General features: G+C 32.4%; 1 protein-coding gene across 1 annotated transcript; it reads right to left on the bottom strand.

Moving 5' to 3' along the window:
• Positions 1 to 4,225: 4,225 nt before the first annotated feature.
• LOC124372638 (PCNA-associated factor-like) lies at positions 4,226 to 48,875 on the bottom strand. Its single transcript, XM_046831041.1, has 4 exons — positions 48,816 to 48,875; positions 43,621 to 43,692; positions 35,505 to 35,728; positions 4,226 to 4,365 (listed from the first exon to the last, which is right to left on the bottom strand). The coding sequence occupies exons 1-3, from the start codon at positions 48,847 to 48,849 to the stop codon at positions 35,571 to 35,573; spliced, it is 264 nt and encodes an 87-aa protein (XP_046686997.1). The 5' UTR covers positions 48,850 to 48,875; the 3' UTR covers positions 4,226 to 4,365; positions 35,505 to 35,570.
• Positions 48,876 to 52,486: the final 3,611 nt, after the last annotated feature.

Raw genomic sequence — 52,486 nt, forward strand, 5'->3', positions numbered from 1 at the left:
CACAAGTTCACGAATTTTCTCAAAAATTTTCGTCCGTTCGAGAGGTTGATGGACGTCCAGAACGAGGTTGTCTTCAACCGACATGTCGCCATTTTTAAATCGAGCGAACCACTCATAGACCTGAGTTTTCCCCATAGCATCATCTTTGTAAGCTGTATTCAACATTAAAATAGTTTCTGCAGCATTTTTACCAAGTAAAAAACAAAATTTTCACAGCTGCACGTTGTTCACTTAAACTTGCCATGACAAAAAAAAAACGAAACAAGAACAAAACAGGGTTAGCGAAAACAGTCACTACGAACGAACAGAATGCACTAGGACAACGGAACTGGGGTCACTGAGCTCGAAATGGGTTGCGCGACACACGCCTAGTGGCAGGAATGTGTACTACACGCTGCCGGCTGCCAGCAATACAATTCCGGTTACTTTTGGGTACCCCCTCGTATATATTTAAAAGTTTTTTAATGGTTGGAGAGTAATTTATTCAATGAAGGTTGCATCAATTAGAAAATCATTTTTGAATAATATTCTTTCTCTATAAAGGTATTTTTTAATTTTATAGAGAACTTTTCTAGAGGCATAGTAATATACAGGGTGAGTCTGACCACCCGTGCAGTATTTACAGCTGTCTTAATAAGTGAATTCCACACTTTTTCTATCTCTTTTGTCCATAATTTGGCCTCTCCGAATCCGTTAAAATTTTCAATTTTGAAAAAATGCCCCTAAAGGGCCCAATTTGGGGGGGTAGGGGTGCTTTTTGGGGAATTTTCAAATGTAAACATGGGTCGTGTGATACCGTACATCAATTTAAAGGTCTAATTACACCGAAACATTTTGGCGCAAACAAAAGTGAATTATCTTTAACCGTATGTACAGGGTGTACCAAAATGTTTTGAAATAGGACTTTAAAATAAAGTACTGTGTTACCCTACCTACAATACGGAACAGCTCCAGATTTTTTTTCCTAACTTGCTATTGACCTATTTTTTCAACAAAATACCTAATACGGGCATTTTTCACTGGATTTTCTAAATTTCAAAAATATTCAAAATTTAAGAATACAAAAAATCCTAACACTCAAAATTCTTAAATAGCAACATATAATACATTTTATATCAAATTAAAGGTCTTTTTAAAACAAACATTTTTTTGTATTTAACTTTTTTCCTATCTCTTACTGTTTCAAAATGGCAGCCGAAAAAACTGAATATTCAAAATTTAAGAATGTTGAATTTTGGTCTGATTTCATAACAAATTCTGTTTATTTAATCAAAAAAACCTGTTTGTTAAAAAAAAAATGATTTCTTACGTTTTGTAAACAGACATACGTAATTCAGTTTTTCGGCTTCATTTTGAACATTTTGGTTCACTCTGTACATACGGTTGAAGATAATTCACTTTTGTTTGCGCCAAAATGTTCGGTGTAATTAGACCTTTAAATTGATATACGGTATCACACGACCCATGTTTACATTTGAAAATTCCCCAAAAAGCACCCCTACCCCCCAATTTGGGCCCTTTAGGGGCATTTTTCAAAATTTAAAAATAATGTTTAACGGATTCGGAGAGGCCAAATTATGGACAAAAGAGATAGAAAAAGTGTGGAATTCACTTATTAAGACAACTGTAAATACTACACGGGTGGTCAGACTCACCCTTGTATATATAAGGAAGTTCCAATTAGAGGGCTGCTTCCGGTTAATTTGGCCTAGGGCTACTAGTAACCTAAATCCGACACTGTATATTCGCATCATTCTTTCAAACATTTGCTATTACTAAAGAAACCAAGTACAAGTAGAGAAAACCCAACTACACCAAACAAAGGTCCATTGATGCAATAATGAATTATTAGCTAATAGATTTACCCATCACCATCCTTCCTACTCTAAAGAAAAAATAATATCACAAGGACTAATCTTTAAACTTTTGAAATTCCTGCAAAAATGGTTTATACTAAATTTCTTACTAATAATGCAATATTAAAGAATTCCTGTTTTATAATACCAAGAAGTGTAATGCTTACAATTATTTATAATACTTGTAATTCATTTTAATTATTGTTAACATCAGATGAAATACACAGCTGCATTGTGTGCTGCATGCATCACTAACAGGCCATACAACTTTTTATATAAAAAGTTTTCTGCTTTATAGAAATTTTACATTTAGCAATTATAATACTGCATCAAAGCAACACATACCATATATTAATAGTTTCATCACCATATTAGTCAGTACAAGGCATGACATCTCTGTAGTTATGATGAAGCCATGATTTTTTTTTATGTCATATCATGTTTCATGCAAATAAATATAATTTACGAAAATAAATGTTTGGAACCAGGTGTTTTAGAAGCCTATATCAGGCTGGGCTGCAATATGTTTAGTGAACTTATACAAAAATCATGTTTACTAAAACATTCAAGACTGAACCTTCTCAGTTATTTTTTAGTTTTATTTATTATTGTTGCATTGTTTATGTCAAAACTAGGGCTTTTAAGAAACTGAATTCCTTACTTGTTTATTTTTTCCTTGTGTTTACAACATTTTTAAAACAAAATAGTGATTCTTAGAACTATGCAATTTATCCTGTGTTTTAATTTGTAAAAATTAAAATTTTTAAATAGTACACTATGTTTTGGAAAAAATTATGGGTTAAAAGTTTGATACACAAATATAATAACTCAAATGTTTTATTTATTTATAATACTCATGTTACAACGAAATGAAATAAAAAAGAGGCGGAGTTAGGCCTATCAATCCCTCTCTGCCACTCCACATCTTATCATACACAGTAAATAGTTTGATAAAATTACGGTAAATTATTAACTTATACAATAAACTGAATTAAAATTCCAAAGGATTACATTACTATAAAATTAAAAAAGTATTAATAATAAAAAAGTAACATGATAAATAATTAAAATAAGTAATGCCTTAGAGTGTACCCATTAGTGCCAACATCCAATTTTTAACACTTGAACTACTACACTCAACTTGCCAACATCTTACTTTCACGTTGAAGAAACAACACTCCAAGTCGCAAGATAAAGATTATAATCATTTTCTCAACAAAATTTTGCTATCATTGCAAACTGATTTTTTTATAAGAAAAAGTATATTAAATGTGCCATACAATCATTAATTATTTTTTTGCATTTAATGAACAGTGAAATGTTTATAAAATTTCTATAACACTAAATAAATTTCAATTACACTATAATTGGCATGAATTTTTCTTAGTATATATATGTCAAACAAAATTTGTATGTAAAATTATAAAATATTTCCATTTAAAGAGAAGTTTTTTGGCCAAACCAATACAGATAGAGCATAAATTAACTAGATTCTTTTTCATATATCACACTATTTTATAATTAAAATGAAATTTTTATTTTAAGCTACAATAAATGGTTCAGCTGCAATCGAGCTCAGAAACAAAATTCTCATGTAAAAATTACAAAAATTAATGCATTTTAAACGCGTTTTTTGCAGCCAAATCATTGAGGGTAGACCTATTTTTGTAGTTCGCATTGTTTTCTTAATTCCAATTGAAAATTTGTTTTTGGACTACAACCAACGGTTTGGCCACTAAATTCTCATGTGAAAATTTAAACAATTTGGCACATAATCACATTTTGCAGCCAATCCAATTGAGATAGAAAAAAATCACTGACATTTTTTGTAGTTTGTTCAATTCATTCCCAACTTAAAGATTTTTCGTCAAATTCTGGCTAGCTCTAACAGGTTCGCCCCGCTATCAGGCTTCAAAGAGAGGCCTGCAATAGTAAAAAGTGTGAAAGCTCATGAATACTTTTAAAAATTTCCGGATTTCAGACTCTTCAAGGGGGTTTTAGAAAAAAAAAGCTACAAGCGTTCAAAATGTAGTTTCCAACACTTCTAGAAGACTACTGGCTAGAATTTTGTATACCCTATCAGTCAGTCAGTCAACAGGTTACATATGCGGCTGTATATATTTTATATAGATAAATCATTAATATAGTGTAAAAAATAACAAAACTAAGAGTGAAAAGAAAAAATTACTTATTTTTAACTACACATAGCACTAACAGTTGACACATGTGAAAAAAATATCTGGCACCAGTGAATATTATTAAAAATTACCTCTGGCACTGAAAGAGTTAAACTGCATTGTGGATCAACAATTTGTAACTTAAACTTAAAATTAAAAAAAAGTGTTATTTATAAACATAATTAAACTTAAAATTAAAAAAGTGTTATTTATAAATATAAAACAGGAATAATACAATTTGGACCAAAAAAAACTATAAAACAACTCAGGTGTCCATACAATTTTCTTTTTCATTGTCGTCTTCTTCATTGCCATCTGCTTCCTGAACTTCTCCTAAGCACAAATAAATCTTTAATTAGAATAAAACAAAATATCAACAATTTTGTATATATTGTACATTATTAAAAATAAAAATATTGTATTCTTATTTTTTTTAAGTATATTATTCCGTAACTGCAAATGTTTTTATTACATCAATCAACATCACGATTAAGTCTCTTAAACCAAATCAGCACTGCTCTGTGTGTAAATGTGGGGGCACAGAGACAGATCCAGAGAGATTTTGGGGAGTGGTATAGGAAACAGGTGGACAGTGGTGGTTTTAAGGTTGTTTGAGATACAAATCTTGATAATTCATTACATTCATGTAAACTTATTAACACATCAGAATTACAATTACAATTTACTTAGCTAGGTAATTAAATTAGAAAAGATAACAATGAGAGGATTTCTGAAAACTGAAGTGATGTTTTATATATATATATATATATATATATATATATTGATTGATGGGCGTTGATATATATATAACATCACTTCAGTTTTCAAGAAATCCTATATATATATATATATATATATATATATATATATAATATATACGTTTATATAAAGATTAACTATGTATATATTGTTATATATTCAATATCTCTAAATTGATGTTTGTTTTATTATTATGAATTTATATTTAAACAGCTTTGCAGAGAATCTTCGTCACAAAATTTACTCTCTTTGGTCACAGCAAAGAAAATCCATCACTTTTCTCCGAGGTTTCTAAGGTTTGCATCGGGTGTTGTCACCGGTGGTGTGTTGTGTGGAGGGGGGCGTGAAAAAAGTCAGTACGGGGGCATAGTGAAGTGATGTTTTTAGGTTCAGAAAACTCTCTAGTATTAGCCCTAAGCAACTGGAATCTTTTTTTACTAGCAGGATAAGCCAACCTAAGAATAACCTAATGTCAAGCTTAATTAAGACTGTGGACATAGAGAATAAGGGCTCAAGTTTTTTAGATCTAACGGGTTCCCACCATTAACATAAATAATAACTGCATCAATTCTAACAGACATAGAAAATTGGGCACTAATCATACATCTAAAAATAATAATAATACAGGGAATATGTTACCAAATCACTTAATTGTTTTCCATCAAAACATCCAACATTTGGAATCTAGAATTGGCAACATTAATTATTACATTACAGGAAATAAATCCTGATGTAGTAGTTCTAACAGAACACAAATTAAACGAAAATGTAATAGATAAAAATTAAAATACCTGGCTATTATTGCGTAAACTGGTATGTAAGAAATTCTTGTAAGGGGGGAGGGGTTTTAATACTAGTATCAGAGAAATTAAGTAGTGTGAAAAAATGTCTGTTAATGCTATAAACACTTTACATCAGGATAAAGTTTTTGAGTCATGTACTATAGAAATTAAGATAGAACCAGACAAAATTATATTGTGGCTGGACTCTATAGAACACCCTCTGAGAAAATAGACATTTTTCTTGAAAAATTAAACACATTTTTGGCAGAAATTTTGTAAAATCAACAAAAATGTTTTAATAGGTGGGGATATTAATGTGGATGTTTTGAGGGAGGGCAGAAAGAAAACAAGACTTTGTTAGTCTTATCAATATGCATGGGTTTAAATATACTATAAAAATACCTACTAGAATAACAGAAACATGTGAATCTGCTATTGATAATTTCATCACAAACCTAGACGAAAATTCCTTTGAAGTGGAATGTTTGATAACTGCTCTATCGGACCATGATGCACAACTTTTTAAAATAGTAAACATTAATAATAAAAGAGGTCATAATACAAAAAATACAGTAATGGGCAGGAGGTATGGAAAAGATAAAATTGACTTGTTTAAAGACGACTTGGAGAAACAAGACTGGACCGAACTTTACCAAAGTTCTGTTGAAGATGTTTCTTTATTTTTACAACTTGCTCAAATATTATTTTGATTTGCATTTTTCTCTGACTAAAATTACAAAAGGAAACCAAAAATAAAGAGTGGGTAGATGATGAAATTGTTAATGAGCATGATAAGCTTATTGACATGTATCAGCAGTATAGGAAAGATAAGAATAATATAAATCTACAAAAAAAACTATGAAAGCACATAAAAATATCCTCAAAAAAACAATTTTATGTAAAAAGAAAAAACATTTTGATTTAAAAATAAAAAAAAGTCTACTAATGTTAACAAAACAATTTGGAATATCATTAATAGTGAAATAAAAAAGAAAAAAGAAAAGCAGTCACCTAATATTGTACTTAAAAAGGTATGGTATTCTTATAGAGGACCCATACAAAGTTGCAAATATTTTTAATAACAATTTTGTTGAAATGGTTGATACTCATGTTATTCCTAATCTAAGTAAAAATGAATGTTCAAACAGAGGATTCGATACAGCAAGTAACGGAATTCAGATTTATTTGTAACACAATTGATGATAAGACTCTACATAAGATAATTGATTCAATAAAACCTAAGTGGTCAGCAGGGTATGATGACATACCCATGAAAATTGTTAAGGAAGCGAAATTACCACTAATTAAAACCTCTTTTACATGTAATTAATGCATCACTCATAACTGGAATAATATCCTTCTCAATTAAAAGTTTCAAAAGTAATACCAAGTATAATAAAAAAGGGGATTGTACTGATCCTCTTAACTACAAACCATTGGCTATTCAACCGTCCTTATCTAAAATACTTGAAAAGTATGTGTTGATTCAATTAGTTGACTACTTTGAAAACAATAAATTACTTGACATTGATCAACATGGATAACAGGAAAAAATAGATCCACATTAACAGCATTAAGAAATTATATTGAACACATTTTAGAGAACTTAGATGAGGGATACATTGTTGGCACCTTCCTAGATTTGACCAAAGCATTTGACAGTGCTGATCATAAAATATTACTAGAAAAATTAAAAAGCTATGGTATCATTGGTAAAGAGCTTAGCTGGATTGTCGTACTTGGAAGGCCATCAACAGTTTTGTTAATGTTTAAGGTATTTTAATAAAAATAATCAGCATGATGTTAGGTCTCATACAAGAAAATGTGACCTACTCTGTCCACAGGGGTCAATATTAGGCCCTTTCCTGTTCTTGTGCTACTTGGGGGGTTTACCTAATTATCTGTATGATATAATTGAGAATAGTAAAATTTGTTTGTATGCTGATGATATAAGCTTGTGCATTGCCGATATGGAAATTAGGTATAACTAAGAAGAAATGTAAAGAATCAGTTTCATTGTTAAATAGTTATTTAAATAACAGAAATCTTTTACTCAATGATAATAAAACTACTTTTATACAGTTTACTTGCAAAAATATTGAGTCAAACAAAATTAATATGAAAACCCTGGATAAAGAAAACTAAATTTTTTAGGGCTACATTTAGATAGTAACACTTAATTGGAACATTCCATGTACAAAAAATAAGTAACAAAATAAGTTCAGGAATTTTTGCACTAAGAAGGCTAGCACCTTTTTGTAATAAACAAACCTTAAAATCAGTGTACTATGCCATGGTTCATTCACATATCGCATATGGGATTGAAGTGTATGGGGGAACAAGTGCTGTAAACCTGAATAAAAATTTTACGTCTACAAAAGGAGGCAATTAGGGTGATTCTAAAACTCAAAAAAGATGAGTTATGTAAGTTATATTTTAAAAGACTAGAGTTTATGACTGTATACAGCCTCTATATATATATATTTACGGAAACGAGGCACTTGATGGTCCTGTGTTATACAGCGACCCATGCAGGTCCATCAAACCCCCTATTTAAACCATCATATAACTGTATTATGAATTTGTTCTCAGCATACATTTATGTTTTATAACTTGCTTGATAAATGTATGCTAATATTTTTTTATATATAAAAAACTTTTGTCCACATGCTGGTCCGCGTGTAATGAGCGGTCCATGTTGGTACCTTTTTATACACCGTACAATCAAGCGGTACATGTTGGTCCGCGGGTCGTGTGGTTGGTGGTGGGAGAAAGAGGGGAAGGGACCTGCATCTGCCTTTTGATTGTAAATTATTAAACAGGACCTGGACTTGCCTTTCGTTTGTAAAACTCCAAGTTATAAAGCATTAATTTCACATATTTTATTTAATTTTAAGGTAACCAATAATATTACCTTAGGTGAATGTAACAGAATTTCTTGGATAATCATTAATATTAAAACATAAATTGCTGTTGTATCTGAACTGTGGCCTCCTTATTACCCACAGACATTTATTGTATTTCATAATATTAAACATGTAATTCAATATAATGACATTTTCTAAATTTTCATTTTAAATTATTTTCCCATTTATAATTATTAATAGATATGGTAATGCGCATGTTTTAATGTAAGTAAAAATGTATCTATACTGTGGCATTTTTGTCATAATACTGTTTTTTAATTTGTTAATGGGTCGCGTTCCTGTAGTAAATTTAACAAAACAGTTTAATTGACAGTGCCCTGGTTTAAACACGGAGAATACTATGCTTCAAGCGTCTCAATTATTGCTGGGTAGTTGTGTGGTCAGCAAATCAGCGAATGGATTCGAAATAGATAAAATAACAGTTTTATTTTGCTAGAACATCACAAATTTTATAGCACTCTTCAAAGTATTTTTTTTATTTAAAATTTTTAACATCTACATCACTTATATCACCTTAACACACTAAAAGAATGTAAACATTTCTACATTAATAATATTTTAAAAATAATACACCAATCATCAATTGATGAACTTAAATCTAAGAATTGTTTCAAATTTAAACTAATGTTCGAATATGATCGGGGACCAGGAATGTATACACGTATAGGCCTAACTAATTCCATAATAACTGCTGAATTAAATCTACCAATTTATACTATAAGATAACCAAGCAACGTATTTATCTCCTAAAATTATAAATACGGAATGAGATGGAAAAATAAAAGTTGTACATTTCATAATTAAACCTGCCATACAAAATTAAATTTATAACTATGTGATATTGAAGGGAGTTGAATTCACTAAAAGCTAAAAAAATAAACATTATACCAAGTTTATACAAATAAGGTCTTAACATTTCAATTTATTGTGGACAAAATCTTGAGCTGATCTTTATAAAATATTATTAGTTCTCATGTACTGCACTTAATTGTAAAGTTTTTAAAATTTATTCCTTTTCCCAAAAATGTTTTATAGAAATAAATGCGCACAAATGTTATTATTTTATTAAATTCGCCTATTTTTTTTGGTCATTGGCACCTTTAACAATTTTAAGAATACAGAAGGCCAATGCGCAATACTGTTTCTTATATTACCCCTTTTTATTGGCCCTTTAATTTGTAAATATCGAATGTAAACATGTGGTGTTAGTCTTTCACTACTTTAGCTTATACTGATTATGGTTGTATTTTATTTAACAATCATTAAAACAATTTACTTCCTCAAGTTACATATTAAATGTTTGAATTGCAAGAAACCACTGAGCACTAATTTAAAGTTAACTGAATTTGGAAAGAAAATATTTGGTATTACGCAATGAGATATTTACACAAAGCACATTTCCATATAGCATAATATAAAACCATAAAATGTAGCTAAGGTCTGTTCACACTCTACATTCACAGATGGTATAACTCTTCGTTATACTCTGCATTAAAAGATGGTATATAAAAGGAACATAGATCTTTTCACATTCTAATTCTGTATTAAACATATCGGAGTTGGTTAATAATATACGAGGGTGGTCTGAAAAGTTTGCTTTCTGAACGTGACGATGGAAGCTTCGTTAACAAAAGATACTGAATTTCGTCTGTTGAAAGTTACTCAAAAAAGTTTTAGCTACGAGTATTTTCGACGCACCGTTTTTTATGTAACATTCGAGTGGAGTTGATGTGAGTGTTTTTGTGATATGGAAACGATTATCGTTCTGCCATTAATAATTTGTGTTTGAAAGGCAATACGCCTTATTAAATAAAAAATGAGTTGGATTCTGTGTATATAAACTCTGCACAATCATTTACCTCAGTGAAATTTTGGGCCGCTTCATTTAAAAAATGGATCTTGGGAGACGATTAACGTTCGGGACGTCCAAAAAACTGCAACTACCCATGAAATCATCGACAAAGTTAACCAAATGGTGTTTAGACGACCACCGAATTAAAGTGAAAAAATATATCACAGGTTATATTTCTAAAGAACGTGTCTATCACATTTTAAATCAACATTTAGGCATGAAAAAGCTGTCCGCGCGTTTTAATGTCGCGTTTGCTCACGTTAGACCAAAAAGATTTTAGGATCGAACATATCCAACGCTCTCTCGTGCAGTTTAGGCGAAATAATCCAAATGCGCTGATTAATTACTGTAGATAAAACTTGACTACACCATTATACACCCGAAAGAAAAATACTAAAGGGAACCGACTCAAAAAAAAGAACAAATGCTACTTTTTTGGTTGGGAAAGAGATGAACGACTGTTTATGCGATATTAAATAGAATTAATTTAATCGATTAGCTTCAAAAAAGAAAACCATTACAGGAGCATACTATCCATAATTACTTGACAAGGTAAAGGTAGAAATTTTTTAAATAAACGCCCACATTAGTTATAAAAAGAATATAATGTTTTCAACCAAGGCTACGAACCTTCTCGTCCCTTAGCGGTTATGATGGCGAAAATCCTGGAAATACGGGTATAACTGCATAAACCATCCGTCTTACTCACCACCTCCGATCCCAAGCAAATTCTTTTCGTTCCTTCATCTCAAAATTGCGCTCGGAGGACAAAGATGATCGTCTAATGAAGAGGCAATCACCTTCGTGAAACAATTATTTTTCAGAAAAATATTCCGAGTACAATTTTTACGGGTTTACAGAGATGGTATCGCTGATAGAAGTGTAGAGAGTGACAAGGATACTATGTTGATTTTTTTTATTTCACAAATGATGTCATGTTTGTTAGGTTTGGAAACTTTTCATTCCACTCTCGTAGATATAAAGCTTTATTAATGGCTTTTAAGACCTACATACATTGAATGTATAAAATATTTGTCAAGTTCGTAAATTAGGACCAAAAAAAACGATGGATATCAAAATTTTATTTTTGTACGTAATTTAGAACTACAGGAAAGGACAAAGTATTTCATAAATTAATTACTTATTTATAATTCCACATATCTTAAAAATGTCTATATTTAAATAAAATATAATTTAACAATTTTATTATGAATAAAATAAAAATATTCCCACAAGCTACTTTTCTAGCATGTACGGTAAAATGTATTATCCTTATTATCAATGATTTTTATGCCTAGATATAACATGAAAGTATTAATAATATTATAAATGGAAAAGTGCTTATGTTTTGTTTGTTTTGCTTTCACGCTTTAACTATTTAACCCCATTGTACTGCAATTTTACGTAGACATTCTTAGGGTTCCCTGGATGAATATATGCATATTCTTATTTAAAAAATCTCTTCGGGCTACGCCCTACTGGTCTATAAAATAGCTAAAAATTCCCATTTTCCGTCTCTACAGTTACAAAAATTAGTTAATTAAAAGAGCCTCTTAAATGTCAACTGTTGTAAAATATTATAGGTGCGAACTTTGCACATTGATTATTTTATGATCATCATTATAAATTTCTTTTGTGTTAGGGAACCGCCCCTAATAGAGAATGGTGTGAACGTACCGATAAAAAGGTTTAAAAAAATATATATTTTTTAATAAATTTCAACGTTTTTTACACACCTAATGCTTAAGCCGAATAAGGTTGCTTTACTCATATGTGCATTGCACTTGATTAGGGGGTCTAGCCAAATAAACTCTCCCTCCCCAATTCTTTCACATTCATACTCACGATAATAATACCTTGCTCAAGTCGTTGCAAAGAATGTTAATTAGCTTTTAGTAATTTTTAATGAAAACAAATTCAATATATTTCTATAGATTGAAACACTACACGACACAGTAATAACAGCTAAATATACTCTTATGGGATAAATATAGAAGAGGTTTCCAATGTTGCTTGATTTTGAAACTTCAACGCCGCGCCTTAGTTTTTTCGTATATAGTTGTGTTATGTAATTATGTATATAGCTCTGTTATGTAAATGCGATGGAATAAACACTCAGTAAATCGCGTTAAATCACTGCTTCCATCATAGAGTTTAGAATATTTGTTTGCACTAAGTCTGGTGCATAAATCTAAAAGCAAGGCGTTCTTAAAAGTGTGTCACGAAGTTCTGTGTCTGATAGTACTTATGATCCCTAACCAAATATGTCCTATAAGGAACTGAGACCTATTTGATTGGATTTAAACCCTATCAACATTTAAACGCTACGGGACGCCAATGCACAATACTGTTTCTTATTTACCATTAAATGTTAAACATATACTGTAACTTTTGATGTTAACCTTTCACTTAACCCATTTCGTTTATAATTAACTGCATTTTGTCCAACGATCATCTTGCATTCCTTTCTCCAAATAACATATAAATGTTACCGTCTTATTGCAAGAAAACCATTAAATACTAATTTAAAGTTACTAAACATGGGAGGAAGTAATTCCTCACTACATAATGAGTTACATCAAATCATAGATATCTACAAGTAGAATAATAAGAAGACTCAGCAAATCTGTCACACTCTACATTGTCCATTTGTAAAATCGAGGTCTCGTTATACTCTGCATTAACAGAAGGTTTAACAAAGGCAACACATATAATAGCTTTTCACATATTACCTCAATATAAGTCGTAAGAGAATAAGTTAATAATATAGGGATACAGAAATATTAAAGGATTTTTTACGATTAATTGAATATATGTTTAAATGAGAAAATGTTTGTGATGGTGTCTAAATTAAACGACCGATGCCGATGACAAAAAGTGAAAAGTGAATTAAATTTGTCAAGATTAAATATAGCTTTAAAATGTTTAACAAAATTATTTAAATAGTTAAAAATGTTTTATAAATAAATTCATGACATTTTATTCAGCCAGACTACTTGCACCTAATTTTAAAAATTCATATCTTTATCATCAACAGTTTTTAGTTCTTGTTATGAGATTAATCTGAAAATTTTTTGTAATACCCAAAATTGCAGTATTAGGAATAATCAAAAAGTCAACCTTAAAGATCGGCTGCCAACATAGAGTTACGTGGGAGCGAGCGTTAGTTTATTGAAGTGTTTTATGAAAACTCAGGAATGAAATCCCTGACCAAGTGCAGGAGGTGCTGACCACGGTCAAGGCACGCCGGACAGGAATACTATTGTCGCGTCGTAGTGCTAGTACGAGTACTATATTGGTCAGCGGGGCGGATGTTCATTCTTTGCCATTCGACTGCTCGCTCTCTCTCCCCCGAGAGATGGTCTTTGTCACTCTATAGAGTTTGGTTAGCCACTAGCCAGAGAGTGGTAATAACACTAATACCTTTGTTTCGTATTGCACACAAAACTTGTATACAAAATTGTATACTATAGATTAATAATACCTCATATTTTTCTATTAAGTAATTATTTGGGCAAGATATTCATAAAAATAATAATAACTAAAGAAGAAGTTATCAACATACAAAAAGTAAATATTTGTATCGTGAATGCTTAGCTGTTAGCTGTAATATTTTTAGGAAAGGGTAAATTTATTTAATTAACAATAAATTCAACATTTTCAAAAATAATATTTTGGCCTGACAAATTGCTCCCTTGTGCATACTAGTCTAAATTACTACAATGATGTTTTTTATGTATCAAAGGAATTTTATATTGTGGAAAATTAGCATTTCTTTGTTATACTCTTTATTTTGCTCGAAAAGGTTTTAACAATATTTATAACTCCACGCTATCGCTTTCCAGATAATAAACGCGCCACTCAGAACAGTCAACCATTGAAAACCGTTGGCCTAACATAACATAAACTTACATGATGTTTCCATTCCAATTGGCTAATTAAATAGCAATATAATGAAAAATGTGTCATAAAACAATCATTTTCCAAACTCCTGCCTATCATGAAAATTTACATTGGACTAAAATCCTAATTACAGTTAAATTATTGACATGCGTAGATATTAACTTCTTCATCATTCAGCTAACGCACTTTTCCCTATCTACAGTGTCATAAACATCGTTAAAAAATTCAATACCCATGCGATAATTTTAATACACGCTGTTCTAATGTATTGATAGACTTTACCAACCACGTCATTCATGAGAGGGCGCAATGAAAGCTGATTAAAAAGAGGAAGGAAATCACTTTGCTTGTTCTCAATTTATTTGTACAATCATATTTAGTATTATTGCTAGATTTAGGAACTACATTGGCTTCTTGTATCAATAAAAAAGGTCATAGATGTATTTAAATATAAAAACTATAGACTTTAATAGATGATTCTACGAGTTTTTCACTCCGGAAGCAAACCGATATGAAACCTTTGGAAATTCGTCTGAGTCGTCCCGAATCTGCTTTGCCGGCCGAATCTCGGTAAAACAATATAATAATATTTCATATTACTCTAATATTTAATTCTTATAAAACATTTATCAAAGGTTTTAAATTCAATCCCATCATTTCCCATCAAAAACAATACCATACTTTGCTGCTTTTGTATTAAGGACATTTTAATAAATCATTATTACCAGTTTTCCTTCAAAAATTGTCTCAATAAATATTATAGACTTGAAACTGTGCCATCACTCCTATCACACAATAACATTCTCAAATCTGCTACTTACAAATTAAAAAATAGTTTTTAAAATACCATTTGACATACACTCTTGAGTCTTTCGCCTAGCTGACCACTGTGACCCTGGCTTATCTCGTCACTTTACAGGAAAAGTAAAATTTTTTTCTTTGGCGCTTAGTGCAGGACACTGTCAATATTAGCACTACCAACTGTATTCTACATTTAATGAAACTTTACAGTATAAAACATGTAAACAACAAAAACTCAAAAACCACAAAATTCCTTGAAATGTAGCTAGATCGGGGTTTGACTTGGGATAATCGCATCGACCACGCATGTGCAGAAATTGAAATCAGAAATTTTTGCTCTTCGCAACTTGGCACAGTATTGTTCCATCAGAGTCTTGAAAACGCTATATTTTGCTCTGGGTAGCTGTGTAAAACACAAGTTGGAACAGGTATTCAGACTCCAAAAAAGAACTGTGAGAATGATTTTGGTTTGAGAGCCAGAGTCATGCAGAGATGCTTTTAGGTAGGTCGGGTTACCACTGACTATGTCCTGTTTCTATATTCTCAAGGTGATCCTTTACTCCAGATCAAAGTGCGCTTTGTTCGAAGGGGGGGGGGGGGTTTTCACCATCATGGGAGTAGAGGTAAACTCGATAACTTTCGAGTCCAACAACACAGAAGAAATGTTTTCAGAAAGTTACCTTCTCAAGTTGGTGTGGGACTAATGACTAATGGGTCTTCCTGAAGGTATTAAAAAACAAAATGAAAAAAAAATTAAAGATCAGTTCAAAAACGGTTTTGGTGACAGAGGCATTTTAGTCTGTTGACGAGTTTATGATGAATCGCTGGGACAATTAAGAGCACAAAAATTCACAAAATCGTTTTGTCAGACCTATAAACATTAATAAAATAATAATAATAATCTCTTTATTGCATTATTTAAAAACATTTTAAATCGTATCGCAATAGCCAATAGTCAAAGTAAATTTACACGATTTTATCTACACATTAACGCAACCTCATATTCACAATTCACGCAATCATTCAAGACACAATCGTATTGACCTCAGATCCAGCACTCTCAAATATCCCAGCGGCTTATCATGAATTTATCAACAGAGTAGAAAGCCTTGGGACACCAAAAGGAGATTGAAACGCGTTATAAATTGATTTTGATTATTGGAAATTTGGATTTCTTCAGGGAGCCTGTTGATTAATCTGACACCAAATTCTTGCGGTAGATGTTGCGCTAATGTCAATCTGCGTTGATGAGTTCGAAAGTTTTCCCCTGCCTCTAGTGTCATATTGATGAACGTTCCTGCCACGAATCAAGATGCACCTTGATCTGCAGTACATGATCACCTCAAAAATATAGAAACAGGGCAAAGTCAGCAATTTCAACTGTCTGAAAGATTCCCTACACGACTCTCTGTAATTACAATTTTCAATGATTCTGACAGCTTTATCTGGAGTCTAAAGACGCGCTCCATTTTGTTTTTTGCACAACTTCCCCAAAGTCTTATTCCATACGCAAAATGAGGATGGATTAGGCCATAGTAGGCCATTCTTAAAACTTATGGGGAACAAACTTTTGCTAGATTGCGCCGAGCATAAATAGTTGCCCCTAGGTTCGGGCCGGCAAAGAACGATTCAGAAGGCTGTTTTCTGGAAGAACTGCAATTGTTTAAATTTATCTTCTGTGTGAACAGAGCCCTTTTCATAATTCCGGGAGTTTAATATGGAAGTGAGGTCATTAGATACCGTCAATATCTTTATAGTTTATAACGAGAGAGTAGCTACTGAGTGGTTGGTAGGTGTTCACATTATGTTCGATTGATTACGGTTTATTGCAAAAACTTATCTGGCAATTTTTTCACCGTTCTTGATTTTAGAGGCATTAGTGATTTTAATTCATCCTGCACAGTTTGTACAAATTCCTAAACTGGGAATGACGTGTTACATTTAAAAACAGATTGCATTTACGAGTTAGGAAAATAATTTTGCTTTATAAAGATCCATTTTTAGCACTTATTTAATGTAATCAATATTTGTAGTAGTATTTGGATAATATATAACTAAAAATGTAGTTATCTCAAATAAATATTTTTCCGTGAAAACGATTGTTTTTAACACTAATCAAACTTTGAATAAATCACTATTTACAAATAGTTTAAAAATATTTTACTAATGAGTGAATTCCTATAGTAAAAAAAATTTTAGAATAAAAGTACCAACTATGCCTACCCTCGAATAGGAATGAATTTTTTTATAATTTGCGAGCGGATGTGACAAGTGTATCGTTAAAACATGTGACATTTGAGTCAAACAGCAAGAAGAAGTGAATCAATTCTTGATTTCCTCATCATTTTTAATTCTTCATGTTCAGTTCATGATACTTAAACCTTTTATCACCGGGTAACAAATATACATGATTATTAAACATACATTCAGTAGGCTATAAACTTCGTACCTGACTGAGCGAGTACAAAAAAACGAGGCGATCACAACATAAGTAATTACTGCAGCTGCCGTCTTATTATCGTCTGGTAGATGCAAAGGTCCCAGTCGGCAAGACAAATTTTAAATTGCACAGTTATCTATCTAGTAGTTGTATACATAAATGGTCGGAAGATTCGGCTTTGCTATCGTCTGTTCAGTAAAGAATGACCATCGGTGCCCTTTGCTATATCAGTTTGGACGGCCATAAACTTACCGTCATTAAAATTCTGACCACCGCCGCAAATTATATAAACACCATGGTTTTGATATCAAAAGGGGGTTTTTGGTTATAGTTAAAGGGGAAATTTATTTTTCATGAGGTTTCAATGTGATATCAATGCAGCAGAGTACGGTGGCCGGACCTAGTTGTAGTGTTAGCGTATTCGTTGCCGGACCTAATACTTTCAAGTAATAATAGCGCAAAATCAATTCTCCTCTGGGACCACTGCATCGTGTATTAGTACAATCGTTCTTCTCTATACCGAATTTCCTTCTTATTCTGTTTCATAAGATTAGTATTGATTAGTCACCTATGTAGACGGTATAAAATTGGTATGCAAGGCCCCATGGCAAAATCTGACTCAGATGCGTGGCCGGAAGCCAACTAGCGTTACTTCTTAAATCAATGAAGTTATCTAGATGCAAATATAAATTAATGACGAAACTGAAGGCTCTTTAATATATATTTTTTTAAAGAGGGATTGGTACCCCATGAAAGCGACCTTTGAAGAAAGTAGCCGCGTTAAGTTGTCCGCTATTTTTATTCAATAAGGCAGTAGATATGTTTAAAATTAGCCTTCATATGAGAGGCATTACAGTCTATTGAACATATTAACGAAAAGGGGAAGGCTTTGTCCAGTTTGGAATGCCTATTCTATTAAATTTGCGTTCTTGGAATACTGATCTGGAACAACCATCATACGGTAAACAAACTACAAGGCTAAACGTGGCGGCAGTAGTTTTCAAACTGAGGCAATCGCCGGGTTGATCTCATTTCGTGGGAAATTTATACTAACAACGTGGCTGATTGTGCATGTACCTTTTTACATCAATGGTATGAATTTTTAATGAGAGTGCGTTTGTGGTTATTTCAACCAAATTGCCAAAAGCGCTGATGGTCAGTTATATAACAGGCCGACGACGAAAAACCGGCCCTTCTGAACCGGGCGGTGTGGCTCGCCTGGGTTGACCATTTCAGGGTCCTGTGTTGTGAGTCCTATTTTAAATCGATACTCCGAGCGCCGCGGGGACTACCTGCCCGGACTGACCTGACTTGTAAAGAGTCCCAAGTATCAGGAAGTCCTTCTAGAGAGAAAGACACACTAAGGCAAATATTTTTGAATTAAGGACAAGTCTGCAATTTCAAATATCACAGTAGGACAGATTATAAAGTATAATTAAATTATATTCTAACCAATATAGGTTAAAATTTTTCCGATATACTATTAATACGAAGGCATTATAAAGGATATATTTACTGTAAATACAACTGCACAAATTTTTAGACCAAAAAATAAGTAATTTTATGTGTTTTCTTCCGCCGCCTTGTATGTGAGTGGTTGACCTCCATTGTCTAGGTTTGGGGTCCACACACAAAGTGTGACACAAACACGTTTATGGTGATAGGGAAATAAACCACCATAAAAGTTAATGCTCATATACAAATATAAATGGACAAAAAAATCTATATTTAGTTTGTTGACGATTTTTAATTTCAATATTCTAATTATGCCACAGACTCTAATGTCATATTAGATACTCTTTTTATTTACATTTTTATACAAACTATTACTCATCAAACTGAGATCTGACAATAAGATAGATTTGAGATGATATACGATGATACTTCCTCCCCAGGCACTGAATATGCAACAATTTTGTAAATCTGTTTCGTAGCAAATTAAGCATTTTATTTTTCATTTTCCTTAGAAATAAATACGTTGATACGCTAAAAAAGTAAAGCTGATAGTTTTTTAGTAAGAAAATTAACGAAAAACAATGCATAATAAAAATTGGAGTAGTGTTCTCGATTTATTGATGTTAGATCGTTAGAGAAATCGTTAAATCGTTAATATGTCTTCTAAACTATTAGATACTATTAAAAAAAACTCATTTTGACTATCAATTTGTAAGAAGCTCATTTTTTAATATTTTTTTTATTAATAGACAAAAACTTCAAGATACTTTATATCTTACAATTCAATGGCCCAATAGAATTTTAATAGTTATTATTAGTTTAAAGAAGTTTTAACTAACATAGAGTAGATTTTGACAGGTGGGAACCCTTTTAATTGCAACTTGGAAAATTGTTACTAATTCTAATTCATAATCTTCGTGATATAAACGTGATATGTAAGAAATTTAAACTCAACGAATTTATCTCGCACGATCTAAAAGAAATTTCTATAGTAAAACTATAATACTAACTTTATGGACTGCTCGGCTACATATAATTCGAATTACCTTTATTCCAGTAAAAATTTCATTTAATTTAATTTATTTGTTTCCAAACAATACATACATACATTTGACTGACAGAAATTGTAAAAAGATAATTGTACTGCAATAATTCCTGCAGATACACCACGTCGTGGTTCTTAACTCCAGTAATTTCCAGTTTTATAATGAGATTTCTTCTATTAACGAAATCAAAACCCATAGCTTGGTCTAGGAATGTCACTATAAACGTGTTTTTTATGTATGTGAAATTAACTAAGTAACGTCAATTAAAGCATCGGATGTACTTTTTTCTTCTCTAAAACCATAATGTTCGTTAGGTACAATGTGAAATTGCTTTAGGTAACTCGGTAACTGAAATTTTTACACATTTCTCGAGAATCTGATCTATTGATGTCAAAAGTGACATTGGTTTAAAGTCACTGTGTTGTGATTTTAGACCAGACTTACAGATAAACAGGTCGAGTCTTATAGTATTCAATCTAGATCTGTTAACTGTCATATTATAATACGAGTATATTTAGTTAATTTTATTTCTACAAAATCGAATTGTTTGAACCCAGCTTTCTTCTTGTCTTCTTCTAGTCAAACAACATATTTTTGTCTATTCCTTAACTGGACTACTTTTTTACTATCCTCAAATATGTAAGCTGTTTTCTTAGGTGATTTTAAGATTAGTAAGGCCTTTCAAATCCTAAAAAAAATTCAATTTTAACCTTGATATATCGATAACACAAGATTTTTTAAATATTGAGAACATAGTACATTTCTGAATAACGTAAAATCTACTGTACGTTACTAGACTAGAATACATTAGGCCTACTCAAATCCATTACCATAAAAACACTATTTAATTTAAAACAATAATACATTTTGTTCATCCAAATCCTAATCCTAATAATGCCTCGACAATTTTTGCCTTTCTTTATTTGTTCGAAAAGCAGTTACCGCCGTTGAGTGAAATGAACATAATATTTCTCTCTGTTTCTGTTTAATTACGGTTTTTTTGACGTTACCGACCATGATACTCTCAGGGGGACTTACGGTAGTATATTTCGGTCTATGCTGATATATGTTTTCTAAAAATTATATGCTTGAATATTTTTTTGTGATATAGCATCTCAACTCTCTGTTATTAATTAATTTATTATTGGAATTATATTGTTTTCCACAACTACAATCTGTTTAAAAGTCCAGAACAAATCTTCAGAAATAGAAACTAGAATTATATACAAATTAAAAAAATTGAAGTTACAAATTTATAAACATTTAATTGTTTACTTAAGTCCTAAATTATTTATGCCGCAAAACTCAAAAGTTATCTGGTCGGAAAGACTTTTTACTGTTTGCATAAAGTTCTCGTGTTCATTTTGATATCATTAAGAGTTTTCACATTTACTTTATGATAATATTTTGTTATTATTATTATTTATATATTGTTTGTGGAATTTGATGTAAATAAAATATGTTCTTTTATTTAAATAAAAACTTAAATAAATAAAAAAAATATGATATTTAAGTCAGATATTATGACAGCAATAATATTATGATTAACATGATATTTCTTTACGTTGTTTGTGGAATAATGGGTTTTGTAAATATTTGATTAAAAGATGGTATGAAATAAATTACATGGGTTATTACTTAACTTTTTTGTGTATTTTAAGTCACTACCAAAGGGTTGAAGTTCATTATTTGATTTTTTCAATGTTGGCAAATATAAATCACCTTTTGATAAGCGACGGTGTCTTATTATATTTGTCAACCCCTAGAGGTAGCAGACGGACTGTATTTTACTGTATGTCAGCTGTTATAGTTAAAATATCGAAACAAATAAAAAAACAAAACTGAACTACGAGTGTGATACATTGTTCGACAACGAGTATACATTCTGTTTAACGTAAGTTAAAATATAAGCCAACTTTGAATGTTTCGATCAATAAGGGGAGGAGGGTTACCCAAAAAGCCTCCTGGATACGCCTTTGGATAGGAATGGTCATATAGTCATATAGGAAAGTTGCACGTTTCGCTTAACATATCTTTTATCTAAAACAAATTATGTTGATATAACTGAGAAATGCAATACATCACTTTAGTTAACATAAGTAAGTATTAAATAAAACGTAATGGGGTTCTATGTGTTGTGCATGTTGTGAGGATGTTTTATATCTTAAATATATTTGTTGTAACGCCCATATGTTGTTTGTTTTTCTACAGTCTACTCATTCAACACTCCGTAAATTATTGATACAAAACATTGTTTGCATGAATGTAAAGATCAAATGAGTATATGGCCATTTCACAAACCTTCCATGAACACAAATCTCCCCGTAAGGGAATCGTTCACCACGGAAATAACTACGACTTTTGTTTTATTTAATTGGTTACTGGACCGTAATGCCTCTCACCCATAACAAAACACATCCGCTGGTCTAGTGAAAAATATAGCGGGCATACATTGGAATGACCATTTTGGAAATCCCCATTGCTTCATTATTATCAGTTTCGGTAAACTGCGGTTCATTGATGTAGAACTGCTAATTTGCTCAAGTCACCCTACAGCCCTCTTTCTATGAAAGTAATTATAAAAGGCCCAAATTTTGACCGTGAACGTGTTACCCCTATGATACCCTTAAATCTTTTACGGATATTGGTTTTATTAAGTACTTGATTCTTGAGTGCTCTTATCGTGTTTGTTTCGTCCTTTAACTATATAAATACGTTTGAACAAAACAATTTAAAATTAAAATATATTGAAATATTTATATAGAAATCAGATAAACTAAACATTAATTTCATATAACTTGATTTCCCTTTAATTTATTGAATGCACAAAAAATACACATTATACTTATAGGGAGCATAACGCTAAAAAAACTAAATAGTTCATCTCCAAGTTAGTATTGTTTGGTAATAAATCCACCTGTCATTAAAATATATTTAGGGGTTATAATAAAAAAAAAATAAAAAAATATACTATGTCTGAAAAATGCTTGGTTTAGGAAACTCTTTTGTCTAAATTATCATGTTCTCCTAAATACTAATAATATCCTACTATGGCTTCTATAGTGATTTATCCTCATTTAAAATAGGAAGTTCAGATATGGGAAAATATTTTATCTGAACATAATTTCATTCTCAAGGTACTATAAAGCAATACAGATATTTGTTCACGTAGGTCGTCTTGCAAACCACTGTTTAGATAAAGCAATATTTGTAACCAAATCCATCCTATGGTTTGTTTCATTAGCCCATAGGAACCTTAGTTTTTTTATAGTTGTGGCAGCGAAAATGTCCTCTTGCCAATGGCACAGTGTAGCGGTACGGGATCAAGCAACGCCGAGCGTGGCAGCTGCTTGGATGGGTAACCGGCGTTTAAAATTGGTTATAGCAAAAATTTAAAAATATGATTATGCTCTTATACCATAATTCAATAGCTAAAAACCGTAGAAAAAAAACAATACAATTCTTTGGGGTAAATTTTGGATTGCCACTGAAAGAAATGTAAACAGTCAATACGTAACTTAGTAGTTATCAGAGGCGTAAAGAATAAACATATTATACAAGAACGGCCAGTAAGAAGATATATTTTTATATGTTATCATTCAATCACATTCATTACTCTAGATAAATTTAATGAATTTTTACTGTTAATAATGAACGTACTTGGGAAGTCCGCCCAAATTCATGATCATTACTTTACCCTTTATAAAACGGGATTACTTTTCCAAGTTTGAAAGTGATTGGGAAAATGCCCTCATTAATACTCTGATTTATTATATGAAACAAGGGAAAAATGAAGTAGGCCAAATAAATTTGAAGGAATTACGCCAGAATATTATCACTGCCGGTAGCCGAGCAGCCCTTCATATCCGTGACAACGTGCTGGAGTTCGGGGCCCGTTATAGATTCTAGCCGGAAGTAAGCGTCCACCAGGTACTCAGTATCGTTCGTGACGACCCAGGTTACAGGAAAAACCGGGCTTGGCTGTCCCCGACGTTCGCGTAATATTTCTTGAATAAATCTGCTTTATATTTTACATCGTAAAGTTTTAACCTTTCGTTGACCCTTGATTGAAATGATCAATTAATTGGAATGCTTTCTTTATCTTTGTTTATATCCATGTATTTTGAAATATTTTCCCACAAATTTTCATTTTTTCGAGTCATTGATTTTATTACAGTAATTACCTAAATTTTTTGAGGAACTAATTTTTTGTTAAAACGTTAGGACCATTTAAATTGGGTTTTCAAAGCAGTGTCGAAAGGTTGTCTTTACAAACGGTAGCTCATCTAAGTTTTGGTCTAGATTGATCTGATCAAACCGGTAAGTATCCAAGGTATTTCATATGGTTGATTTTGTGTGGAAATTTTGATTTATTCGTTCACAATATGATAATACTCTGAAGCTGCTTGACGTAAGTTTCACAACTTGATTCGGGCAATCTCTACCCGAGATAAGATGGAACGTCAAGCTAATTGTCCTTATGTCAAAGTCTGACCTGGATTTTTGTCCAAACTTGGTTGAAACAAGGCAATGGTAAGTAATGATTTGTCATTTCGGATTGAATTACTCATTTTTTACTCAATTACCACGGTAGGATTTGACTGAATTTGCGATTGTTATGTTCATAAATATATGATTGATATCATTAGAAAACGCTGAAACACTAGTAGATACATTGATACAACTTACATAACAGGGTATCAAGGTATATTTGAGAGATTTTATCTGTTTAAAATACAAAAATTTATGTCTCTAACCAGTCACTGCGACTCCACCCAACCCGGAGCCTACCGTCGAGATAAAACCCAAGATCGCCGGACGGACTCATGTACAGTGCAAGCAGTAATACGACAATCATTAACTCGTTTTCATTTATATTATACCAATGAATATTTAAACTGAGAATTGTTAAGGACTTTCTCAATTCTACAGTCTGATAAAATCTGAAAGGTGCCCACCTCTTTATTTATGCATGCATTCATAACTGTATTAGTTATCTCATCCAAAATATCATCCTCTGAGCTGTAAAATGTAACTTAACAGCCAATGTTTTTTGTTCTAATACTTAAACACACAGATAATAACCAGACCTTAAAAATTTAAAGTGAGTTATGTGTGGTCCAAATACAAAACTGACATTGTATTGTATTTTGACAATTTGTATTGTCTTTGCGGTATTGGTTAGTTTGGTGATAAATGTAACCTATTTAAAATTCTGATCATCGTTGCAAATATTATACATCTGTCTAAATCTTAATAGTCAATCACATGTTTAGCTTATAGTGTGGATTCAATTGTCTATTTATCATCAGAAATAAATGTTTTAACATGTACATATGATAAAAGGTTCTAACATTTATAAGATATACATGTATGAATATAACAATAGGTGTATAGAATAAGGAAACTGAAATAAAATCAATTTACAAGTATATATTTAGTAATTCTGCACTCATATTGTTGCGAATAGAGTGAATAATAGTTAAAAATTAAAATCAGGCGATCAGCATACCTGATTTAATGTACCTGAACTTGTTTGTTATACATGAAAAATGAGAAGTGAAATAACAATCTTTGAAAAATGATTTTAGAAAGCAAAACTAACTTTTAGGCTCTATAAAATGAAACATTGGAGTCTTCGAATCCGTACGTATTAATATCCTAATGATAATCAAAGTATACTGTCAAGAAAGTACACACGAGCGCGGACTGGCACAGATGGAATTTTGCAAGGTTTTACGTCAAAGTTTTGTTAGAATTAGTTACTAAAGAACACTTTTAAATTACCGATGCGAATAACGCCTTACAATGAGTTGGATAGTTTTTATTTCTCTGTAAGTTTTCAGTCCTAAAACCTAGTCGCAAAAATAGCAAGGTTAGACTTGCAATACAACTGTGCAACTCCGTTTTTGACACAACCACAGAGCGACGAGCCGTATGAACAAGAAGTAACTACCACATCTTGTCTACCTGCGTGGCAGCAACAGTAGGGGTCGCAGCACTGCAACTCAGTGGTTCGATTCCCACCGACAGAAGCACCTTTTTTGCTGAAGAGAAACTATTTATTGTTAATCTAATAAGTTTAATTTATTATTAATGTATTACTTAGATTCTTTAAATAATCGTGACTTGTAAATTTTATCTATTTATTTATTTATTCATTAACTTATTATTCAAAAAACATGCAATTTACAATAGAAAAAACAAAAACCAGGAAACCCTGTATTCTTTTTAAACAATTTTAAATACAGACAACACAGAATTTTCAAAAATGAAGACATATCTTGGCGATGTCTTGGAAAAAATTTGCAGCGCATCGGTTAAAACTGATCCAAATATAACGGTACTGACTGTTTGCAATAAAAAACACAGCGGTGAACACCCAGTCACCATGCGTTCGCTTTTGTCACCGCCTGTCCAGGACTCGGTCTGCGACCGACGCTGCTTCACCTACTCCGCCTGCATCTGACTCGCCGCCTGCCTGCTCCACGCCTGGCCCGGACCCTGCGCTGAGCGCCACTCCATCCAGATTCTCCGCATCGATCAGTTCACCGGCGGGCGAGACTAAGGCCATTTCACACTGGCATCCATGGACATCCACGGACGGGAATGGAAAAAAATTGCTTAACATTTTATTTTAATGGGACCATTCAAACTGGCGTACATGGACATCCACGTATGTCCTAGGACGTCTTGGACGCGTCCACATAGATCGCTCTCGGAGCGATCAGCTTGGAACATCCGAGTGGACGCGCATGCGCAGTCGACCCACTAGGCAAGGCGTTCTCGACTACTAATCGCTTTTCCCCGGCAGTTTGTATCCTTTTTCGAGATGTCTTCATCAATAATTGACAAAACTTCTTCGAACTCATCCTTATTTAATCTAAAAATAGGTCTTGAACCTGTCGCCATCCAACTTGAGATCGCGTATTAAATGGTGGTACTCACCAAACTTTTCTCGTTTTTTGACAATACTGCGTTCCACGCGTCTACGGGAGAGAATCGGACCACTGCCGCTCCAACAAAACCTGACTACTACAAACTCACTCGAAGTGCCTACGCCTGTCGCCTCGTCGGGAGCCTCTGATGCTCACTAACTTGCGTCAGAAAGCTGTAGATTAAAGGAGCAGATAAGGCAGCTCAATGTCGATCTGATGAGGGTTGTCAATCATTCCATTTAATCGGATACAAGGCTTCTTCGGTATACAAATGACATTTTTGTTGCGCGACCTTCGCTGTCCGGAGTATCAGTGGGAGCTTCTGTAAGAGACTGCGCTGTTCAGTGCAAGCCACCGGTGACCACCTACTGTCAGCTCGCACAGTGCTCCGAGACTCGCGACCTCGTCACCAATCTGAGGACAACTATTCAGGTACTCGAGGCAGAGATTGAATTGTCTAAGGGCCGAGAGGGAGGTCTAGGGGTGTTCCTGCGGCTACTCTCAGGCGACGGGTGATTGGATTGTCTGTTAAAATAAAAAATATGTTCCTATTACGACCAGCAATAGATTTGAACCTCTCGAAAATACAAACGAGAAACCACCCATTCTCAAAACCATCGTAACCACTAATGCAGCTCATCAAAAAATCCCCATACAATAACCTGCAACAGTAGTAAACCATCCGGCCAACACCCTCCTACAAATTTTTGGTAGAAGGCCAAAATTGAAAGGCAAAATTAAAAGAGTGTTGCTTTCCTTCAGGAATGTTGTGATTGAGGGTGACAGTCATACCCGTTTCCTGGCCGGCACGGTGCAGAAACCGCGTCCCATCGGCTACCAAAGTGACTGGCATATGTAAACTCGGGGCCAAACTCCTGAATGTAACTTCCAGCGGCCCTCACCTCCTTCTAGCTGCTTCATCCTGCTCGCCAGAACCAACGACATCGCTGCCGGTGAGTCACACAACATCCATAATCGCCTGGAGGAAAGAGTCACCGCTCGACTGAGTTCGGCCCGATGTCATCTTGGCGACGATCCCTTATCTTCGTGATCTGCTCGTTAGCCATCCTGTGACCCCACGGACCATTCTCTCGCCAACTACTACATAGAGGAGCTATGCGTGAGACACTCAAACCTCAAGCTCCTCGATATCAATGATATCGGAAGAAACTGGTTCACACGGATGGCATGCATCTGCGATTGCCGGGTAAAGAGCTGCTGGGCGAAAATGATAGTGGAGGGCTTGGTTACTGTTGTCGGACCGCCTGCTGCGCCTGAGTTGTCTCTAACACTGCCCAATGCCCGCTGCCTCACCTGCTGTTGCTGATACCTGTGAGTCGCCCGCCAGTCCGGCCCAGAACCGTCTCATGCAGCATGACACTTACGACGACGTCTTCAAAGCTACTTCGCCTGTAAAACCTGACGAAAACAATATACGCTTTCCTGTAAAAAAACAACGAAGAGCCTATGACGAATTTAAAACGAGAGAGGGATATCAGATCCTGTTTTTTATTCAGAACATCAAAATTCATCAAAATTGTTAGACACGTTTTCAGAAAACACTCAAAATATTCATAAAATTACGAAATTCAAAATTATTCACCTAAATGCTCAGTCCTGCTACCAATAAGTTAGAAGAGTTGGACCTCATGTGCGATGAGCGAAAATCTGATATTATTGTAATATTGGAACACTGTTTTACAACCGATCAGCATTTAAAAAAATACAAAATTATGAATTGGAACATATTTTTCCTTCGTTCCAATCTTAAGGGAGGTGGTGTGGCAATCTTTGTAAAAATCCCCTTGAAATTTGAAAAAATTTAAGTCATTCATACTCTGGAATTTGATTTTGAGGCTGCTGGTAATAATATCAATTTAAATTCATCCGAAAAAGTTAATATTGTTGAAATATTACCGTCCAAACAACAACCGAAGTTTTATTTTATCCATTTTTGGAAAACTAGAGAGCCTGCTAACCAATTTTTGTTTTCAAACAATCAACTATTTCTCTTAATTGGCAAATTTAAATATGATCACACTGGACCACCCCGACCCCTACACTCGGCGGCCTGCGTGATATTCTTCAATCTTTTGGTCTAAATTGGTCGGTGAACTCTTCTACACGAGTATGTGCCACGACGAATACAACCATCGACATCGTTATCACCAACATCCCGAAAGTTGACGTTGTCGTGTTAAATCCTGCCATCTCTGATCACTTCGCTCAGGGGATTGTGATTAATGGACTTGATCCAGTGACTAGTCTTGCAGAAAATACTGTCCAAAGAGCTCTAAACCCTCAAAATATTAACGAGTTAATTTATCACCTTAAGCGAGAAAGTTAGAATTTTTTAAATAACATTCAGTGTCCAAATAAAGTGTACAATGTAAAATTTAATGAACGCTTTCTCTATTATTTAAATATTTCATTTCCTTACAGAAAATTTGAAGTACGCAGTAAGCGACATAAGAATGCTTGGGTTACACAAGGTATTCTCACATCTCGTGAAAAACTCAAATTTTATCACTCAATTTTTATTAATACAAATAACGAAAATTTTCAAAGATTTTTCAAAAATTTTAGAAGAACATACAAGAAAGTTATAAAAGCTGCTAAAGCCTATGAATTAAATAAAATATTAAAGAATACCGAGAACTTTTCAAAAACAGCATGGAAAAAAAATAATTAATTAATCCGTAAAACGAGAACATCCAATACAAAAATCAAAGCAATGTTTACAGCTCGTTGAAAACCAACTTATAGATGATCCTTAAAAAATTTCTGACGAATTTAACAAGTATTTTGCCTCAGTTGGTTCGTGTGATGCGTGCTTCACTGAAACCCTCTCCCGCAACCTTGGTAGAGAACCGTTATCGTATATGATCTTGACCCCTGTCGATGAGGCTGAGATGGCTGGTATTGTGCAAAGACCAAATTGAAAAAAAACCTTGTAACAACAGTAGTATGTCCATGTGGCTAGTCAAAAAATGCTCCAAGCATATCTTGACTCCACTAAAAAAGTTTTAAACTCCTCATTTCTATCTGGAGTTTACCGGCATGATTTGAAAACAGCAAAAATTGCCCCGACTTTTAAGAAAGAAGATCCTCATCAAACAAAAAATTACCGCCTAAACGCAATCTTGCCAATTTTCAGCAAAATCTTTGAAAAGGCATTTTTAAATGAACTACAACGTTTCTGGAAAGATTTGACATACTGTGCCCTAAACCATTCGGCTTCCGTAAAAACAAATCAACAATTGATGCGGTTTCAGGTCTTGTGGATATTGTTGTCGATGATTTTGATAGACGGGATAAGGTGCTCAGCATATTTCTCGATCTTTCTAAGGCTTTTGACTGCGTGCATCATGGAACACTGATGCATCAGTTAGCGACAGGTGGAATACGGGGTCTGCCACACAGGTGGATCTCGTCCTACATAAGGATAGAGACCAGTGCGTGCTGATCTCAAATGCCATATCAGGAAAATTGAAAAATGGCAAATGGCGTCCCTCAGGGATCGATCCATGGGCCAGTGCTTTTTACTATTTACGTTAACAATTTAAACTCATCGGTCCCAGAATAGAAAGGTGATTAAATATGCTGACGATACGACTCTTTGCATTTCTTCAAATTCTTTGCAGAAGCTTGAAATTAATTCATTTGTCACAGTGAATTCGTGCATCCAATTTTTTTCGGAAATCAATTTGAAAAACAAGCAGCTCAAAACCAAACACAATTGAATTTTGTCTGAGACAGCGTGAAGGTAGTGCACGACCTGCTGTCCTGGTAGATGACAAACTCTTAGAGGAATCTGACTCCATCAAATTCCTAGGGATGTACCTAGATCGAGGTCTGACCTGGGACAATCATGTTTGAAAGTGTTTGTTCCAAAGTAACTTCAGGTTTGTATGCTTTGCGGAATCTGGCAAAACACTGTTTCTCACGACATCCTGAGAATGGCTTATTTTGCTCTTGTTTATCCGCACCTTGCATATGGAGTAAGACTCTGGGGCAGCTGTGCAAACAACAAACTGTGTACGAATCATTTCAAAATTAAAGAGAAGAGAGTCGTGCAGGGATGCCTTCAGGGAGCTTGGTTTACTGACCTTACCCTGCCTCTACATCTTCGAGGTGGCTGTGTTCTGTAAATCAAAGAGAACAATTGACTTCAGGGAAGGAACATTCACCAGTATGAGACAAGAGGCAGGGATAACTATCGCAGTCAACCACATCGAACGGTGGCGTCTCATAATTTGCCATCGCAAGCTGGTGTTAGGTTGATTAATAGGCTCCCTGCGGATCTTAAAACATTGGCAGTACAACAAAATTTAAATCTCGTCTTCAATGCCTATTGGTGTCAGGTGCTTTTGACACGATATGTGAGTTCATGGAAAGCCGCCTGGGAATAGAAAATTAAAAATCAAAACATGTTTTTTTAACAGGATCCGATTAGGCATTGCCTGTTTGTCTGGATGAGGAACCTTTTGTATATATAATTGTGTGTGAATGAGTAGATAGGCTAATACATTGGCTAATACAGAAGTGCTTCATATTGTATGCTGTTAAAAAGGCAATAAAGACGGATTTTGATTTGAGAAAGCACTTTATTCAACGTTCGACAGTATGCCCTGTACAGAAACCCGGCAAATCTTGGTCCGAGAATGGTGGGGGATTTCCCCTCATTCGAGTATTTAGTTCGTTATACTCACGCTAGGCGAGCTACTGTACAATCAAATGAACTTTACAGGCAAGCAGCACTTCTTGGTCCAGGATGTTACACGCTCTATACAGAGCCTCGGTAACTTGCGGGTCCGGACCAACACGTTCAAGGCCCGGACCAGCATGAGGCGCGATGACCAACAAGGTACGCACGATTTACGCTCCTGGACCAGCAAGTGCTGAGGTTCTAAAACATATATATATATATATATATATATATATATATATATATATATATATATATATATATAGAACAGTATTATATGTAAAAAAATAATGAAGACTAAATTACCACGACAACTACATGTTCATGATTATAATACTAGAAACAAAAATAACTTTGTAATAAAAACAACATAATAAAGAAAAATTTAAGCAAAGCCCAACTTATATGGGAATCACGTTTATGGGAAACCTGCCAGGTAGCATCAGGAATGAAAACAATAATGTTAGATTCAAAAATGAATGAATGAATGAATGAATAATATTTATTTCCCAAATACAAATTAATAACACGTACAATGTATCTATATACTATAAATCCTACATCCATTATTAACATAATAGATAATCATCTAAATATGGTAAAAAAACGGCTGCAAAATATTCAATAATACTATTCCATCAGGGAAAAATAGGGTCTACATGGGCAAGTAGCCTGTGCGTAGACCCGAGCCATTATGGCAACGATATAGGAACGGATTTTTAGAAAAAAATTAGTTTATGTGATAGAATATTTTGTAATTAAGAAAAAATTAAATAGTAAAACAATAAAAGAAATACAATACATTAATGTTTATAGTTTTTGGAGCAATCAGTTAACGATGACAACAAACCCACCTCTTTAAGCTAAAAATAAAAAAAAATAAATAAAAATATATCAAACCATAACAATCTAATATCTGTCGGATACAACTATTTCCTTCCAGGGGCAGCCGGACGCAACAATACACGACGCAATGACTGAGGGGCAGGTGAGGGGGGTCAAGGTCAGGTCCGCCTGTTGTACCCGGTCACAATGAGGGCCTCGACTTCCTCGTCACTGAGACTGATAAGCAGTTCCGACACTTTCCTTTTAAAAAGTCGATAATGCAGTTGTTTGAAAAAGTTCTACGCCTTCATATTTTAAGCACAAATTTCGGTAGAGTAGTTGAGAAATGTAATAACAATTAGTAGTTGAAAAAAGATTTAATAAGATTGGAGGTAGTAATTCCTATGTTTCTAGAGTATCTAGTGCTGTAATTATGAGAATTTGGAATAAATATTTCGGTAAAATTATTGAACGTGTGTATTAATAAAGTTTTTAATGAAAATTTGTCTGACCGTAAAAACTCTAGTCTCTTGGAATAGGGTACTGGTCGGGCAACGTTTACTCTTCCTAAAAGCAGCTTTTAATATTGATTTTTGAATTATACTAAGGTTATGAATTAAAGTTTTATTTGCTCCACCCCACGCAATAATACCAAAAGACAGAATCGACTGTACAAATGCAAAATAAGCTACTCTAATTTCGTTTAACGTTCAGAATATTTGTTAACTCTTTAAAAGCAAAAATATATTTCCTTAATCTGTTTTTTTTTCAAATACTCAACATGTTCCGTCCATTTCATACGATTATCAAATATAATTCCCAGATATTTGTAACTGCTAACACGCTGTATATTTCCACAATTACAATTAGTGTTTGTGTAATTTCCACAAGAGTGAATGGTCAAGTCAGAGAGTACATAATCTGATTGTGTAGACAACGAAATTGGCATAAATTTAGTTTTTGAAATGTTTAGTGTTAAAATATTTTGATCGAGCCATGTTTTCACTATTGCCAAATCACTTAGAGCATTTAAGCGTACTTCATTCCAGGTCTTTTCCCCGCGTTAAAATAAGAGTGTCATCGGCAAAAAGAACTAATTTACTTGTTATATTCAACTTAGATATATTATTGATATATAATAGAAATAAAATGGGCCCAAGTGTGCTTCCTTGGATCACTCCGTAATTAATGGGCATTTGATCGCTGTTGGACACCACAGATCGTTGTTATCTGTCGCCTATCTGTGAGGTAGGACTGGAAACCACGAAAGAGCGCCGCCCCGAACACCCACAGCCTTAAGCTTATCTAAGAGCTTATTCCTGTTTACAGAATCAAATGCCTTTTTTAGATCTAAAAAAAATTAACATTAGACGCTCTTGACCTGCTATTGCTTGATTTATTTCTCTGCAGACATCGAATAGAGCATTTGAAATGTTTTTGTCTGACCGGAATCCATACTGATTCTTCGACATAATATCATGAGTAAAGAGATATTCTACCAGCTGTTCTTTTATTATTTTTTTCCAATATTTTAGACAAAACACTTAGCAGAGATATCGGTCGGAAATTACTTTATAAATAAATTTAAACAGTTTTTTAATTGATCTATCATGTTATAATTTTGAAGAGTTTTTACTCCCAGAGCCATGTATTTTGATTTTGATTTCTGAAGTCTAGTGGAATTAATTATAATTTTGTAATAAAAACTATTTAAATAATATTAAACCTATTTTCAACTATGTAAAGATTTAACTATGTTAAGAAAATAATTTACATTAAAAGTATTGTACATATGTGCAACTAATATAACATCACTTAAATTTATTTATTAACAATGACACATTCATGTACATTTTATGTATGTCTTGAATAAATATATTATTGATTGATTGATTGATTGATTGAGCTGAAATGTGTATAAGAAATATATATATATATATATATATATATATTTATTTATTTATTTTTATTAATATATATATATATATATATAAATCATTTTTCCTAGAATAAATTTGATTGAGTAATTGATTAAAATATTATATGTAGAGTTAAGTGAAAAAATTCAATTTATATACTTTAATTGAGCTATTTATAGACATAATTTTAAAATTAATAGTTTTGTAAAAATTTCATGGGAAATGTGGTCACATAATTCATGTCAAACGAGGTGCAACTCTCCAGATACTAGAACAGTATTTGCAAGTTTTGCAGCCATATCACCTGTAATTCCCTTGCATCACATTACAGCTGGTGATAGTATCAATTCTACAGCAATTATGAAAGATTTCCCAAACGAGTTGAGGGTTTGTACGAATCCAAAGTTTACATTTTTCATTTTAAACTTAGACCAGCACTTATTATTTGTTGTAGATCAGTTTTAAATTTGAATGGAGGTTGCATCATTTGTCTTAGATTTTTCTTCTAACACACAACCCAGTTAAAGGTAGAAAAGGTCATAGATTCTCTTAAATCAGAAACTTCATCTGATCTAGATGAATAATATTATCAGCAAAACTTATTAAATCATGCAAAAAAGAATTATCTGCCACCCCCCCTTACCGATATCATAAATAAATCAATTTAACAAGGAATTTTCCAGGATCATCTTAAAATTTCAACATGCATATCAAATATGAAAGCGGACCAGCAATCGACACTACAACCTATATCTCTGATCTCAAATTTCTTTAGAATTGTTGAAAAGATTGTGCTTGAAAAATCTACTGAATCATTTCCAAGATCACAACATTCTTACAAGCCAACAACACAGATTTAAAATTTCATTTGAATCATAATAAATAATTCATAACATTTAAACAAGAAATTGATATCTGTGTTTATTTTAATTGTGTTAGTACAAATGACTGCCTCTAAATTGGTCAGTTCCATGATTTTGCAAATGATATGAGAGCATTTTTGTACAGCTACCACAACACATAACAAATTTGTAGCATATACTTATTGGCATAGTCATTAATTCAAGTCAATGCTATGACATTGACATTGTTCCAAAAATATTATATAAAACATACCCCCTTGTAGAACAGTTAGCAGCTTCCGTTTCATGTGAATTTCTTTCTTCTTTGTTACAATTTTCATTATGGGCTGTACCATTCTCCACTTCCATCGGTCGTTTGTTCCTCGTCACAGGATGTTGATGTACATGGTTTAGATGTTCCAAAAAATTGAGTAATGGGTTTCTGCCAGGCAGGAGTTTCTCTGGGACAATATGGATTCCCTCCAGAATGTTTTTTTTCTGAAACAGTAGTTTTTAGAATTGAAATTAATTCATTTGTGTCATAACGTCATTATAAATGTTTTTCAAATATAATTTAACAGTTATCTTCACAATAATAAAAGACTAATTTGGAGATCAATTATTTATTTTATAATATTTTATATGATTAGTTTATATTTAAAAGCACATCTTTTAATTTTTTATTGTGTTAACCATAAAACCATATACATTTCTTGATATTGGATTAATAATAAAATTAAGATTAAATTAAATCCTAATTAAATTAAGTTTAAAATTTAATTTGCAAAAGAGTTTCTTTTCAATAAAAATTAATCTTGCTCGTTAATTTTATCAACAAAACCCCATTCAAGAAATAATGCAGACACACCAGCATCATCAGACAAATTAGGTTCCACTATTTGATATACTATGTTTGATTCATTAAGGTTTGTTATAATATTGACTAAGCATGCTTCCTGTCTTGTTTCTTCCTCATTTAAACAATAAAAGTTCAAAGAGGAAAGTAAATTAAGGAAAAAGTTACATTCCACAGATCTGTCATTAAATAGTATTATATTTACAATCAGCAGTTAAAAATAAGTTTTAAATTTGCAAGTTTTCATTTAAATATTCTACAGACAACTCTAAACTATGAAATAAAATTACTGACATGAATTTGGAGTATGGTAAACAGTGACAATGATTTGTTAAAATTATAGCTATAAGTATGGGCCTAAAATGCTTATTTTTCCCAAATATCCCCTTATTTTGTTTTGTTTTTGTTTTTTTTTTTTTTTTTTTTTTTGTTTTTTTTTACGAAATAACTTATCTCTAGAACGGCTTGACCGATTAGTTCAAATTTTGCATATTCCTCATCCATACAAATATCATATTCATAAATATAATCATTTAGTTCTTATATTCTGTATCTAAATTGATTAATGTTGTAAACTTAAATAACCCAAAAAACCATACATTTTTATTAAAAATTGACAAGAGCAATTATTTTTAGCCCATTCAAATTCCTATCTAGTTACATCACTTTTGAAACAATTTGTAACTTAAATGTAAAAAATGGTTAACACAGCACTTAAAATCCCTTGTACAAGTTACTAATTTTATTTCTTTATGATACTAATCAAAATATCATATGAAAATGAATCAGCTGATAGTTATGCATTTTTAGGGAATGCATGGTCAACAGAAGCATTATTGTAATAACATTCAAAGAGTGAGATTAGAGGTTATTTGTTTTGATGTTAGTTTTTAATTTTAATTGAATAGGAACTTTTTGTTTTTTGTTATTTAAAATAACTAGACCTGTACAATATGTCAAACTATCCTTACTCACATCAAGCAGATATGATTTTAATTTATAGTCGGGTTGATGGTAACTGTTATGAAGCTGCTTGGTTGTATCAAGAAAGACATTTTCCGAACAGACAACAGCCCATTCCTAAATCTTATGCTGCTGTATTTAGAAGACTTACAGAAAATGCAAGTTTACTACTAAACTTAGATGGCAGAGGAAAGCAAAGGGAAATTTGGGCTCCTGAGTTAGAAAAGAATGTTTTACAACCTGTTTATGATGAACCTAATGTAAGTACTAGGCTATTGGCTAGGACATTACAGGTTTCTCACTCTACAGTATTGAAAATATTGAAAGAGCAGCAACTTTATCCCTATCATTTACAACATGTACAAGCTCTTAGCCCTACTGACTTCCCAGCTCGTATAACGTTTTGTAACTGGTTTTCTTTAGAAGACTATAAGATGTCCGGATATTTTACAGATGAAGCTACCTTTTCTAGAGATGGTATCATGAACTTACACAATACCCATTTGTGGTCTGATGAAAAGCCACACAGTGTTTTACAAGGTAGACACCAACAACAATTTAAATTAAATATTTGGGTGGGTATTATCTGTGATTGTTTACTGGGGCCACATGTTTTACCTCCACAACTAAATGGCAATACATACAGAAATGATTTAATCAATGACTTTCAAGACATTTTAGAAGATTTATCTCTAGCAAGAAGGCAAAATGTATACTTTATGCACAATGGTGGTTCAACACATTACAATTTGCTGGTGAGGGAACATTTAAATGAAGTGTATCGTCAGAGGTGCATTGGTAGAGGTGGTCCTCTGGCACGGCCTCCACGTTCTCTAGATATGAATTCCGTAGATTTCTATGTCTGGGGTCATATGAAATCTCTAGTCCATTCACATACAACACACTGATTGTAAACCAAGAAATGCTTTACTAGCATATTCAAGACGCCACTGCATCTATCAGAAATCAGTCAAGAATTTTTTAAAGAGTACAACAGTCTTCTGTCAGGCGATTAATGCCATGCATCGCATCCAATTGTGATCATTTCCAGCACTTAATTTAAGTGTTTAATTGATGAAGTTGACTTTGAAAAATTGTCCATAATAAACAGGTGAAATATGTTGTAATTAAAACATTAAAACTAATCGTCTAGTTTTTCTCCATTTATACTGGAAATGTTCCACCTTAACTTTTGTACACACAATTTCTTTAAATGCATCATTTATTTGGTTAGCATCACAATTATGGGCACTGTTTTAACCAAAGTCTTTGTTTGATAGTTTAAAAAGCTACACAAATGGAAATAAAAATTAAATGGACAACAAAAAATTACTCCTGATACAATGGTGGATATCTGGGGGAAAGAAACATTTTAGGACATACCTTTATAGAACATTTTTTTCTTTATTTTGGTCCATGGAATCACCTCCTGAAATATCTCTGTGCATTACCGTTACTATGTATCCATACAATGTCTATATATATGTCATTGTGTTTAAAATGGAGAGATTTTCAGTGGCAACATAGTCTAAAGAAGGACATGTGGGTTTGAGAAAGTAATGAAGATAAATATTCAGATTATAGTTTTACTTGCGTGGAAGTAAATTGTGAATGACCTTTTGGATGTTTTATTTTCTATGAAGGTTTTATCTGTTGAATCTATGCTTCCGAGTAAAGATAAAGTAAAAAAAAAAAGTAAAACTTAAAGAACGCTTTAAAATTCTTCACTTGAGCATGGTTATAAAACTACAGGATATTTTCGCAAGAAAATTAACAGCAGCAGACAATCAAAGTATGGATTTTCCAGACATTCTGAGGCAACAGATGGTCACTGCGATGCACATTTAATCTTTTACGTTAGATTTTTTTAATGGAAATAGATGATTAAAGATTTATTATTTTGAATTCCTCCTGCTTTTTGCAATAATTGTATTATACACAGAGAGGTATTAGCAGCTGAAAAATGTATTAAAGAATTGGATGACATCTTAAAATCAGTGATAAAAGCTGTAAACTTTATTAAAGCACACCCAACAAACTAGATTTGTTGTCAAAATGTGTAATGATATGGGTGCTGATCATTCATACTGTTCATGTTACAAAAAACTGTTTCAGTTTTATTTGTATTTAAAAGAAATTTATTAGCAGAAAACCAAATAGAAGTGTTTTATATAAAACTGTTAACATTGTTCCTAAGCAAATTTATTTCAGGCCCAATTGACAGAAGAGTAGTGCCATCCGTGTATATGTAGGGTTTAGCAAGAACATTGCTTGGAAGGTCATTTATTGAAACTAGGAATAAAAGTAAACCCAGCACTGAACCCTGGAGTATTCCAAATTCCATCCCAACTATAGGTGACCATTCAACACTGACACACACCACCCGCCTTCGATTTGGTAGGTAAGATTTAAATATCTATAAAGCGGTGCCCTGAATGTCATAATACTCCAACTTTTGGAATAAAACATCATGATCAAAACAATAAAAGAATCGACTTAGGACACAAAAGGTGGCCCAAGCAAAGTCTCTGTTCTCAAAAGTTTTAAGTATGTCTTGAACCATGGCATTAATGACACCCAAGACACTGCGTCCTGTACGAAAACCAAACTGAAATTTAGAATAATAACCTGCAGACTTAAAATAAGTACTAACTTGTTCAAATATAATATGTTCAGACCTTGACCAATACAGGAACAAGACTAATTGGACAATAATTTGCTGTATCACTTTTGTTCCCTTTCTAATAGATTTAGCAGACCTTCAAAATTTTGAAAAAATCTGGAAAAAATACCTTGTTGAAGGCAGAGGTTAATGCACGTGGCAAGTGGTTCAACGACGCAGGACTGAATGTTCTTAAAAAAATTATTTAAATGTTCATAAAAGTCCTTTGACTTAGAGTTCTTTAATTTGATGATAGCAGCCAGTTGATCTGTGCCAGTTACAAATTTCCAAATAAATGTTCTAGGTTGTGCATTAAAATCTTTCAAAAATTCGCCCCTTCCTAGACAAATTAAATGAATCATTCATGATTTATGCTCCTGTAAAAAAGTGCATAAGTCAGTATTGATGAGTCCACGATCTCCCACGTCAGACGCCATGGCTGTAAACAGTTTTATCAGTAATAAACCAGTAAGGTTTGGCTATAAGACCTGACAATTCAGTAGTGATTTTGTTGCCAACGGAATATGGAGTACCGTATCTCTCTTGTAGACAGCCAAATGTTACTCTAGAAGTGAACACAAAAAAGTAGACATTCCTCAACCCATTGGTTCATTGGTACACAACCAGAACATGGGAGGTGTAGACCAGATAAATGCTAATATTGCTGTCTACAGAATTTCAATGAGAGGAAAAAATAGTATATGCCGATTTCTATGTGGCTAATTGACTTACATTCAACAACGTTAGATTGTTAGCAAGAAGTCACAAATGCAGTCACTAATCTACTGTAGTTTCAAAGAGAAGTGGTGTTGAGTCTTCTAACAAAGTACAGTGAGAGAATGTTCCCACCTGGGCCATCGCCTAGGCCAACAAATACCCATGTTCCAGATTTTGTTCGGCTACAGCACACTGACCACCTGATTCAGACACAGTAACCAAGGAGACATTATGTAGTTTTGTAAAAACAAGACTACAAAGTCCTGTAAAAAGTGTCAAGTTCCCCTTTGTGACAAATACTTTTTTGGATACCATTCATAATCTTTTCTGAGAAATGTATTCTATTTATTGTTGGTTTTTTATAACATTCTATTTTTATGTCATGTCTGATGTTCAATAAAATAATTTTCATTAAAAAGTTACCTTTTCCTACTCCTGTAGTAATTATTCTTTTAATATTTTCCAATTTAATGTTCTTGATTATTACAAAAGTAGGCTAGAGTATACAAACTATCAAGTCTATAAGGTTATACCATAGATTTCATATATGCCCAGGTGGTTGTTAAAAAATACACCATAAAAAAAAACTCAAAATCCAATATATACCTGTATTTCTAGTTAAAAATGGGTCATAGTTACCAAGTTTAGACAATTTTGAAATAAAAAGAGTTCTGGGCTTATATGGGTTTATAGTATATTATCCCATAATTCTTTCACTGTGTTTGCTGATTCTTCCTTTAATCTCACCCATGCTCCACTCTGATCTCTATGTATTAATACAGGATGAGGCAGATCTTTTTAAACGAATAATCGATATCTTATGATCTCCATCCATCCAACAGAGCTGCCTGGTCCCATTCCATTCCCCTTAATTATGTGAATTAATGCAGCTGAACATGTGCCTATGAGTCTACTCGACTTTAAACGCACTCAATCTAGCCACTAACTTCTCAGAGCTGCTTGTTAAGACTGTGTTTGCACTAGGGTAGTATCACTCCCTGCCTTCAAGCAAGTTCCACCTACAATCTTTAAAAATAGGAAGTTTCAAATTTAAGTTGCACTTATAAAGAAAAGTTTCACAACCAATCTAAAGTGCAATTACTAACAAGGAAATTAAAAAATTACTTTGTATAATGACCCAATGAAGCCAAGAAAATTACACACAACCCTATTACACCCAGTACACTACCAACCAAAAATCGCGCTGTAACCAAGAATCAAGAACTTTTATTGTCTTTAAAACACATTGTGCAATTGACAAAGTCAGATTTACAATTAAAATTTTCTTAATATAAATATAAAATTCACTGTCTAAAGGACAGTTATCAAATTCTCTGTAGTTACCTATAAGGTAATAAATAATAGGTGACAATGAATTTTTAATAATTAAATAAATATATAAATAATCTATACTAAAACTATGATAACAATAACAAATACATACACTTATTACACAAACAGAAATAAATAAAAATAAAAAACAATATAGCAATGTAGTTAAAAAATGTATAGTGTTAGTATCAAAGGCTAAAAAACTATCAACAGGATAAAGTACATTCTCTTTTAACCAGCTTTCCACTGCTATTTTAAAAAATCTTCTTTTAATGAGGTACAGCCCAAGTCTGTATTCCGATAATTTGTTTAAATAGCTTAATTTTCACTAAGCTACATTTTTAATATGTGGCTGCTTTTACTATTTTCAAGTTTGACAGTAGTAAATTTAGAATATGGTTTTTTCTGGTAAAATAACTATGAATTTCCTTTCTAGTTAAAAAAAATTACATAACGACTAATTAACATTCACTAAACAACAATAAACATAGAAATTTGAAAATTTTCATTATTTTTAGTTCCTTAAAAAATTGGTACACGTTTCTCTTTCAGGTTACACTCTTAATAGCTCTCAATGCCTTTTTCTGCCATTTAAAAGCTTTTTGTAAACCACTAACTATTGCCCCCACAATGTTATTCCATATCTTAAATGTGAGTGAAAAAAGCAAAATAAGTTGAAACTAGCACGTTTAATGGTTACACATTTTCTTAACTTACGTAATAGGTAGACAACTCTTGACAATTTCTTACATAATTGTTCAATATGATGGTAACAACCCAGTCTACTATCAGATGTATTCATAATAACTTAACAGGTTTAACATCTTTAATAGTGACAAAACATGTAAATCGCTCATTTAGTTCACAAATTTAATAACACAGTTTTGAACACCCTAACTCTTTTTTACACTGGGACTCATTTAGTGGTAATAGGAAAATCCGTTAAATCCTCCCTTTTGATTATTCTAATGATTAAAGATCGCAACCCTCTAATAATAAATATAGATCTGCAATTGGTAGATAATAAATAAGCAGGATTACTTCGACCTGACATTTAGCCTTGGTACATCATATATAACCTCACTAGTCCCCAAATTATCTGATCTGTCTGGCAGCATACTTCAATTTGGGTATCAGGGGTGGCCTACATGTTAGGAGCAGATAACGATCCCTTTCATGTTACCCATTACTGGATCAATGTGATCAAAATAGGCAATCAGTATCAATACAGAATAAGTGATATTATATCAAAATACAGCTGAACATGTAACCTAAGCGTTTGAACGAAATTGCGATGGCACTTCTACCTGCTTCATTTATAAGCTTATAACTTCATTATTACAAGCTGAAGCCTCGCCCATCTTCTATATCCATAAAACTACAACTAGACCCACTTGTTTTTTCAAATTTTTACAACCCAGCTTAACTTAAAGTAGTGACAAACAAATATAATTAATTTTATTAATGTAACAAACCTACAAATCTGCTTTGAGGAATTAACACATGAAAAAATTATTTTCCTATTTTAGAGTAGTATACACCAATATTATATTCAGTACCACTTCGTGGCACCAAGGAAGTCCGTGAAGTCTTTCTCCCTATGATTCCAAACAAGTTGAATTTACTACACAATCGCGTATAAGACAGTTATAAGAGACTCCTTTTATGATTCATTAGATAACACTGCCAAGAAATGTTCCTAGGAATGATTCCCCACTCTTCCGAACTTCCCTATGCCAAAAATCAATCTTTAATACAACCCTGAAAGGACTACTCTCTTCCTAAAAACTCGATCCTGCTCCTACAATTGTCATATATTTTAAGATATCAAATTTAAATAAAAAAAATAGCACATCTTACTTGAGTCAGAGCCACTGCTGGCAGCAGTTGAAGTTGGAGTAGAGATCTTTCTTGGAGCTTTGGCTCCTACCACTGCAACCCACAAATCACACTTAACTTCACTTTTCATAAATCAGCAATAATTTGTTTTCAACAACAATTTTTTTAATATTCTATAGCAGCCACGCCACGGAAGGGGGGACAGACAGAATTAAAAGCTCAGCACTCTTATAAAAGATTATTTTGCTAGAGACTAAAACATGAGTATTCTGTTGACATGGTAGGCACTAATATTACATTGTGAATCACTGCTGTCTATTGTATTTAATACATTAAAATACGTACGATTATATTACTATTATGCTTTATCATAAAGGATGCATCCAACAATCTTTTTTTACTGGATTGATGTTGAAATCTGCTTCAAAATGTTTTCTCTCAAAGTTATTCCTGAGTAGTCTTTTGAAAATATTGGATTAGAATTTACCAATAGGACTTTTAAAACATATTTTTTTATATTTGATTATCACAAACTTGGAACATAAAAGTAAACCATGTTGTATATAATTTTAGGTGTTATTTGTTTCACAACAATATATTACTGAAATATAGTTTCAAGCCTGACAATTACAATGCAACTCATGAATATTTTGAATACCTCCAAGAAATTGTATGATGCAAAATAATTATTATTTATAATTATAAACAACAAATATTTATAAAAAACCAAAAACGAAGAGCTCATAGTTGATAATGACTGATTATTCATATAGGCAATATATTATTTTCTTTTTTACATCCCAAATAAGTATTTTAATATCAATAACATTTATTATTAAACATTTTTAGTACATACTATATAAATTTAATTATAAATCGGATTAAATGTAGGAGAAATTAATTTACTCACACAACATTATAGCTCGTGAAATAGGTACAGAGACTTATATCTAATTTTGACATGCTCTTCTTAGTAATATAACCAAATCATTATTAAATGCTCTTTTCTTGTCATCCAAAACTACTAGCACAGGTGAGAAAATCTAATTATAAAGTATTGTAATTGTAAAATAAATAACGATAATAAATGTTCAGGTAAGCAATTTATTCATAAACATGGTTTTTTCTAAGGTAATCTATCTGATTTTAAGTGACAAAAACAAACAAATAAAAGTAATTTGATTTTTAAATAAATGAATTCTAAATAATAAATTGATTTAGTTGTTAGTCCCACAGATATCATATGAAATATTGCAAATAAAAAAACAATAATATATTGACATCATAGTAAGGTAATGTTTATATGTATTTGAGCATCTTTGGACTCCTCTCCAACCGAATCCATCGAAACTGGCACGCCCACGAGGTTCGGCAATTGCTGTGACAACAGGTAGCCAGTGTGAACTGTTAAATGTTTCACCAAACACTACTATGTCTCCAGGACTGCGACACGTTGATATCAGCTTTTTGATCTAGTAGTATGCGGAGGTTGTTTACAATCATTTAAGCTTGTGCGATTCTCACTCACGCCTTACGACAAGAGTCACAGCAATGACACATGTTGATTAATTTAATCGCAAGTTGTAGAGAATTTCACGGTTTGTAAATTAAATTCAACGCTTATTCACATTTTCACGGTCGGGTGGAGACCCTGTAATACTTTTGTAAAGCGTCACATGTACAATTACAAAATTTAAGCATTTAATAAGTTTTTAAAACTGATCCATAATATAACTATGACCAAAACATAAAAAAACTAGTTATGTCTGAAGCAATGGCGATTCCAATGGTGAAAAGTTAAGTAAGGGGTTCAAAGCAGTTTTTTTGTCCATAAATGTACATTGAATCAGTAGCTAAAATTATATACAGCGTGTCCATAAAGATTTCGAAAAGTTTTGTTTGTAATTCAACACCTAATATGAGTAAAAAAACGCTCAAAAATGAACATATGATAAGTTTTTTTTCATTAATTGGCCTGTATTTATTTGTTTTATACATGAAAATTTATTACTTGAGAAAGAATAAAAATATATTGTATTATGTATACAATTACATCCTAAATTTCTATAAAATTATAGAAACAGTTTACAATGCTAAATTCAACACTACAACAAATTTATTTACTGTTGTTTACCATTTGAACATAACTGCACTTGAGCAACCAATGGACCTAGAATGTAATCGCTGGGATTGAAATTGCAGTGGAAAAAAGTTTACAGCATAGTGGTATCAGATGAACCAATTAGAAACTGTCATAAAACTTTAAAAATCAAGCATGTTGTACTCCCTGCTAACTGTTTTTCAATGACTACTAACTAATAAATAGTTAAGAATAAACACAATCCAAAAATGTTTTTTCTTTTAGGGCCATAAAACACAAGAGGTTATCAATGGCCTCTGTATACATGGCAACTGCCTCGGCTAGTACTGTTGTAGTGTGTTGTTATTTAATCATGGCTATAAAGTATAGCCAACTAAAAACTTTAACTTAAACAGTACCTTAAAGATATTATATTATTAACCGAGAAAAATAATATAACAACTGAAAAAGTTTACTTTCAGGGTGACTGTAGTTGGACCACTCTGACAATAGTTACAATCGAAATAATAAGAGTAACACATATAATGAATAACAACGTATCAAACTCAACAATATTATTGCCACAAAGATCAAATTAGCGTAACATATAACAAAACTATACATTAATAAATTAATAAAAAGAACTATATTCAATCTAAAAGTAAGGTTTCGTTTAAGAAAGTGACGAGCCCTCCCAATTATAGCCTCATTGTCACCCATGAGATTAGTTAATGAAGCTGGCAGATTAAGAACACAACAGCATCTTGTGTAGCAAGGGCCAGTCGACAAGCACATGATCCACTGTCACAACAGTGTCACATGTGTCCGCAGACTGGAGGATTATCTATGTTTATGAGGAAGCCGTCAATTGCTGTCCGCCACTCAGAACTCCACTTTGCTTTTATTTTAGCCTTCACCCACCGGGGTAATGTCGGATGCCGTCATCCGTGTAGTAAAAGACTGAAGTTCCAGTGCATCCTTCGCTCCTCCATCCGCCAGCTCGTTTCTTGAAATACCAACATGACCAGTTAACCAAATACAAACTATGACGATGCCTTCATATTATAGTGAATGTATGGATTTCCCATATATCACGAACTATTATGTTCTTTGAATGCATATCATTGATACCCTGTAAGCTGCTCAGGGAGTCTGTACAGACCACCAACCTCCCAGTTTTAGACCAAGTGATTTGAGGGCTGTTAGTTCCGTTGTAAAGATAGAGGAATCATTAGGAAGACGAAGGCGTAGCGACTACCCGCAGTAACAAATGCACAACCATTCCTCGAATTGTCCTTTGATCCGTCAGTATATAAAACATCGCAGGGAGCTAGGCTGCATATAATCTGACGGAATTCCTGTTGGTATAGAATATCTGTAGTAGAGGACTTTTGTATTTAGACAGACTTATATTTATCACAGGTTTTTGTGACTATCCAAGGTGGAAGACTCCAAAATGTAATCCGATTGCTAGCAGCACCTCTTTGGCCAAATCTATTTTCTTGTTTTCCTCAATTTTTCAACAAATTTTAATTTTGAAAACTGATTTTTAACCTAGATAATAAATATAAAATATTTGAAAACTCAGGCTCAAATTAATATAAAATAATTATATTTATGATAAAAAATTATAAACAATTTCTATTGAAATTACTTTATGAATTTTGATATTTTTAGTTTTAAACAGATTGATCAGAATCCCTTTTATCGTAATTTCCCAGTATTTATGTTGTTTCATCTATGACTCAAGACACTCATTCTCTGACTTGTCCCTTCTTTCAAACCGTACCCCCCCCCCCCCTCCACCAAAGAACGACAGCAGTCTGACTGGGTCCTGCCCTGCAGTTCTTAATTTTTACATAGCATGTACATACTTTATAACTGTTTAAGTACAGTAGCTATTTCCATTTCAGGACTCTTTGAGAACAAAAAATTTCTTTATTTAAATTTCATTATTCATTACATCATTAATAACATTTTACCTTGGCAGTTACAAAATTGAACTTGAATGTCGAAATTGCACTATTAAACCTTAAATAATAAGGTAAATAGTATTTTTACTGAACTAACATTTTAATATAAAATATTAAATATAATACTTAATTTTAAGGTTACCTGAGAACATTGTTTTATTTTTCAGTGGGACAAATATTGACTAACTAAAACAAATTAGGTTTTAGTTTATATTTTTAAATACACAAGCACTTTTTGGCAAATACTACCTTTTGTACAAAGAAAATTGGTTATATTAATGCCATATTTTTTCAATGCCTTTATATGTTATAACTAACTTGTCCGTACAACAATGTTGTAACTGATGTAATGACAACATTTTTACTGATATTTACAATTACAATTGCTAATTGTTATAAAATACTGATTTTATTATAAATTTTAATATTTAATGTTTTTTAATAAGAAAACTACGATCCTAAAAATTAAACTACATAAACTTTTTATTCCTAAAAATTGTACTTTTCTAAGCAACATTGCTCTAAAAACCATTCAATTTAGCTATGCTGTAACAATATCATCATTAGTTTTAAGTTATGGAAGGATTGTGCAGGAAACAGGAATTTTCTGGACATTTGCCATCGTTCAGTGATACAAAAAAAATCACTGAACGATGGCAAATGCCCGCAAAAAATCCTGTTTCCTTCACAAAATCATTAGCTTTTTCATTACATTTTAAGAACTAAAACAACAGTTATGTCTAAAAGTATTTTAAAAACTGTAGACTGTTTGCTTATAAACAAGTAAGTTAAACAGAAAAGTGCCAATATTAAAAATGTTGTTTCATGTCAAAAAATTGCAAGAAAATATGGGTGTTTCATAAGATATTTAAAGTCGGCTGCCACAATAAAACATGGCAACCAAATTTGGAAGTCCCAAATTCATGTAATTAACTGTCAATAAAGAGTAGCAGAAATCCTCTACACAAACTATCTTGATAATTTTAGAGGTTTTTGAAATACTAATAGTGGCACGGTTAAAATGGACACCCTGTATGTAGGCTAGTAGGTTTTATATATTTATATATATATATATATAATATATATATATATATATAATATATACACACACACACACACACAAAAATCCTTCTCTTAGTAAATTGTTTCAAACTTTTACTCACCTTTGACACTAGCACTATCTTTAGTCCTCACCATGATGAACTGGAAGTAGTCACCTAAACAAAAAACTTTTTTGTAATTTTACTCCCAATCACTTCCCTAGTAAAAGAATAACATTCTTGGTTCATATTCATTTAAACAAAAAAAATTAATACTGATCTAAACCTTAGTGTAACTGATGCCATCTCTATGGTATATATGTGGTATTCAACATAAGATGCGCTTGAAGCAGCTGGGGTTTTAAGGGACAAACGCTTAAAGCAGCTGGGGTTTTAAGAGTTTAAGAGACAAGGAATTAATTTAATTTTAAATTATAACTTTTAGTATGTACACAAAGTGACAGGACACTGAAAGTGAGTTAATATTCAAAAATTAGTTATATTGAGCTTGGCTTCTCTTTGAAAATTGCTTTGGTCCAAATTAAGTTTGATTAATCACATCTGAGAGTTGACTTACTGCCATTTGGTTTTACAACTTAGGCATGAATTTTTAAGTCCATGTACAGTACTTACTTGATACTTTTAATTCTGCAGTATGTGTCCCACTAGGGCTTCTGCAGGTCAAGCTAACCTCAGGAAGGGTCCAGGTAAAATTTGAAGTTGCTTTAAGCAAAACGAATGATTTAGGAGTAAGATGTAAAGCTTTATCACTTGTTAAATTGTAAATCAGACTTTAAAGTACAGTTGTAACCAATCACTGAAATACTTACAAATCAGAATGCAACAAGATCACATTCAATATAAGACAAGTTTAGTATTATGTATTCAACTATATTTATAATATACATAAATAATCTAATTATTTGTGGAAATTTCAAACAGTTCAAACTTTTTTGCTGATGACACAAGAGTTGTATTACTGAAAATTCAGGGACAAATTAACTTAAAATATACATTAAATGAAACATAAAAGTGGTTTAAACCAAATGGATTAATTTTGAGCCATGAGAAAAGTAGTACACCTTTTTTAAGCTATAACAATTGAGCAGTGAACGAAATTTTCATAGTTTAAAATGTAGTTAATTTTCTTGGAATTAATACTGAGAAGAATATTAACTGGAAAGGCAGATTAATCACTAACAAATTTTTCATTTATTTTTTTAATTTGGACTATATAGAAAAATATAAACCTTTAAAATTGTCTATTATGCTTATACACTAGATGTAAGATATGGTATTGTCTTTGTTTAAAGTTTGTTATCTAAATGATCAAACAGTGGCAAATGTCCGAAATCCTGTTATCCTTTCATGGAATCGTTGTTTGGCAATCTCATATTTAAAGCTTAAAAAACATTAATACACGCTACAACAAAATATGGTTTTAAATCTAGTTGTAGACGACCTTTTGTTAAAATTATAATTCTTCTGTGATAATATTGTTGTCACTATACCAATACTTTTTAAACCATTCTTGACATGCTGAAAATGGTATAAAACAATTTTAAATATTTTCAAACGTTCAGCCATGATCGTACATACAATTCACGCTACAAACATATTTTCAAGTTGTTAATTCATAACCTATCATTGGTTAGAAAGAAATCCAACCTAAATAAGTAATTACAATATTTAATAAAATTCCTAAAGCTATGAAAAATATTTTACCTACCTTACATAAAGTTCTTTAACAGAACTTTACAGAGGTACTTGTTAGATATGGTTTACTATAGTCTACAGGAATGTTAAATAACAACTTAGAAACTATAAGGCTTTGAAAAATATATCAAAATATCGTTAGTATAATTATACACTGTTTTTTATTAAATCATATTAAAAATTTATCTAAATTAATTATATTTTTGTTTATAAATTTAAAACAGCTTGTCAAGCATGTTTTAATTCATGATGACTCATATAACATACGAATATATATACAGGTTGAGTCCAGAAATATGGTAAAATATTTTAAGACCTGATTGTAGAGCTAAAAATAAGAAAAAATCTTATATAAATGGTAGGTCCGGAAACGCTCCCATTAGTGAGTAATGGCTGGCGAAAGATTTTGCTTTGTTTTCAGTTCACCTGGTGAAATTAAGTGATTCCTGAAATGTTTTGTTCTTACTTTTTAACTCAAATAAGGTGGATTTATAAGGAAAATTACCTGAAAAATCAAATAAAAACCACTCTAGAGGTTGTAGTGTGAACAGTTTTTGAGAAAAAGTATGAAATTTGCCAAAAATGTAATAAAAAAAATACTGTATTTAAATGTTTCTCGTAAGACCACTTCAACAATTTCTTAAAATAGTATACATTCCATTTCCAGGAAGATTTTTAGGCAGTAGCAAACCACATATTGCACAAAAGTGGAATAAGTGCATTAATGTGCATGTGTTTCTATGTTAGTTTATATCTCAGTTAATTCATCAATCTAAGGGATCAGGGTGAGTTGGGATTTCTGGGTGGGGGAGGATAGCAAAGGAGAAGTATACATAAGAGGAGGGGACAACAGGACTGTCAACATTCACAAGAGAAAAATTTGCAGCAAGATTAGGAGGATCACCAACTAAATTTGAAAATAATTCAAGATATTTTGGTACTTTTTTGTTTATCGTCATTTTGGCCACTTTTTAGCACCATGGTGAAGATAATTCATTTTTATATTATTTTGGTCCTGTTGCTGTTGTGGAACCTCTTTGGACATTTCAACATTGCTTTACCTGAACTGGGTTTAATTTGGTTGTGTTGTCAATTTACAGAAATAGTTGTTTATCTTCTTTGTGATGCTAATGAATAACGTTTATTTGCAAATTCAATGTAAAAAGTGTCATACATACAACTTTAAAGTATACTACTTACTATTGTGTCAGAATGGACAGAAATGATGTTTAATGTTGTTTTATTTTTCGTTTGTAATGTGAATTTAAATTATTTGTGCTGCACTTCTACAGTAGCAACCATTACCCTGCTACGTAGAATGATACGGTTAGGTGAGTTTGTAATATTTTTAGATATAAAGCATTAGTGATAAGCCTTTTAGATTTTTATATTTTATTCATACACTATAACTTACTATCATCCGAAGGTATGTTTTTCATTATTCTTTGCCATCTTTGCAGTATTGGTGAGGTATTACAGTTTAGCCCGTGTCAACTACTAGTGCCTATTAATGGTTCAAAAACTGTTTGGGAGCCTTTCCAAAATGTACATAATCTATGTTTGTTTTTTAATTTAATTTAAAAGCATTTTTTCCCAAATTTTTGTGAAGTAGCTAAAGTACAACACTTGACTGAAAAAGTGAGTGGAGAGACATAATTCGATAAATTTCACAAATTGAAGGAGTAAAATCCAATATAGGAAATTCTTTAATCTCAATTTTAGAACACTAAATACTGATACTTAACCAAAAAATAAGTTGAAAAATTATAAGAACAACACAAAAGACATGTTGATACCTTTGGTGTTATCCAGAGGACACTCTATTCAAATTAAACTATAATATATTTAAATATATATATTATAGCAGGGTGAATCAAAACTAAAACGCAATCATCTCGGGAGCTTATACTATAGCAAAAAACAAGTAAAAAAGTTTCATATAACCATAATGAATTGACCACCCCCGAAACGCTTTCGTAAGCGAGTTACAGCCTAGCGAAAAATTTCGCCACGGGCCGGATTTCAGAACCCTTGAAGAAATCCCCCTCCGTAAAAAATTAAAATAAAAAAAATAAAAA

This window comes from Homalodisca vitripennis, unplaced genomic scaffold (genome assembly GCF_021130785.1).
Source record: "Homalodisca vitripennis isolate AUS2020 unplaced genomic scaffold, UT_GWSS_2.1 ScUCBcl_3695;HRSCAF=9377, whole genome shotgun sequence".
In the NCBI taxonomy this organism is placed as follows: domain Eukaryota; kingdom Metazoa; phylum Arthropoda; class Insecta; order Hemiptera; family Cicadellidae; genus Homalodisca; species Homalodisca vitripennis.

What these genes read in the sequence shown, in the direction of transcription:
- LOC124372638 (XM_046831041.1), bottom strand. Translation starts at nt 48,849, where the DNA reads ATGGTGAGGACTAAAGATAGTGCTAGTGTCAAAG. An exon ending in AGATAGTGCTAGTGTCAAAG is followed by an intron (nt 43,693 to 48,815) that starts GTGAGTAAAAGT and finishes TGTGGGTTGCAG; the next exon opens with TGGTAGGAGCCAAAGCTCCA. An exon ending in CAGCAGTGGCTCTGACTCAA is followed by an intron (nt 35,729 to 43,620) that starts GTAAGATGTGCT and finishes CTACTGTTTCAG; the next exon opens with AAAAAAAACATTCTGGAGGG.